This window comes from Dendronephthya gigantea, unplaced genomic scaffold (assembly GCF_004324835.1).
Source record: "Dendronephthya gigantea isolate DGI-Jeju-01 unplaced genomic scaffold, DenGig_1.0 000041F, whole genome shotgun sequence".
In the NCBI taxonomy this organism is placed as follows: Eukaryota; Metazoa; Cnidaria; class Anthozoa; order Malacalcyonacea; family Nephtheidae; genus Dendronephthya; species Dendronephthya gigantea.
Genome location: NW_021163051.1, coordinates 973,925 through 1,046,013, shown reverse-complemented (window position 1 = coordinate 1,046,013; position 72,089 = coordinate 973,925). Strand labels below are relative to the sequence as shown.

At 38.7% G+C, this 72,089-nt stretch overlaps 6 protein-coding genes across 6 annotated transcripts; 5 read left to right on the top strand and 1 right to left on the bottom strand.

Moving 5' to 3' along the window:
* Positions 1–17,175: 17,175 nt before the first annotated feature.
* Positions 17,176–21,725, top strand: LOC114526783 (ATP-dependent DNA helicase PIF1-like). The gene is made up of 3 exons (XM_028548303.1): positions 17,176–17,447; positions 17,531–18,447; positions 21,718–21,725. Exons 1-3 carry the CDS (start codon positions 17,176–17,178, stop codon positions 21,723–21,725), a joined length of 1,197 nt encoding a protein of 398 aa, XP_028404104.1.
* A 446-nt stretch (positions 21,726–22,171) lies between these two features.
* On the bottom strand, positions 22,172–23,473 carry LOC114526781 (zinc finger MYM-type protein 1-like). The gene has a single exon (XM_028548302.1). It carries the CDS (start codon positions 23,471–23,473, stop codon positions 22,172–22,174), a length of 1,302 nt encoding a protein of 433 aa, XP_028404103.1.
* A 4,467-nt stretch (positions 23,474–27,940) lies between these two features.
* On the top strand, positions 27,941–30,468 carry LOC114526747. Its single transcript, XM_028548274.1, has 2 exons — positions 27,941–27,989; positions 28,063–30,468. Exon 2 carries the CDS (start codon positions 28,190–28,192, stop codon positions 29,774–29,776), a length of 1,587 nt encoding a protein of 528 aa, XP_028404075.1. The 5' UTR covers positions 27,941–27,989; positions 28,063–28,189; the 3' UTR covers positions 29,777–30,468.
* Positions 30,469–31,238: 770 nt separating this feature from the next.
* LOC114526780 lies at positions 31,239–32,402 on the top strand. The gene has a single exon (XM_028548301.1). It carries the CDS (start codon positions 31,239–31,241, stop codon positions 32,400–32,402), a length of 1,164 nt encoding a protein of 387 aa, XP_028404102.1.
* A 30,895-nt stretch (positions 32,403–63,297) lies between these two features.
* Positions 63,298–63,948, top strand: LOC114526779 (zinc finger MYM-type protein 1-like). The gene has a single exon (XM_028548300.1). The coding sequence runs from the start codon at positions 63,298–63,300 to the stop codon at positions 63,946–63,948; it is 651 nt and encodes a 216-aa protein (XP_028404101.1).
* A 5,310-nt stretch (positions 63,949–69,258) lies between these two features.
* LOC114526778 (zinc finger BED domain-containing protein 1-like) lies at positions 69,259–70,851 on the top strand. The gene is made up of 3 exons (XM_028548298.1): positions 69,259–69,450; positions 69,759–70,151; positions 70,348–70,851. The coding sequence occupies exons 1-3, from the start codon at positions 69,259–69,261 to the stop codon at positions 70,849–70,851; spliced, it is 1,089 nt and encodes a 362-aa protein (XP_028404099.1).
* The last annotated feature ends 1,238 nt before the right edge of the window (positions 70,852–72,089 follow it).

Genomic DNA, 72,089 nt, shown 5'->3' with positions numbered 1-72,089 from the left:
ATTTTTAATTAGACCTTCTACATTGGCTAAAAAAGTATCTCCGGAACTTAAAATTAACCGAATATTATAGTGCTTAGGGTATAGAATACGATGTTTTTAAGAAAACACTTATTGTTTATTAGGAGTCATAATGAAACACTATCGACACGTACGATGGTAAAAGAAACGTAATAACTTTTATGACGAAAAAATTAGACTTCTAACAGTTAAGTATCAACAAATATTATACATGTTGATTAATAAAATTTCAAAATCAATTTAGTCATAAAATCTATGAAAAACGACCAAAAATGAATTTTCTGCTTTCCTTTTTGCTGACAAATTCGTTTGCTACTTCAGTTAGACTCAAGGAATCTGTTAATTGTTTGTGTGCATGCAAGATAGCCATTGAGTTGAATCGTGCAGCCAACATTTTCGAACGCAACCATGTTTTTATTCTTCGTGCAAGCGAAAACGAGCGCTCTGCAGTTGCTGTGGTTGCTGGATTTACCAAAAGCAATTTACAAATAGTTACAACATTTGGAATTAGCAATCTCTGTGCTTGATCTATCTTCTTTATATGGTTAACCACTTCTTGGAAACAAACGATTTTTTCTTCCTTAAACATGGCACAGAGAACCTCCTTTTCAACGTCTAAGTGGTTGATAACAATGGCCGTATTTATATTAGAGGATGGCTTAGACGTCTGGACGAATTAAACGTCTTGTGGCTAAGTGCGACTAGTATAAATACGAGATGAACATAAATAGGCGCAAAAAAATTAATTTGCTCCGTTTTCCTTCTGGAGTCTGGATCCACATAGAAATGGCGCGAAATAGGCAAACAGCGGGAAATGCAAACTAAAATGGCGCACGGTATGATGGAGAGCACGTTGTATGCAAATTTTTTCATGCAGAGACGAAAAAAAATCGAGGAAGAACAATCTAATTGGTTTGTTGAGAGTAGGAAAAGATCAAGAGAACGCATGGCATTGGAGTTTGACGAAGATTTAAATCTTGCTGAAGCATTCGTCATAAATACTGCAGGAATTTTATCAGCAAAAAAACCAAGATTGGAGAGAAGTCGAGATGAAGAAATAGATAAGTCCTGGTGGGAAAACGGTTATCAGAATTGGAGCGAGAAAGCATTCAAAAAACGTTTGAGACTTAATCGTGGTACCTTTGAGTATATTCTGAATGAAATAAAACCAGTCATAACGAAAACACCGACACGGTTCAAACCCTACCCAACCCATCCCGAAACACAACTTGCAATTTGTCTATACCGGTTAGCGCATGCTTGTACCTTTGATACAATCAGTGATTTGTTTGGAGTTGCTCCATCGACTGCGGCAGTCATATTCAATAAACTATGTAAAGTCCTGGTAAGTACACTTTATGACAGATCTGTGTACTTACCAAGAAACACGGATGAGTGGATACATGAACTTAAAGGCTTTTTAGAGGACTGGGAGTTCCCATGTGTGGGGGGATGGGATGGGTTCCACGTATACATAAGCACAAAGTTGAAAAACTACTTTAGTTTCAAGAAAAGATATTCAGTTTCCAGCATGGGATTTATAGCCTCAAATAAAAGGTTTATGTGGGCTGCTGTGGGAGCACCTGGTTCATGCCATGATTCTAGGCTTCTTAGAAGCTGCCCTCTTTATGATGAGATTCAACAAGGAAAATCTTCCCAAATATGTCATTAACCCTAAGAAAGCATGGAACCATTCCTGTTACAACTGTTGGGGATTCAGCCTTTCCCAGACATACATGGTTGATGAAGCCCTATAATGATGATGCACGTGATCCATCTAAAAGGTATTTTAACAAGAGGCTCTGCTCTGCCAGGGTAGTTTCTGAGCATGCATATGGTATGTTGAAGGGCAGGTGGAGAATACTGTATAAGAAAACTGAGTGCAGATTAAAACATATAAGGCAAATTATCATGGCTTGTATATTATTACATAATATATGTATTGCAAGAAATGACCCATGCAAACATAGGTGGAGACTGGACATCAAAAGATTACATCTAATCCGAAAGAAGTTTCATGGAGAAGTACTTGGTGACACAGACAATGTAAGAGAAATGATAACAAAGTGGTTGTGGGTTATTCATAGAAAACAGCAAGCAATGGAGTAAAACAGACAGGAATTACAAAATTAACTCTTATGAAGATAAAACTATTAGAACTGTACCTTCTATTTTTAGTTAAAAGGATGTTGAACTATTTGTGATTTATAAATGGGCTGTGTGCTGATCCTTCAGGACCCTTGGCTGCCCCGGGGCCCCTTCATCAGCCCTGTAACCAAGTGACTTCTAGTAGTTTCATAAATTGTTTAATGAAAAAGAAAAAACAAGTACAAATCTACTAAGTTGGTAAAAAACTAGTACTTCTCTAGTCGAAAACAAAAAACAGAGAAAAACTATAAAGTTCTCCGACGCCCCCCCCCTGTATCCCGCAGGACAACCAATGAGAGGGCAGAATAGCTCTAGAGCGCGGGAAAAATCCCGCAGACGGGCCAGAACACTCCTCGCCTGGTAAATAATTACCACTGCAACAACATAACTGAAATAACATGAATATTATAATCGGGTCCGTAGATATTAGTTATATCACTGTTCCTTATCTAGTTAATCCACCGAGATGATAAGGACGACCTCTGTGACAGGTCGGTTATAACATCTTTTGGATCCCCCTCTTGCTGTCGTCACTTCGATCTTCCTAACATTACCATCTTCGCTCGGGAATACTTTGGTGACCATTGCGATTGGCCACTCGTTCCTAGCGATCTCTCTATCTTTCAGGAGGACCAGATCCCCTACCCGCAGATTCGGTTGGCTTTGGGTCCACTTTCGTCTTACTTGAAGTAACGGGAGGAATTCTTTTCTCCATCGGGCCCAAAAGACGTTCGACAGGTACTGCACCTGCCGCCACTGTGAAGCGTGGAGGTCTCTGGGCGTGAACTTTCCTGGCGGTGGTGATGGCGACGGTTTCTGCGTTAGGATCATAGAAGGGCTTAGTATCTCGGGGGCTTCGGGGTCCGTGGACACCGGGGTGAGTGGTCGACTGTTCATAATGGCTGAGATCTCCGCCATCAAAGTGGTTAGGGTTTCGTGGGTTAGCTGCTTCGTGGGCAATTCTAGGAGCATGGCATCCAGAATTCTGCGTGCAATCCCAATCATCCGTTCCCAGATACCTCCCGCGTGTGACGCGTGTGGCGGGTTGAACAACCATTCACACTTTTTACTTGCAAGGTACGAAGTAATCTTTTCGTTTTTCATCTCTTTAAGCGCCGTCATTAGCTCCGTTTGCGCTCCGACAAAGTTTGTCCCACAATCCGAGCGGAATTGCGACACCGGTCCTCTGAGGGCGAGAAATCGGCGGAGCGCGTTGAGAAAGCTTGATGTGTCCATAGCTTCAATAATCTCGATGTGGACGGCCCTGACCGTTAGGCAGGTAAACATGACAGCCCAACGTTTATCTTTGGCGACTCCGCCCCTCGTGCGTCTTGTCACGACTTTCCAGGGCCCGAAAACATCCAGGCCGACGAAGGTGAATGGTGGAGCCGGGGCGAGTCGTTCGCCCGGCAAGTCTGCCATCTTTTGGTACGCCAACCTCCCCCTGAGCTTCCTGCAGGTGATACATTCGTAGATAACTCTATTAACTAAGCGCTTCTCGCCAATGATCCAGAAACCGGCAGCACGAACACGGCCACGGGTGAAATGTCGGCCTTGGTGTTTGGTTTGTTGGTGACAAAGTCTAACCAGAAGGGTGGTGGCGTGGTGCGTCCCAAGTAGGATTACTGGGTGGCGTTCTTTATGGCACAGTTTGGCTCGGCTTAATCGCCCCCCAACACGTAAAATACCGTCTTCGTCGATGATCGGGTCGAGTCTAATTAAGGGAGATCCCTTTGGCAGCCCCTTCTGTTTGGTGATGAACTCTATTTCGTCAGCAAACACTTCGTACTGTATGCTTCTAACAATGAGATTCTCTGCAAGATCGTGTAGCGAAACGGTTGTGTCAAGTTTGCCGTTGCTGACGTTTCTCGGGTGGGTCGTGCTTGGTGGGTCGTGCTTGGTGGGTGTTTTCTGTGACCGCGCTTTCGAGATTAGTGCTGCCAGTCCGGCAACCAGGTTGGGCCAGCGCGAGAAGCGGGCGAAACGGGCGCTCCCAATGCCGCGATTTGTTAGCTTCTCAGTTGCTAATGCTTTCACGATAGGGCGAACTTCCGGGTCGTCTTCTGTAATTTCTACAGGATCGCTGGTCTCCGAAACCACCAGTCCTTTGTCGTCGCGGAGGAAGTCCGGACCCGTCAACCACCGACTTGCCGTCAAGTTGGTCGCTTTAACCGAGCGCGTCGCGCAGTCGGCGGGATTGAGATGTATTATCTCCACGCGATTGCTCACGTATACGTAGAATCTTTTCGTTTGGTTCCTGATATATCCTAGCACGACTTTACTATCTGAGTAATAGACGATTTGGCATGGGGGGAACACCATTTCCCGTCGAATGAGTTCTGCTATCTCGACTGCGAGGACGGCTGCGCACAATTCTAAGCGTGGGATTGTCGTAGCGTGTGGGGGTGCTAATTTTGCCTTTCCGAAGACGAATGATACGGTTATGATCCCAGCGTTGTTGACGGACCTCAGGTAGCTCACTGCTGCGATTCCGCTTTCGGAAGCGTCGCAAAAGACGTGTAACTCGAGGGATAAGGATTCGTTCAGGGGAATAATCGAATAACACCGTGGAACTTCTACTTCTTGGAGTGTGGACAGGGATGTGCACCATTCCATCCAGGATGGGTAGAACTCATTTGGGAGTAGTCGGTCCCATTCCCCGGGGCGGCTATTCTTTAACTGGCTGGTCATTTCTCTGAGCAACATTTTCCCCTTGATGATTACAGGAGCCGCTATTCCGAGGGGGTCAAAGAGGCTATTGACGACGGACAACACACCTCGTCTGGTAAAGGGTTTGATCTCTTTTGTGACTTTGAAGCTGAACGTATCCGATTTAAGCTCCCAGTAGACTCCTAACGAACGCTGGATATGGTTTGTGTTCTCCTTAAGGTCGAGGCTGCGGCGGCCAGTCGCGAGATCACTGCTCGGGAAGGCTTCTGTGACTTTAGGGTTGTTCGAGGCGATCTTGTGTAGTCGTACATTGGCCGTGGCAAGCATCGATTGGGATCGTTTGAGTAGGTCGATGGACTCCTCTGGTCCCGGAAGAGACTTTAGTCCGTCGTCGACGTAGAAGTCCTTTTCGATGAACGCCCGTGCGTCGGAACCGAACTGGGCCTCTGTCTCCTGTGCTGTTTTTCTCAGGCAGAAGGTGGCTACGGCAGGTGAAGACGTATTGCCGAACAAGTGAACCCTCATTCTGTACTCTACAATTTGTCCATCGGGGTCGTTCTTTTCAAACCAGAGGAACCGTAGGAAGTCCCGATGTTTGGGCTCTACTTGAAAGGAGTGGAACATCTGCTCTATGTCTGCCATAAATGCGGTGCTGTGTTGACGGAAACGCATCAGCACTCCAAGTAAACTATTGGCGAGGTCTGGGCCAGGGAGGAGGATCTTGTTAAGCGAGATGCCTTCTACTTCTGCTGCTGAGTCGAACACTACGCGTATTTTGTCGGGTTTTTGTTGATGGTATACGCCAAAGTGAGGTAAGTACCACTTCGGCTGTGATGTGTTCACTTCGTTTGCAGGTACTCGTTCGGCATGGTTGTTGTCTAAGATCTTCTGCATGAAGGAGAAGTAGTGGGTTTTCATTTCAGGCTTGCAGTCAAGAGTTTTTCTTGTGGTTTTCAGTCGTTTCAGCGCCTCGTTGTAACTGTCTGGTAGCTGTGCGATTTGATTTCGGAAGGGCAACGGAGCAGTCCAATTACCGGATTCGCTCTTCTTCACTTTGGCATTCATTACGTCGATGAAGATTCGATCCTCTACGGAAGTCCCAGGCTGATTGTCCAAATCCGTTCGTTGGAATACATCGGAACCCAGGCCGTCTTCGAATGTACCATGTACGAAGCGTTCTCGGTTGTCGGTACTGTGGATCCGATCGGAATCGCATGCGGCGTTAACTTCGAATTTATTAGAGCAGGGTTCGAAGATCGATTTTTGTGTTACATTTGTGGCAAAGGTGGAGGACGCCGTGGGTTGGTGCATGCCATCGAGACAAGCGTTTCCCAGAATGACCCAGCCTAGATCTAATCGTTGTGCCCAAGGTACGTTTTCTCTCCCATTTCTCGACTCTCTCACTTTGTGTAGCGGAGGAACGTCTCTTCCGATGAGTAAAAGTATACTAGCGTCTTCGTCGACCTCGGGGATGTGTTTGGCGATTGGGCGGAGATGTGGGTAGGCTCTGGCGATATCTGGTGTGGGAATTTCGCTCTTATTGTCCGGAATCGCAGTACATTCGATAACGGTCGGGAGAGGGTAACGTTTTGACCCATCGGTGGATTCAATAAAGAAGTCGTTGGCATGCCTACCTTCGGTAAGCGTAGTCCCCGCACATGTCTTCAGTGTGTAAGGATGTTGTGCCCCGTTTTTACCAAGAAGATTGAACAGTTCCGGTTTGGCCAACGAGCAATTGCTTTGGTCGTCGATTACGACGTATGTTTTAATCTTTCTTTCCGGGTGTTCTGTGCTAAAGACATTTGCCAGGCATATTTTCGAGCAGGATCTTCCTCCAGGTTTACCGGCACAGATCTTGGTGCAGGAGGTGGTTATGTTATTATGTGGTTCTTGGTCGTCTTCTCTCTTCTCCTCGCCATCGTCCTTTTGGGGGTCCGGAGGTTTGGAGGGTGGTTTACATGTAATGCTGCTAAGTGTTTATCGCTGTCACACTCAGAACATTTTACAGCTAATTTACAATCTTTCGCCATGTGGGAGACTGAGGCGAGGCAACGGAAACAAAGGCGGTGTTTTTTAATGAGGCTTTTCCGTTCCTCTATTGACTTTGCTTGAAATACGCGACACGATGCGAGCGGGTGAGGCTTCCCATGCAGAATACATTCGTCAGGGTTGTAGGGTTTGGCGCCGCGGTGGTCTTGGTTGTTCTTTTTCACGTTAGTTTTAAAGGATTGCCTGGGTTTGTTGCGAGGGAGGGAGAGGTGCTCGTTTGTAGAGTGCTCGATCATGAGGTTGGGGTCGTTCCTCTCCAGGGAAACGTCCTGTACGAATTTGGAGAACTCGGAAAACGGTGGGTAATCGGAGTGCTCTTCCCTTTTGTATCTGAAAGCATGTCTTTGCCACCGGCTTTGGATATCGCTGGGGAGTTTCTCTACGATGGGCCTTAGGAAAATAGGTTCATCGAGAATTCTGAGTCCTTTCAACTGGCCATCCTCTTTGGCACACTGTAGGCTGAGCAGGAGGTCGCCGAATTCTTGGAGTTTTTTGTTGTCCCTGTAGCCGACCTTTGGGAAGTTCCTTACTTTGTCTAGGTACGCTTTCGTCATCACCACATCAGACCCAAATCTTTCTCCCAGTTTGGTCCAAACTTCTGACACACCCTTGGCAGGGTTCTGTATGTAGGCGTTATGTAGTTTTTGGACGAGCTTCTTGGACTCTTTGCTGGTATATTCGGTTAAAAGCGAGAGCTCCTCTTGGGGTGTAATATTTATGTCCTTAAGCATAGTTTCAAAGGATGTTTTCCACGTGTGGAAATTCTGTGGATCGTCGTCAAATTTTTCGACTCTTTTGCTTAGGACTTCTCTTCGTGCCATAAATTCTATGCAGGATTTCACAACGTTTTGGTCGGACCCAGTTGTGGTTGGGCAGACTTTGGGTGTGAAAGGTGACGATGTTGGGTTGAGGTTGGACTGCATTTGTTGTGTATTCCCTGAATCGTGATTGATTGGTTCCGTGTCACCAATTTGTTGCTGAGGGTATTGACTATCAATGAATTGTTGTACGCGGTTTTTGGGATTCTCTGCTGGCAGGTCTATGAGGTTTTGCTCATGGGCAACATCCAGATCGAGTTCGTCATCGATGGCTCTTGCCTTTGCGACGGCGATCACTGCGTCGTCTTCTAGGCGTAGCGCTTCTAAGCGGGTTTGTTCTTCTAGCTTGTGCTTCGCTAGAGCGAGCTCTTCGCGTTGAATGTTGAGAGCTGATTGTGATTCTTCAAGGGAGCGCTTTTTGTAAATCTCGGCTTTCTTTATTGCTGCAGCTGCTTCAGCGCGGGCTTTTGCCCTCAGTGCTGTGGACGATAACGAGGAAGCGTGGGACCCAGACCCAGAACACACAGACTTTATGTCGAACATTACTTCCCTCTTACGTTGGTTCCCCTGTTCAATGTTTTCTAAGACAAATTTTTTGTTAACTGATGTCGTTGCGTCTAACGTGTTCAGTTCTTCCATGCATTTTCGTGTCCCCATGCGAGTGAGAAAGTTTGCAAAGTTGCGATATGCATTATCGTAGATATTGTATTCGGCACGTACCTCGGTGATTGCCTTGGCGATCTCGTCTATCGTGTTAGGAGCGTTTTGAAGTGTTGTGATAGCTCTTTCGACTTTTGTCCACACTTTCTCAAGTTTTGATTGTTCCATCTGGCTAGTATTTTCGATTGATTTCTCCGAAGGTTTCGCGTTTCGTCGCGGCCTGTCGTTGGTCGAGGCTAGTTCGATCTCGTTATCATCCCCCCCGGAATTTACATCGGGTTCGAATATAGTGTTATTTTCGCTATATGCTATATTTCGTCCGTTTTCGTTGGTTTTTATCGCGTTATCGATCTGGTTTTCGCTTACGTGTTCTTTCCCCGAGTGTACGGTCATCTCGATAAGGTCTTTGTCTGTTGTAGTTGGCTCCATGCCGCAGAAAATCCTCAATTTGACCAGGTTATGTGACCGATGAAAACCGTAAATATCGCGATGATTTTCGCCGTATTGAGATTAGTTTTTGTGGGTAGCCGCTGCGCATGCGCGGCTAACCACTATGTTATACACTAAAATTTGTCCGGTTTCTTGTCACGGAAGTGCAATGACGTAGAAAAATTAAACCGGCTTAAATAACTTCCGCCACATCTTCCGGTTGAATCTGGCTGGGCTTCTTTGGCTCTTCGCCATTTCGCCTATGACCTCGCTTATTGGTGACGACTTACCAGGAATGTTCTTTCTACACAGTTACATCGCAGGAACACCCCAAAATGATTTCATTGAAACATACTTCCCCCTGCTGTAACGTTGTGTTCAGAGCCGAATGTCGAATTCCTTCACCTTTTTAAAATTGTATTGTTCTTATTAGAATTATAAATTGTTCTAGCAAAAACTAAGCACAAAATACATTGCAAACCAAACTGATCAATAAACACAACTAAACAATATTTAGATAGAATTCAATTTTGAAAGTGTATTTCTCTTACAATGATAAATTGTCCAAGCAAAAACTAAGGACATTTACAGTAAACAAAGCTAACGAATAAACCCAACTAAACAATATATATATATATATATATATATATATATACATACATATATATATATATATATATATATATATATATATATATATATATATATGTATATATATATATATATATATATATAAAATGTTCTTTTATTCTTTTAGATAGAGTTCAATTCTTAGAATCATAAATTGTCCCAGCAAAAACTAAGGTTCCATGGTTCCACTGCTAAACCATTCCACGTACTGTAAACAACAAACTAATGAATAAACACAACAATAAATGTTTCATATTAAAATATATATGAAGGGCGTATATAGTTCAAGATAAAAATTACAAGTTCAAATGTTCTTGCATTTTTAGAGAGAGTTCAATTCTAAAATTGTATTGTTTCGAGAATCATAAATTGGTTTGATTTCATCCAAATCAAGAAGGGCAAACTTAAGATCATCAATACTTTGATCATCTTTCAAGGAAAGGGAGGACATTAGTTGGCAAACAACAGCATGAAATGCAGTTAACTGAAAACGCTTGGATTTCTCTTTATCCTCCACTAAAAACTTGACCAACCATTGTTTTGAAACAGCACTTGTCTTTTGTACAAGACTGCATGAAGGGCATGTAACCCCCTTCTTGCTTTCATCTACATCTTCCAACTTCTTTTTACAGCCAATGCAGCTATGATATTTAAGTATGGAGCTAATTCCAAGCACCTTCACAACAGCTTCCTTCCTTGCCAAATCTTGCTCATCAACCGAAGCATCCATTGCATCTGTAATATCAGCTATCTCGTCTAAAGTGGAACCATCACGTGGACTACTAACATACCTTCCAAATTTATCATCTTTGAAAATGAAATTTCCAATTTGATAACTTTTGCCTTCTTTAGCTTGGTCAACAAAACATTCCCAGAAAACAACCTTAATTGTTCCACTTTTGTCTGTGACTAGACCTTCTTGCTTCATTAAATTGTTGGAGGCAACCTTTTTTTTACCATATAATTTGGTAAGCTTACCATTTATAGTGGTGGTTTGATTGTGGCATACATTTCTTAACATAGCAATAGTTTTGCCACCGTCCATGTCAACTGGTTCAAACGAAAGGGGTTTGGCAACTGATAGATTTGTATATTTTTCAATGACAATGTTTGTGGCCCCATATTTTTCATTCTGGGTGTATTTCTTGATCTTGGTGGGAGATTTTGTTTGACTCAGGTGCTCCAACTCCTTTTTCCTTTCAGGACTAAAGCAGACCCCTCTGAGCACATCATCTTCGGTTTGTATAGAGAAATCAAAATATTTCTTTGCTCCAGGTTTGCCTTTTACAGGGGACAAACAATGAATATAGCCTGCTAAAACTTTTTCATCTAAAAAAGAAATGGAGGAATATTCTACCATAAGATACATGTTCCAACCTTGACCATTTGTAAATATAGAAACCTCAAAAAGAATAATACAAAAATAGCTTCTCTATTACCTAAATTTTAGCAGTAATAGAGAAGCCTTTCATTTTAAAATGAAAATCTAGGATATGTTTTTAGCCCTTGCAGATTTGCTCAGGGTGCAAAATGTTACACTAGACATTGCCAATATTTACTATCCTTAATTTATGCCAATGTATTAGTGATTTCCAATCTTGGAAACTTAAATCCATGCAAAAATAGTGAATCTGACATTTATTTGGATGATTCTTAGGACAAGTGTGAAATTAGTAGGCATGCCTACTAATAAGTACTATTAATTAAAATTTAATATGCATTTTAAAACATCACATTTTAAATAGTTATTTTTAGTCTAAAAGGTAAATTTCACAGTACACACTATTTTAATATAGTTGATAATAGCTTACCAGAGGAAGCCATGTCACTTTTGCCACACTATAAAGGTTAGAAAAATTAATGTTAAGGCATAGTTTGAAAAAAAAACTATTGCTTTATATAACGTTTTGTAGACAGATGATAGGTCAAATCCTGAATAATTTTTACGAAGGATAGTATCTGTGCCACGTGCAGGTGGCAAAATGCCAGAATCTCGCAAATCGTATGAGTGAAATATTCAAACAAAAAAATTTACATAGTTCGCACATAAGTATTAAATACATAAATGTTAAGAAATACATAACGATCCTGAATAATGTTTTGAAGGATAGTATCTGTGCCACGTGCGGGTGGCAAAATGCCAGAATCTCGCAAATCGTATGAGCGAAGTATTCAAACAAAAAAATTTACATAGTTCGCACATAAGTATTAAATACATGAATGTTAAGAAATACATAACGAAGTAAAAAAGCGAAAGTGGGAAGGATTTTGTATTTTGACTGTAAAATAATTCATTTTTACAAACCTTCAAGCAAGAACAATGACACCAATGTGACACCAGTATGTGACACCAATGATTTGAATGATTCTAATTTCGTCCCCAGGCACAGATGTAATAACTGGTAATAACCTAATATATTTTACTATATTTTAATATATAAGAGATGCCTGCGGCAGCCTAGTCCCAGGCCTCTCATTGCGCGTATTTTATATTCCGTTGTGCCCAGTGAACTCTATATATATGGAAGGCTCGCTCTAGTACATTGCGTAATCAAAAAGTGAAGCCAAACATGGCGGATCATGAGGGCTGCTTGGGTACCGAACCAGACCTCCACGCACGAGCTGTTAAAATTCAAAATGGCGGCAACGTGTAGGAGTTGAACTCGGTCAGTTTTGTAAACACAACACAAATATACGGCATAAGTTACCTCTCTAGAAAGAATACTATTGCCATGTAAGGTTGTAACAAATTGTATGTATTCATTTTTAAAAACTACGTAATTTTAAAACTTTGTAACGTCCGAAATGTTAGCGCTTTTATTTTTCGTCATAGTTTTATAATTCGTGTTTTTAATTTCCACGCGCGGTTCGCGCATTTTATGCTTCGTGGGGAACTGGTTCGGTACCCAAGCAGCCTTCATGATCCGCCATGTTTGGCTTCACACTTTGAACTGGAGCGAGCCTTCCATATATATAGAGTTCACTGGTTGTGCCTGCGGAGTTTGCGAAGGAGGCTAGGTCAGAGCATTGAACTGTAAACAAACAAATTGTTGTATAGAGTTCACTGGGTCGGAGATCGTGGTGTTATAACATCATACATTTTTGACGTATAAGACGGGAATTATATTATAAATCACAAGTAAAAAAGTAAGTTAAAGATTTTGCGATTCTATATTTCTCAAATTGCCGAAACGTTAAATAACAATACATATAGACACCATCTTACTGTTGATTTTACGCAAACGAATTGGGGCCAACGAGCTCGCACTGATATTGATCAGGCATCTTTTACGTGAAAGGCCACGTTGCCAAAATAACCTTGCGATTGTGCAAGTATACCAAACAAAACCTTGCCACTGTGCGGGTGTGAAAAGATCAAACCCACTTCGGGTTAACGTACTGCAGCTAAACCTAAACTTACTATATTAAAAATACTCTACAGTAATATTTGATTACAACTTGTGCGATCGGTGTGGGTACGTTTTTTTTTGCTACACAATTTTTTTGTGCCATATTAATATAACTTGCATAACATTTAAAAATGGGAATAACACTAGATCTTTATCGATCAAGAATCGGTTCGTTTAAAAATTTTGTGGAAAGGTGTGAAAGTAAAATGCAAATGAAAGGCAAATTTTGGAATGAAATATTATTGTTTTTTGTTGTTAAAAGTTATTTTCCACATTTTATAACACAGTTGAAGAAAGCCCAAAAAAGTAATAAAGTATGTATGGGGTATTTGCAAATGATGTGCTATCAAGTTGTTTTTGTACCAAAGTTATTAAAATTATCGAATGATGTTGAAGAAAATCCTGGTCCCCGAACCATTAATGATATAGTTGATCCAACATTCACTGTATGCGGTGACTATAATCAAGGCAATGATTTACTCTTTGGATCAAATGCTGGTAAGCAATGTGTTGCAATGTCACTCTGTGCTATTATTTATAAAGAAATTAAGTCAGTCAATATTTGGGATAAATCAGTTCTTAACACTATATTAAATTATGGTAATGATTTATATAGTATAATTAGTAAGAGCATCAATAAGAGCTATTTACTATTAATAGATGTCCCCATGTTTGTTAGCATAGATGACCACACTTTTCATTTACAGTACAGTGATTCCTTTTCTGGAGGATTATCAACATGTGCGAACAATTTCCCTTTTGTTACACTCGAAAATGCTTTTAACGAGGTTTTTCTTAATTTGAATTACAAAAGTGCTTTGTTAACTGTGGATATGAATACTGTTGCCATCATAATGCCTTTTCCTGGTGTGTTTAAAGTGTTCGATTCTCATTCACGTGATCGGTATGGAATGCCATCTGCACTGGGCTATAGCATTTTGATTTCAATTGAAGGTGTGGAAGACCTTGCTTTATATTTTCGTGCAACATGGAACTATTACATTAATGATACAAATATTGCAACTCCATTTGAGTTGAAGGGTGTTAGCATAAACCAGAGTAATTTGTTAAGAAGCAATCAGAAAAAAAACAATTCCATTTTCAAAACAAAACTATCCAAGTACTGGGACATGTAATGCACTTGTAAATAAAGACTCACTTCACACTAACTTGAAAGATGTCACAACAGTCCAAAGTTCTCCACAAACGCCAAGTGAACGTCAAAGGAATAAAAGACAGAGAGAATCTGACGAACAGCATACAAATAGGTTGCTAAAAGCAAAAGAATATTACCATTTGAAAAAGAAAAAAGTAAACGCAACAAAAGAAAATGAGTCTCTTGAGGAAAGAAAGAAAAGACTAGAAAAGAGAAGACAGAATACTAATTTAAGAAGACAGACTGTTTCAAACGAAGAAAGGGAAACAAGACTTGCAAAAGATCGTGAAAGAAAGAGAGCTTCTAGAAAAAATTCCTGCTCTTCAAAAGAAGGTAAGAGGAAAGGTGACAAATCACAATCAATTGGAAATGAAACTTCAAACCCTGTGAGTTATAGCTTGTCTAATGAAAAAAGTAATGAATTGGCTCTTGTGACAAAGTTTCATAACTCTGTATCTGCTGGACCCCTGTACATTTGCACTTGCTGTGACCAATTATGGCATAAACATAGTGTTTTGCCTGCAGACAAACTAATACTGGTAAATCCTGACATAACTATGCATCTACAAAATATAAAAAGTGTTGATAATATGGAATGGGTTTGTCAAACTTGTAACAACCATTTAAAAAAAGGGAAAGTCCCCTTGTGCAATTGCTAATGGCATGAAATTTCCAGAAAACCTTCTTTCTTTGATCTAAATGAACTAGAATGTCGACTTATTGCTCCTCGGTTGGCATTTCAAAAGATTTTTCAGGCCCCAAGAGGTGGCCAACTCAAGATTACAGGTAATGTTGTCAATGTGCCTGCAGATGTAAACAGCACTGTTAATGTGCTGCCCAGACTATCAGATGAGATGGGTACTATTAAAGTTCAACTTAAACGAAGATTACAATACAAAAGCTCTGCACTTTCAATGAAATATAAGACCTCACAAAGTAATGCAAGCAACTGCATGGTTAATTACACAAGTGCTTTGTATCAAGATCAAGGAATTATTATAAACCAGAATTGGTTGAGAAACCTGGAAGAGTCATTGGATGTGACCAGTGATATTGAGCATCAAATGGTGCAGATGATTTAACATCAAACCTCCCTGAAGATGAATGGAGTGAGGCTGAAGCAGAAATACCAGCTGGAGTAACTGATAGTATGTTGACTCCTCCAGACTTTGTCAGTGATAGTGAAGACAGGAAATCTATAATGTTGCTCCTGGTGAAGGTAACAGGCCGTTGAGTATATTTAGAGATCAGTACTCTGAAGAAATGTCATATCCAGGCATATTTCTTGGACAAAAAGACCTGATGATAAACAAAGGTTAAGAAGTGTTTACTATAGTGACATATGTAAATCTGAGTTAAGAAGATCTGATCGACGAGCTGCCATGTGTGTTGAAAATATATTCTTCAAAGCTAAGAAGTTACAAATGAAATTCTTGATTGGTCAGTCACAGATTGCACTCCGAAAAAACAAAATAGGTACAGAACACTTACTGCTGGAGACCTAAAAACTGCAGAAGGTTTACAAAGTTTAATAAACCATGATGATGGTTTCAGATTCTTGAAAACTCTTAGGGGTTCACCACCTTATTTTGAACGAGCCAAAAAGACTTGTTTGCCATGATTCGTCAGTTAGGACCAGCATCATTATTTTGCAGTTTCTCGTCAGCAGAAACCAAATGGAATCATTTATTAAGAATTCTTGGTAAACTTATTGATCACAAGGATTATAGTGATGACGAATTGAACAATCTTAAGGGAGGAAAGGTGTCGACTAATACAAAGTGACCCAGTAACCTGTTCAAGACATTTTGATTTTCAGTTCAATACCTTCTTAAAAGATGTCTTAATGAGTGAGCTTGCTCCATTAGGAAAAATTAAAGATTGGTTTTATAGAGTTGAATACCAACAGCGGGGATCACCTCATATTCATATGTTGATATGGCTTGAAAATGCACCTGTGTTTGGTGTTGATAAAGATGAAGATGTTGTTGCTTATATTGATAGCATAATTACCTGCAGCAAACCAGAAGATGATACAGAATTACTTGATCTTGTAAATAGACAGACACACAGACATTCTCATACTTGCAGGAAAAAGTCTAAAAATATTTGTAGATTCAACTATCCACAACCACCAATCAGATGTACTCAGATTCTTTATCCACTCGATGGAGATATCTCTTCAACTGTTGCTAAAGCCAGCAAAGAATTGTGGAAAGAGATTGAAACGAAACTAAATGATTTTAAGGAAGGTAAAGACATCAGTTTTGATGAATTACTGCAAGAGTTAGGTGTTTCGGAACGGCAATATATTCTTGCTATACGATCATCTTTGAATACTCCGACAATCTTCTTAAAAAGAAGTCCAAATGAATTAAGAATTAATAATTACAATCCTGTTTGCCTTCGGGCATGGCGAGCAAATATGGACATTCAATATGTCTTAGATGTATATGCATGTGCAATGTATATTGTATCATATATTTCCAAAGGTCAAAAAGGCATGAGTGAATTACTGCGTAAAGCTTGTGCTGAAGCGAAAGAAGGTAATACAAATATCAAACAGCAAGTTCGTGATATTGGCAACAAATTTTTGAATTCAGTTGAAATATGTGCACAAGAAGCAGTTTATATTGTTCTGCAACTTCCAATGCGAAAATCTTCTTGTAGTGTAATTTTCATTAACACATCTCCTCCTTCTGAAAGAGTCGAATTACTAAAACCATTAAGTGAAATAGAGAAAATGTCTGATGAATCAGAAGAAATTCAGTCTGGTGGTCTTTTAAAAAGATATGTAGAACGACCTGATCGTTTGCAAAATGTCACACTGGCCGATTGGGCAGCATGGTACGACTCTTGTGGTCAAAAAACATATAGGAAAACAAACAAGCCTGACGTTGATAATCTTCCATTAGAAAATAATGATGATGAAGATAGTGACGACGAGTTGTTAAATGACGATAAACTTCAGGTTGTAAAAGCTCCTGAAAATAAGAAAGTAAAGAAAAGATCTCGAGCTAGAATAATTCGAAGCATCTGGTTCAATAAAGAGGCTCAACCTGAAAAACATTATCGAGAGTTAATTATGCTCTTTACTCCTTGGCGGAATGAACAAACCGATTTGATGGGAAATTATTCTTGTTTTGAAGAGCACTATTTAGCTCAATATGAAGAAATCAGTAAGCAAATGGAGCAATATGCTGTTTGTAGTGAAGACTTGAATGAAATTGGAAATCATTTAGAGGAATGTGATGATGATGCTTTTGATACTATAGCACCTGTGACACAAGATGTTGAACGACATGATCAGGATGAAGGATGCGTGGATACACATCCTGATTTAAACGAAACATTTGATCATCTTGCAGAAAATTTGGGCATACCGTCTTCGTTACCAAATAATGAACCGTTAATTTTAAATGAAATGCAAGATAACGAATATCGAACCTTAGTTCAGCTGTAAATAAGAAACAAAGAGAATTCTTCTATCATGCTTTGCATTTGATAAAAACATCAGATAAACCATTTTACGCATTTCTCAGTGAAAGTGGAGGTGTTGGAAAGTCTCACCTTATTAAATCAATATACCAGGCAGCATTGAAGTATTACAATTCACGAGCAGGGGACGATTTTCATCGTGTTCATATATTATTGCTTGCTCCAACAGGAAAAGCTGCATATCTTATAAAAGGTAACACAATTCACAGTGCCTTGCGCATTCCAGCCAGTCAATCATTGAAAAATTATAAAGCATTAGATTCTGGAAGACTAAATACGATGAGATGCGAACTAAGTTCATTAAAGTTAATATTACTTGATGAGATATCAATGGTTGGCAACAGCATGTTCACCATTCAATTGAACAACCGTTTGAAAGATTTAAAAGGTAGTAAAGAAGATTTCGGCGGTGTCAGCATAATCACAATAGGTGACTTATTTCAACTCAAACCTGTAATGGATGGTTACATTTTTACAGATGTTCAGTCTTTAAGTTCTTATGATGTTCTTGCCCCGAACTTATGGAGAAAATATTTTAGAATGTTTGAGCTTGATGAAATCATGCGACAGAGAGAAAGCAAGATTTTTGCAGAGATACTTAATCGACTTCGTGAAGGTAATCATACTCCGAGTGATCTACAAAAACTAAAGGAAAGATGTATTGAAGAGAGTGCTTGCCCCAAAGAAGCCCCACGTTTATTCATTCAAAATGCTTTAGTTGATGAATACAATGATATAGTTTATCAATCATTTGATGATCGTGATAAATACATAATCAGGGCACAAGATAGCGTAATTGGAGCCTGTTCAGCTGAACTGAAAGAAAAGATAATGAGACAAATACCACATGTTCCTTTGAAAAATTCAAAACAGTTGGCTTATAAACTGCATATTGCTGTCGGACAACGAACAGAAATTGCGGTGAATATACGCACTGATGATGGTCTGACAAACGGTGCAAGTAATGTCATTAAGCATGTTCAATTGACTGATAATACTAAACCTTCTGGCATCGTTTGGGTTCAGTTTGACGACGAAGATGTTGGAAAGAAAACCCGACAAGAAAATAGAATTCTCTATGCTCGAAGTACATCTATACTAAGTACTTGGACACCAATAAAACCTGTTACAACGCAATTTGCTGTAGGTAAAACGAAGTCTGCTCAAGTGGTAAGAAAGCAATTTCCTTTGAGGCCAGCTGCCGCGAAAACGGTTCATTGATCACAAGGTGATACTCAGTCACAAATCGTCGTTAATTTAAATACAAGAAGAGCAATTCCTCATATTCATTACGTCGCTCTAAGCCGAGTAACAACAATCGAAGGGCTATATATAACTGATCTGTGCGAAAGTAAGATTTCCGTTGATCCTAAAGTTGTAGAAGAAATGCACATACTGAGAAATGAGTATAAATTAGATCTTTGTTTCACTCCGTTGTACATGCTGAATCCCACTGATTTAAAAATTTGCTATCTTAATGCAAGATCTTTGCACAAACACATTGAAGATATACGAAAAGATATTAATTATACGTCCGCTGATATCCTAATTTTTACCGAAACGAGATTTCGTGAAGAAGATCCTGGTGAAATGTACGCAATTGAAGGCCATGAGTTATTCAGAAATGACAACGTTTCAAATCTCAACCGTCCATATCATGGAACAGCTGTTTATTCTAAGCTTCCTATGATGATTGGATATCCTTGTGCGAGAAACTGTCATGGGATCGAGGTAACTATTATGAAGATGGTCGAATGTCCAGACCTAATTGTAATTGGAATATACAGATCTCCAACACTTGCATTATCATCTCTTTTGGCTGCCATTTCTACGACATTGGAGGAACATCCTTCTCCACAGGTTATAATCATTGGAGACTTTAATGTCAACTGGCTTGATGAGATAGAACGAAGATCACTGTACAATCTTATGATCAATGCCAATGGCTTCGAGCAACTTATAACTAGTTCTACAACAGATAATGGAACATTGATTGATCATCTGTATACGAATTTGATTGAAGAGGATATCCAGGCAGGTACTCTTGAAACTTACTTTAGTGATCACAAAGCAATTTGGGCCTCTCTAAAGGTAAGGAGGTAATCACATCCAGACATAGCGTTAGCATGTTACAAAAAAAAACATAGTATTGACATGGTAAGATGAACCCAGGTAAGGAGGTAATCACGTCCGACTATAGCGTTAGCATGTTGCAAGAAAAACCATAGTATTGACATGGTTAGATGAACACAGGCCAATATTTATTGGCCTGGCTCCAATTTAACAAAAGGTAAGCATTTAATTTTGAGTTTTTTTTCATTTTCTTTTCTCATGCAATTTGACCATTTCCCTTTATTTTTAGGTTCTGGTGGCATATTTTCAAATTATTCACACGATGTCGAAGCTGAACACTAATAATTTAAAGGTAAATAATAGATTCGTATTGCATACTAGCTATACATATGCGTTTGTTTCTTTGATAACGCGAGTTTTTGCTTTTTACAGGTCTCAATCAGCTACAATCACAAAGAATTTTTAAAAATGTCAGCGTTGCTTGTTGCCAACCGCGTGGATCAACGCTAAATTCTTCCTAAGATAAAAAGACCACAACACCGATATATCGGAAATCCTTGTTCCTCTTTCCAGACATATTCTCTCCACATACCGCAACTGTAATCTGTTCATCGCAACAACGAATGCCAAACAAGAACAAAGTTCTCTGGTAACCTTACTGGTAATCGCTACTCATACCTTCATGGTAACTACTACTGAGCAATACACATTTATATCAATGATGATTGATGGCATTCAATGTTGACTGATTGTCGGACTGATTACCACGGGGATAAGATATTGTCAACTGATAAATTTAAACTTGGAAAAAGCCACGCAATTTTTGGACCTACGAACTGGTGCTATTACGTCCAGCTAATTGATGCTGATAAGTTATCTGTAATCAACATTCCAAACCACCTGTACCTTCCTAATGGATCAATGAAATCATACTATCATCTTCAGTTATAATGGTGAAACGTATTGCCAATAAACTTTGGCAAACAAGTGGTATAATCTTACTGGAACAATAACGTTTAACCTTTATTGACTATTAACATAACTATAACATTGATTTATCAACAAAAGAACCAATCTTGTATGTAACAAAGAAATGTTGATAATCAAGGGACATCAAAACGAAATAATTTGAAAAAGTCTGAAACCTTCTTTTTCTCCTTCTAAACTAAGCTTTATGTTATCAGACAATGTTTGCACCATCTCGGAACCTTACTCTCTTTTTTGTTCTGTTCACCTATTCTGCTTAAAAAAATTTCATTTCCTATCTCTTGTAAAAATGCTTTTATATATGTTTTGATCTGTCGTAAAATGTATTTAATACAATAAAATATTATAATATATAGATTGTGTAATAAATCGACTTCGTTATAACTGTATTCAACCAGCTAACTATAGCGCGTTTATTCCGTTGTCTATGGCATTAGAACTAAGACTAGAAAATAATATTTTATTGCATCAGTTGATAATTAGTCGCAACTATAGAAGCTTTATTGCAGTTTATAATGTTTTACAGGCTACCCACATGTACGCATTGCGTACCTATTTTTTTTACTGTGCTGATCCTTCAGGACCCTTGGCTGCCCCGGGGCCCCTTCATCAGCCCTGTAACCAAGTGACTTCTAGTAGTTTCATAAATTGTTTAATGAAAAAGAAAAAACAAGTACAAATCTACTAAGTTGGTAAAAAACTAGTACTTCTCTAGTCGAAAATAAAAAACAGAGAAAAACTATAAAGTTCTCCGACGCCCCCCCCCCCTGTATCCCGCAGGACAACCAATGAGAGGGCAGAATAGCTCTAGAGCGCGGGAAAAATCCCGCAGACGGGCCAGAACAGGCTGGAATTTGTCATTTAGAGGTAGGAAGTTTACCAGCATTGAAGATCACACTAAGACAGTCAAAGTTTTGCTTAACTGAGTAGTTGCTAAGGCATGGACACTTGTAACATTTTGACATTTGCATGACCAAGTGATACAATGTGTGACTGGCTAATTGGTTCAAGTAAAATGGCTTGAATGCATTTGGAATTTGTAGCAGAATTCAAAATCTATGTTGTTTTGTGTACTTGTAAGTACTATATATAATAATTCAATAAGACTGTAAAACTGTTGATTTGATTGAAAATTTAACTTTCACATATGAAATTTTCTCCTTGTTTTTAGGACAGTAATCACAAAATTGGTCCTGAAAAAAAGTGGGGGTGTATACTCTCTTTTAGCTATGCCTGTATGTTCTAGCCAGAATAAAATAGATCTATTTAAAGAAGCACTTTAAGTACACAACTGCAACCATGTTTCAAATTAATATTTTTTAATATAATAAACCTGAAATCGTTTTTAATGCTTCAAAACCATATGTAGAAAACACTTATAACTATGACCTTTAACCTTGAATAAAAACAGTGGAATGTTAATCAAGAAACAGTCTAATTTGCTCTTAAAACAAATATTAACTCAAATGTAAAAGTCTAAGCCGTCCCTTAATATAAATACGGCCAATGTCATTGCTGTAGTGCGCACGAAGATACTCTATTTTTTCCGATGTATCAAATGATTGGATTGATTTTAGGAGAAGTCCTTCCATTTTCTCGTACGCTTCGAAGCTCGGCTGTGAAAATCATTCCTTGATCGATGTAACCAATGTATCTAATGCCTCGTAATAAATACTTCGGTAATTATCGCGTGCTGTGCAAGGGTGATATGCTGGTTCACTGCTACTGCTGCCATCAAGAAACGTTACGATTGAGTAGTCGTGGGCTTTCCTTTTTCTTTTATTGGTAGGTTCTGATATGAAAGAATGCTGCTTTGCTTTCAAAATGATGGAATCGTACAAACTATTGAATGATTCCTCACTTCTCATTCCTTCTAAGACGCTGACCACCAGGTTTGCATTTCTTTTACTTTGGCAAGCAGACATTTTTTCAGCCTGTAATGTTCTAGATAGGTTATCTGTGTGGGAAAATAGTCGGTGACCAATATTCAATCCAAAAAAGAAATCAAAAGATTTCATTTGTTTTTTTACGCCACTGATCCGAGATTTCACGTCGGTCTGCATACGGTCATTCTCCAAACAATGCTCCCAGACTCTCATTAGATCATCGTAATTTTCTAAGATTCTTTTGAAGCAGTCTGCTCTAACGGTCCAGCGTGTCTCTGAAAGTTTAAGTATCCCATTGGCTTTGAAAACCTCTTCGGAATCGCACTCTATTTGATCTTTCATCATTCCAAGCATGTTCTCCCGTTTCGGCGAGTATTTTATTAGGATCACAATTTCACCGGCTGTGCCCATTGTATCACGCAAAATTTTAATGTGTTTGGTAGTATCCTTTACTGATAGTGATAAAGAATGTGCATGGCAATGCGTCTCCAGGGCCAGTGGTTGTAGCTCTCGTATCTGCACTGCTACACCAGATGATTTACCAAGCATATTACTGCCATCATAGCATTGACCACGACATAGATCTGGATTTAGTTGATATCGAGATAAGATGTCCTTTAGTACCGCGACTATTGTTGCACTCCTAATGTTTGGTACTTCGTAAAATCCTAAAAATTTTTCTGCAACATCAAGAGCATCTGTCACCCAACGTAAACAAAATGTTAGCTGCTCTTTGTTCGAAACATCTGTATATTCATCTGCCATGATAGAATAAATATTCCCGCTTATACTCTTTAGTAATGCTCTTACCACATTATTAGCCATTATGTTAAGCACCTCATTTTGAATATCATGTGATGTAAACTTGACTTGTTTTCTTGCTAGCCAATCTTTTAGCTCTGGAAACGATTTCAATCTCTTCTTTAGGAACTGAATTAAATTTGATTCTTCGTCATCATCTCCTCGAAGAGGTAAGCCTTGACGAGCCAAATACTGTATTGCATCCAATATCTCCAAAAAACAACGACGGTTCGTTTCCATGTTTGCCCGTTCGTTCTCATTGATCATTGCGATCACATTTCCGCACTGTGGAATGACTATCTCATTTGATGTGGCAGCAATGTGACATTTACTTACTTGGTGCTTTTCAAACTTAGATAATGCGTTTTTCCAATTTCGAAACCCCGTCTCCAAGAAAGCTAATTCCTTACAATGCTCACTTATTAGATTTTTTTGAGCATTCTGTTTTCGGCATACGAAACAAGTTACTGAATCTTTTTCCATAGAGTAGTCTAGCCAAGGATACTTTTCAAACCATTGCCATTGACACGATCTTTTTTGTTTTTTTTTCGTAGTCGTTGGAAACTTGAAATTATGGTCAGGATGGAAGGCTTTGGGCGTTACCAGTGTTGTAGTATGGAGCCCATTTGGGTGTATACGGGAGTTGTTGAGGTTGAGGAGACGTCTTTTTCAACCGGGGAAAATGAGGTACCAATGTCCGGAATTTGAGTGGTAGAAATCTCACCAGATGGCTTGAAAAATTGAGTGATGGTGTTATTTTTCTTGGACATTTCCTACAAGGAAGGAAATGTAGAAAAAAGTTAGTAAATGTAAATATCTCTTTGATTTTCTGTCGTTTATGTAAAACAAAACCAGAAAAATAAAAATATATATTTGGTATAATTAACTTTTCATTCAACATAATATTTAGCCTCAAATTAATAGAATGGATGCAACAGATAATTATTAGGGACAGACCACCAGGAATCTAACAATGCCTCGGAGTGAATTGAAAATGAACTCAGAATAATGTCAAAATATTGAATGAAATGAACATAATTAAAATCCATTTATAGTAGCTAGTATGTAAAAGGGTATTGGAAATGCTTTAGAAAAGACGCATTAATGTATCGGTTGAAACATACTATTCATCTAAATAATTAATTCAGGGACGGCGGAAGCTCGATAATTGGGGCGGCTTATATTCATATATTCGTGTTCACAGACCGTGAAAACAATTGATTTCAAAAGAAATCAGTATTGCAAAACACAAATATATGAATATTAGTCCCGCCCCCTAATTATCGAGCTTCCGCCGTCCCTGTTAAATATCGACAACATACTTCTTACCTTGCAAATTTTCGCTGAACGTTGATTTGTGATTTCACTTCAGTAGCTACAACGTATAAACACATGAGATGGCCGCCATGTTGAAAACACGCTCAATGAGAAACCGCTGGCCAACTGTCCTGACTTGTAGAATTTAGTAAAAGTTTTAATTTATGCAAAATAGGCGAAGTGTCGTGTCTCACTTCGCCCCGGTGTCTGACTTTGCCACAAGTATAAAAAATGGTACAGAAAAATTTATGTATAAATAGACAAGAAATTTCGTCAATGCTGAAGTGAAGAGATGTAAATCCGAATATTATACGAGGACAATTAAAGAGAACAAACACAATCACAGCGCATTGTGGAAAACACTCAATGAAATTACTACAAGGAAAGGAAATAGCTCTGTTTCATGTATAGAAAGTGATGGTGTTCTTTACTCTGACCATAAATCTATACCGTCGATTATGAACAAACATTTTTCGAGTGTATCAACGAAATTAATCCAGATTCTAAAAGTAGGTATAGGTGCAATTACCAATACTTATGCCTCATCAGAACCTCGAAATTCATCTACAACTCCTGGAAATTTATTTCACCTTACATCAATCTCAGAAGAGTTTGTCCTGAATAGCTTAAAACGACTTAAGGCAAACAAGGCAACCGGACTAGACCATATAGGTGCACGTCTTCTCAAAGATTCCGCCACTGTCACTCACAAAAGACTCACTGGTCTATTTAATCATTCGTTAGAAAGTGGTGTTTATCCTCGAATTTGGAAATATGGGAGAGTGGTAGCGCTTTTCAAGTCAGGAGATCGATTGGACTGTAACAATTATAGGCCAATAACGATATTGCCCGCTATAAGCAAGATTTTGGAACGAGCCGTTCATCAACAGTTATATGGATATTTGGAGGAGCAAAATATACTCACACCTAAGCAATTTGGTTTTCGCCCGAAGTTGTCAACTGTGTCTGCTCTTACACACTTCACGGACTCAATTTTGCTTAATTTAGATCAAAGGAACATGACTGGTGCAGCCTTTTTAGATCTGGCCAAGGCATTTGACACCGTAGATCACAATTTGCTTCTGAATAAACTGCGAGATATCGGACTAGATATACAAGCATTGAAATGGTTTGAATCCTATCTTGTGAATCGCAGTATTGTAACATCTGTTGGAAACTCTCAATCGTGCTCTAGTGAAATCTCAGTAGGCGTCCCTCAAGGGAGCATTTTGGGCCCTCTTCTGTTTGTTATTTATGTTAACGATCTTGCTACTTCTTTAAAGCATTGTGATATGCTAATGTACGCGGACGACACTGTTATTTACTACAGTGGAAGTTCCCCTACAGAGATCCAAAACAAAATGAACGAAAATCTTATGAATCTATCACTCTGGTTTAACTCCAATCTCCTAACTTTAAATACCTCCAAGTCAAAGTTTATATTGTTTGGTAGCAGTCGTTCTTCAAAATATCAAAATGTTCAAGATCTGACTATCTGTGTAAATGAAGTTCAACTGGAAAGAGTGGAGTATTTTAAATTTAGGCGTTGTCATACATCAGCACTTAACATGGGCCGACCATGTTGACGAAATTACCAGAAAGATTCGTCAGAGGATTGGAGTACTGCAGAGGGTTAAGTATCTTTTAGCACTGGAAACAAGAAAAACGTTATATATGAGCTGAATTGCCCCTTTGTTTGACTATGCTGATATAATTTGGGGAGACAAGAATAATGACACCTTGATGGCAAATCTGCAAATTCTTCAGAACAGAGCTGCAAAAGTTATCCTGGATAGACCAAAACATAGCTCGGCGAGTGAAGCTCTTAATTTCTTGAATTGGCAATCCCTCATCACGCGTAGACGGCTTCACCGCATTGTTACAATGTATAAATATTTAAATTATGAAATTAATTATGATATTAATCTTAGACGGAACAGTACTTTTCATAACCATGATACTAGAGGGAGAAATAATATCCATCTTCCTAAAGTGAGAACCAACTGGGGCAAGCAAAGATTTATATACCAAGCCTCAGTTGAATAGAATACCTTACCAGAGAACATAAGACATGCCCAAACTTTAAAAAGTTTTAAAACTGAACTACAGCGATTTTAAAAATTTACTCTATGTAAACTATGACATTTATTATAAATATTATTGTAAATTAACTTAGATTGTGTATTTTTATTCTAACTATTAATTGTATATGTTATTTTTTTTTATGAATTAACTATAGATTTGACATATTTTTATAACAGGGCCCCACTGAAAATCGCTTTGGCGAGTGGGCTCCCTGAATAAATTTTGTTAATAATAATAATAATTATATGCATGAAAATGCTGTTTCAAGATGGTTGTAAAGGAGATATTGAATAGGATGCAAATTTAGAGGGCCCCCATAAGCGTGCGTGGGAGGATATAGTTAGTGATTTAATCGCAATCAAGAAAATTAGGAATAGCAGATGTGTTTTTAGATATCCAAAGCAGGTAATCTGCCAATGCGATCTACATGGGTTTGGAGACGCAAGCACAAAGGGTTATTGCATGGTTGTGTATTTGGTATATGTTACTGATGAGGGCACATATACGACAATGCTTACCTCTAAATGCCGAGTGGCACTGTTGAAATTACAAACTATACAAAGGTTAGAGTTAATGTCAGCAAGGATTTTGGCACAACTCATACTGTGTCAACGGCTATGGTGCATAATGTAGAATTCAGGAATCTATGGTATTGGCTACATTGTAAGACTGCCCTATGTTGGATCAAAAGTAGGGGGGAGTGGAAACAATTTGTTAGGCACCGAGTGAATGAGATATTGAAATTAACAATTAAAAGAGATTGGGGGTACTGCCCCAGCGAAGAAAACCCAGCAGATTTAGGTTCAAGAGGATTGTTTGGTTCCAACCTAAAACGCTTTGGTGGAACAGTCCCCCATGGTTAAGTCAGAATGAGGTAATAATTCAGGAATTTTGACAGTTACTGTAAATTTTGAAGCATTGTTTTTCTGTGGTTTGGGTTTTGTTTTAAAGGGATTTATGCAGAATTACCCCCTCAAGCACCCGATTTATTCTTATATGTTGCAACTGCGCATGTGCTGTCCAGACTTAAACATTATTCACAATGGTAAGAAACAAGGAGCGACAAGCATTGCTTCAAAAGATTCTGGGCATAAAAATTGAGCAATTCTGGATCGGACAGTTTACATATGGTTTGACTATTTTAGTTATTATTATTAGATTATTTTGGTTATTAATCATTTCGCAGTTTAAATTAATTTAGCATGATCCTATTTGATTTGCATGAGAAGTGATTGAATTAGTGATTAGGTGTTAGTGCAATCAGAGATATCAGATTCATTGTGAGACAAGCGTGCAAGAGAACGATAGCAGAATTTTGTGTGAGTTTGACAATCAGTGGAGATCCACTTTTCAGGTACTGTGAGCTATGATTAAGGTTGTTTTTATAATAGTTTAGCTGTAATCTAATCAGAATCCAATCAATTTAGAATTTATAATATATTACGAAAAATCTCCATTGGATTGTGTTTGATTTCGCCCAATTGGAAACATGTTCTGAAGAATGGTATATTCGGCACCGAGTTAGCAGGCAAACAAGGTTATTTGGGTGATATCATGAGCGAAGACGAAAGCCACAGCCTGAGCCAGAGCGGTTCAAATGAAGCGAGTTCGGGAAAGGACTCAGCCCCGAGCGGTGAGTCAGACGCAAAGACGATAAGTAGTCTAAAGAAAAGGCGCGCCCAGTTAAGAGGTAAGATTACACGCTCTCTAAACCGAGTTAGAAAGTTCATCGACCAAGGCGCGGATATGCGCAAAAGAATTGAGAAAGAATTATTGCAAATACAAAAGGACTTTGAGTTAGCGCGTGAATGTCACGCTGAGATGTACGAGTACGCTGATGAAGGGCAAACATCAACAATAGACGATTGGGAAGACATTCTAACAAATGATTTCTACGACATTGAAAAAAGCGTTGAGACCTTTCTTCAGTCCCTCTCCGTACATGAACACGCTAACCCAATGCCTCAAAATAATGAACAGACTGTCGATCAGCCAGCAGATGGCAATACCAGCTCCTTAGAACCAGTGGGGGGTACAGCTGGACCTAATTATGAAATGCCTGAGGAACCCCTGCCTCAAGAAGCCACGGTTGGGGAGAATGACTTAACTATTACCCCTGTTGGTGTTAGTGGTACGAACATATCAAATGGTGACTTTGCGCGAGATATTGCATGTAATTCTGCCCCAGAAGAGCCTAAAGCCCATGCCACAAAAAATTCTGTCAGCAGTCCAAAGTCTGATCTGTCATCGCCGGAATCGTTTGACAGCTGGATAGATAATCTGGTTGAGTTTGAGGAAACAGTGTTATCAAATAGGGCATCAGAAATGTCAATCGCGGAAGCTTTGTACAAACTAGAAGCTTGCAAAGACATTCCCAGTATTAAATTGATTAAGTATGATGGTAATCCATTAACGTACGTTGAGTTTATGGAACGTTTCAAATTGCATATTCATGATAAACCGCACCTTTCCGACGACGTAAGAATTGTGCAATTAAAAATGCATTTAGTCAGCAACGCGGAACGCGCTGTGAGCGGCCTTGGTTCACAGGGGAAAATGTACGCGACCGCACTAAAAACTCTCAAAGAACAGTTTGGCCAACCCAGCGTAATTGCCAGACCATATATTAACAAGTTGGTCGACGCGAGTAAGATCCAAAACAACAATAGAGAGGCTTTACAACAATTGTCCTTCGATGTCGCAAACAGCGCAGCAACGCTGAAGCAAATTAACCACCTTGCAGATGTTAGTGCCACAGGAAACCTTAGAAGTATTGTAAAACGGCTACCCGATCACATGATAGACAAATGGAAAGCTACAGCATCAGACCTGAGAGAAAAGGGACAGACCCCCTCGTTAGAAGCGATCAGTAAGTTTTTGAGAAAACGCGTTAAGGCCAAGTTCGATCCGGATTTTGGCGATATACCAAAATCAGGATCTCAGCGACCTGCTAGAAAGGGAATCCATTCCAACCAGAGAGAGAAGAAACTCCTTCAATGTTACGTATGCTCCGAAAACCATCGCTGTCGTAGACTGTCCAACCTTCGCAAATTGTTCCAGCGACGAAAGAATCCAGTACGCCAGAGACCAACGACTCTGCTACTCATGTTTAAATCGAGGTCATGTAACGAAAGATTGTAAATCGAAGGAAAAATGTGGCACAGACGGATGCACGTATCTTCATCATCGTTTGCTTCACGGAGGATCCTTACCAAGACAACGTATCAGCTCTGCAAGATCTGCGCTCCACAAAGACAGTATCATGCCGGTGGCAAGGGTCCGTTTCAGGTCTGCAAATGGGACAACGCGTGAAGGAAACGTTCTCGTTGACAGTGGCGCTGGCACCACCGTGATCCGAAAAGAATTTGCACGAGCCCTAGGTCTTCAAGGGAGAAAGGAGAAAATCAACATAGCAGTCGTCGGCGGTAAAACGATCACACAGAGCGACAGCCGAAGGGTAAAGCTATGGATCTCACCCCTCAACGGTAGCGAATCATACCCAGTCGAAGCACACGAAATCGACCACACAATTATCAACGTCCCAGCCCTTGACCGAACCTGGCTAAAATCCTTTGACCACCTCAGTGACATCGAATTTCCCCACCGCACCGGTCCAATTGACCTAATTCTTGGTGTTCAATACAGCCATCTCCATGCTGAAAGTGAGGTTCGGCAAGGCCTGCCTTTTGAACCTGTTGGTAAGAAGACAAAGCTTGGATGGCATGTTATTGGCCCAGACAATGCGAAAGAATCAAGTACCACCCATCTGAACTTTGCAAAGAAAATCGATCTGGAAAACTTTTACGATTTTGAGACACTAGAAATTCGCGCACCAGATTGCACATGCCTACAAAAACTATGTCGAGAGATGGAAAAATGCAGTCAAACTGTTTGAATCATCCTGCAAATGATTAGACGGGCGATTTGTTATCGGTCTCCAGTGGAAAAAGGATCCTGCTAAGCTTCCTGACAATTACCCTTTAGCGAAACAGTGCCTCGAGTCATTGGAAAGAAACTTGAAGAGAAATCCTTTGAAGGCAAAAATGTACATCCATGCAATAGATGAGTATGAAAAGAAGGGATGGGCTCGAAAGTTGGGAACAGAAGAAGCGAAACAGCACAGGGGTCCTGTCTATTACCTGCCACATCACGGAGTGTGCCGTCCAGAGAAGAAAAGCACACCATTGCGAATTGTCTTCGACCCAGCCTGCGTGTATCAAGGAGTTTCGCTAAATTCCTTCCTCTATAAAGGTCCTTGCTTTATTGGAAATCTGTTGGGTGTCTTGCTGCGCTTTCGGGAAGAACCAGTCGCGTTCGCTGGCGATATTTCCAAGATGTTTCTGCAGATCCTTCTACCCGAAAGGGCTTCCTACGTCCATAGATTTCTGTGGAGAAATATGGACCAATCACAAGAGCCATCAATTTATTCCCTCCTCCGTGTTACATTTGGCGACAAGCCATCCCCGGATATGGCGAGTTTCGTAATGTTGAGGATCGCAAAAGACAACAGAGAAAATCTGAAGCCTCAAAGATCTTAGAGCGAGACAGATAGGTAGCCAATTTAATCCATTCCTGTCCTTCGGAAAAAGACGCCGCCCAGAGAATGACCGAAGTCGACGAAATACTTAACGCAAGCGGTTTTAAGATCAAGGAGTGGCATTGCTCATGCCAACAGCTACAACAAGACAAGAATGAAACGCACAATGATACGAGCTCCAGTCTGAGTAATCAAGCACCTGAAAGACAGAAGAAGCAAAAAGAAAACGAAGTTAGTCTAGACAAAGAAAAGGGCATCAAAACCCTCAGCGTTTCCTGGAATCCACAGGCAGACACCATCTACTTCCAAATCAAATTCAAACGGACGGGCCTTTACACGAAACGGACAATCCTTTCAAACATCTCGAGATTGTTTGACCCTCTAGGTTTGGCCACTGCTATCACAATAAAGGCAAGGATGGCACTCCAAGAAATTTGGAAAATAAAAAATATTGGATGGGACGACCCGTTACCTTCTAAATTGCAACTGACATGGGAGAAGCTGTTCGATGTGGTAAAATATCTAAAGAATGTCCAGTTTCCAAGGTGCCTTCAACCAAGGGGCTCATTAGGCCTACCAGAGCTACACGTGTTTGCCGATGCAAGCAACCTCGCCTATGGAGCAGCTGCTTACCTGGTTTGGACCCAGGCAAATGGTCTAGAAGTACGCCTCATATCAGCAAAAGCAAGAGTTGCACCCCTCCGCCAGACCACCATACCCAGATTGGAACTCATGGCGGCTCTGCTGGCGTCACGACTAGCAAAAATGGTGCACGACGAGTTCAAAATCAAGCCCAGCAACGTAATATTGTGGTCAGACTCGATGATTGTTCTAGCTTGGCTCCGATCGGAATCGACTTCCCTTCAACCATTCGTTGGGGTGAGAGTAGCAGAAATACAAGCAACGTGGGAGTCTGCCACTTGGAGACATGTCCCAACCGATCTAAACCCAACGGACGATCTTAGCAGAGGTATCCTTTTCGCGAAGATCAACGAGCGTTGGATGAACGGTCCTTCGTTCCTCAAAGGTGGTCGCAAAGCGTGGCCCCCCGAACATAAGGATATGCCAACCGATTTACCCAATATCAAAGTTGCGAAGCCGATATTCACGTCACAGCGGCCTTCAACGAATGCTCTCGTCGATCCCTACCGTTTTTCAAACTGGAAAAAATTGTGCAGAGTCACTGCATACTGCCTTAGGTTCATAAAAAACCTGAAGGCATCGAAATGACAACAGGGTCCACTCCTCCCAGAAGAAATCGAGTCGGCAGAGTGTTACTGGATCCTGTCAGCCCAAGAACAGTTAGGAGATTGGAAGAATTGTTACAAAGAACTAACACCATTCGAGAATGAAAGGTTAATCTGAGTTGGAGGCAGATTAAAACATTCCCCGTTAGCCTACGACAACAACCATCTCGTGTTGTTACCACCAGAACATCACATCTCAAAGTTGGTTATCAAGGATGCTCACAATCTTGTATGCCACGCTGGTCGCGAGAGAACTCTTTGCGAAACCCGACGAAAGTTTTGGAAGAAGATTGTAAAGGATTGCGTCGCCTGCCGAAAGCTCCGACAATATCCACACACAACGTTGATGGCAGATCTACCACCCGAAAGGTTGAACGTCTTCTCTCCCCCCTTTTCGGTAACCGGCATTGATCTCTTTGGCCCGTTCTATCTGAGATATGGCCAAAATAAGAAGATAAAGGCTTGGGGAGCGCTCTTCACCTGCGCGACTGTTCACGCGATTCATTTAGAAATTGTTGAAGACCTCTCAACTGAGGCTTTCCTTCACGCACCGAGACGGTTTGCAGCCCGCCGCGGATGGCCCAGTACGGTCATTTCAGACAACGGAGCGTCATTTGTCGGCTGCAAACACAAGTTAAAGAAATTTCTGAAAGAAGGAAGAAAGACAATCGAAGAACTTGCGATGGTACACAAAGTAAAATGGAAATTCAACACTTCGCTGAGTCCACACCAGGGTGGATTCTTTGAAAGTATGATCAAGCAGACAAAGAAAGCTCTACGCGTGACGGTTGGAGAACAAGTCTTAACCTGGAACAAGATGTCAACCGTGTTTAGCAAGTTAGAATGCCTCGTGAACAGCCGCCCTCTCGGGTACCCTTTAAACAATGCAAATGACCCCAACCTTTGACCCCAAACCACTTAATCCTCGGTCGAGCGACAGCAGAAGTCTCACAAGGTCCCTTCCGAGAGGTCAAAAATTGTTGAAAGCGGTTCAAGTACGTTCAGGCGTTCGTTCAGCAATTTTGGAATCGGTCTCAACGCGAGTATATGAAAAGCCTGATGCGACGAGCAAAGTGGAGAACAGAGAAACGGCAATTCAAGGTCGGTGATATCGTCCTAGTCGTCTATTCGAATGCCGCGAGAGGAAAGTGGAGCCTTGCGCATATTGTCGAGGTCTATCCTGGAAGAGACAGCGTAGTTCGGAACGTGAAGGTAAAAACGAAGTCTGGAGAATACCAGCGATCAATTCAGAAATGTTGTCCAATCCTAGAAGATGATTCCTTCTAATCGTGGTGCCGGAGGGTTGGATCGGACAGTTTACATATGGTTTGACTATTTCAGTTATTATTACTAGTAATAATCAAAGATTAGTAAGTGCGTTCGGCGGTTCGGCCATTCGGTATAAATGAACAACATATGGCTAATGGTTAATGAAACAACAGTACTTTCAGTTGTTCAAAAGTTGATAACCTTTTTTTACAAATAAGACGATTCATTCTCGCATTGGCGCAACAGCACTATATATAAATGAAGTCACATTCTCTAATTTTGAAGTATTTAATTAAGTAAAGACAACAATTTGAACCACAACTGACATTAAAATATTTGAACCATAAGTGAAATAATATAACCTTAATCCATGCATGCAACTATCAATTTACAATAATCAAGCAACGTTTATAAAGAAAGCATCTCTTAATTCTGAATGTATAAAATCTAACAATGTTCAATCTGTGAAAATTTGTACTAAAACATAACTGCAACTAATAATGTTGAGCAACAAGCAACAGTTTATTGCATCTTTAAGTCTTACGAATAGTGTCAAGGAGCAAAGTTAAGCAACTGTTTTAGCTCCAAAAACGTTGGACACTTGAGTAGTGAAGGAGTCATAGGTGAAGGTAAAAGACGTGTTGTAGCTTTCCAATAGGGTGGCAACAATGTCGTCTTCTGAAGCTAGTGCTAGGTTAAAACTGGGGTTCAAGAAGTGCAATAAAGCTTCTGTTGTAGCATAATCAAGTCGAAGTTGGATATTTTTCGATCCGTTTTGTGGCTTAAGCAAAAGGCGTAGAGCCCAGTGGGTAGTGCAAGATGAGGGCCGTTGCTGTAAGTGGCAAGATCGACAAACAGACTTATTAGGCTGAGTGACTTTGACCTCTCGTTTATGACAGCCGTTACAGGATAGAGATTTAACAGCTTGTTTCACACCAAGTATGGTAGCATCTATCGTAGAGGTGGTATCAGCTGCGTCATCATAGTGAACAACAGGTGTCGCATATTCAGTGTCTAGAACTGCCTTGAAATCGTCATTCTTCGGGATGCTTAGGTAAAACTCACAAGGTATAGGTTTCTTGAAGATGAAAAGTATCTACAAAGTCCCCCCATAAAACTAACTTTATGTGACCAGTTGGATCTGCAATGATCACGTCCTGCTTTTGCACTTTGCCAAATCGTGTGGTTTGGATTTTAACTGCCGATATTTTAAGAACTTTACCTTTAACCGAGATAAGTTGTTCGGCAGCAAGGTTTGGGATTGAAGAAATGGTGACAGGCTCACCAGTTCCAACAGAAGAAAGATGGTCAGCATACTCGAATGGTACTTCTGCCTTGTCGACAGGTGTGATCTTTGTGTATTTTGTTATTGTGAGGTCATCGTTGTCCTTGTTAGATGTTTTAAAATTCTTCATCTTAACCGGGCTTTTGGTTTTCGCCAAGGTTTGTAACTCTGTTCTTTTTTCAGGAGAAAAACAGACTGCTCTGACAGGTTTTTGGTTGGTTTCAACAATGCAGTTAAAATATGTTCTTTTCGATCCAGAAGCGTTTTTTACTTCCGATACATTGTGAAAGTAGCAACTTAACGTTGAGGATTCTGAGATGGGAAATAAAAAATATTTAAAAAAGATTACGTTGTGATAACACACACAGTTTGGTATATTTTAATTTAAACTTAATAATTTGAGAGAACAAAAACTTTTTTAACGTGTTACAATAGCGAAAAATCTTCAATGAGAAATTGAAGGCATTTACGTATACATTGCTAGTGTGACGTTCAATTTAATCTGATTTAACTACTGATTACTGATTATGTAACTATTTATATGCGCTAGTATAACATACCTTGTGGTTCATTTGGCACGGCAGGAACGACAGGGTCGTCCATCTGCATGGCAGGAACGGCAGGGTCGTCCATCTGTAATGAAAAGATAAATTGAATATTAAATTGAATATATATATATATATATATATATATATATGCATAATTAGATTATATTCGTATTATTTATTAATCGTATCGTATTATTTAACTTACCTAGGACCCGATAGTATTTACATCAACGCAATGAAGAAATACGTTTAACAGTATCTTGTTACTTATTTAAGTGAAATTATTGGTTATGATTAATATATTTCATTAGGTATTGGCACATTGCACATTTTGCCCTAATCTATACAACAGGTGTGAGATTTGGTGTGCTGTTGCAAAATCTGTTAAAGGTTGTTTCTGCCATTTGGTCTAGTCAGTCTTCTTCACTTAATCGGTGTTTTAAATTTGTAGATAATTTTATATTTGCTAATCGTTCATACGTGATGGGTTCAATAACACAAGAAGATAACGTCTTTACCCTGCTTAGAGCCACATATGTCGTTCCTAGACTTCTCTCTGTTTTGCCAATATTTATCCAGGGTTTAGATAAAGTAAGCCCTTGACTTTTGTGAATCGTTATTGCCCACGCTAATTTAAGGGGAAGCTGTTGTCTCTCATGGAAACCATCAGGTAACTGTGCCGAAGCAGTTACTGGACATATTGGCACACAAGATGGAAGTGTCTTACTAATCGATGGGCCTCGGTAATTATCAAATTTAACAATGACTGCTATTGGCAGGTCGGGTGGCTGATGGTTATTCTGATATATAAAATGTATGACAGTCCCTGTAGCACCATTGCAAAGACCCACTGCTGGCCATAAATTCATTGTGAGCATTACTTTTGCACCTTTAGCAAAAAAAAGTAATGGTTGAAGACCTGAAAAGTCATCAGCAGATATTTTTTTTGCAGAAGCAGATGAATGCCTAGCAGTCATTTGGGCAACAGGTTTCTGGAGTTTGATAAGCTGTTCATGATTATAGTTTCCAACTTCCTCATTGCTGTAGAACAATCTTGTAGCATCCTTAAATTCAGACAAATTATCAACATTTGATGGCTGTCTAGTTAATAACAGTTTCCAGTCATCTAAATTTGATTCTCCTTTTCTTAATCTCAAGAGCAATTCTCTAAAGCGTGTTTGTTCTGCATTATATCCCTGTACACGCTGGTTAACATTGAGTTTTACGACATTATCAAACATCTTATATGTTAGATAACCCTGTTCACCAATACCATTGGTTGGGGTTGCATGATAGAGTGGTTTATCTGCCACAGGGGGCAGCTGAGCTGGATCTCCACATAAGATAACTGATTTGCCGCCAAGCAGTTTATCTTGTAGTCCAGATGATTGTTTTAATCGGCTATCTATCCAGCCAAATGTTACTTGACTAAGCATTGAATATTCATCAATTACAATATAATCAATGTTATGTAAAGACTCTTGTAATCTAATCAAATTCTGGCCTGTAAGATTCTTATTTTCCCTTGAGCCAACTGGCAACTTTAAAAGAGAGTGCACTGTTACCCCATTTATATTGAAGGCAGCTTTTCCAGTTGTCGCTGTGACTGCACATTTGGGACCAAGCAGTGTACGGATAGCATTTATAAGGTAACTCTTACCAGTACCTGCTACTCCATTAATAATGAGTGCAAGTGGGGTTCTATTTAAAGATATGTCATTAAAGTGAGACCTGACAATGTTGTATGCAAGTTCTTGCATTTCACTGAAGGTATCAACATCTATGTTTTCATTGTTTTCATGTGTGACTTGATCACTACCCTCCCTCATATTTTTTATCCACACTGGCATTTCACCAATGTGTTGCTCAGAATAATTAGCCCTATCACTGTTCCATTCATAAGCAATTTCTACATTTGTTTGGCATGAATCAGAGAAAGGCATGTGTAAATCAGATATGATCATCCACTCTTCACGAATATTTTCAGGTTGTTCATCAACATTCAGATTTTCTGATTCTTGTTGGCTTTGAACAACTGATTGAAGTTTGTCAAACCAGTCAGGGACATTTTCCTTTGCATATGCTGTCTGAAGAATTTATCATGTTTTCATCTGATGATTCTTCACTATCCCAAGCATTTTCTTGTGTTATTTTCCAAGGCTTGTATCTTAACAAATGATATTTGCAATACTGAGGAAAATTTGACCCTCTTGGATTACATGAATAGTTTGGAAAAATTCTAGGAATAACATCATCTGGAAGTCTGGTTAGCTTGTACGAGAGCAATTTAAACTAACTGGTATTACTCTAAAGCTAGAGCTGTGAAGCTTTAGTGAGAGCAAATGGTGCATTGTTTCTTGTGCAGCATAATCTCTTTCACCAATAGTTTTCATAACAACTTTTTTAATAGCTTTGTGAGGATTATCATTGCTTGGAGCATTATTCATGATTCTGTTGAATGCTGCTTTAAGCATAGGTGTTCTGGGTTCACCCTTAGCAGCATACTTAGTGAGGTACTCAACAAAAGCATAATGGTCGATGACTACTTGTATGTCACAATTGGCTCTCCTACCTTGTTGTTGAAGCTGCTGGCTGTTATTTAGCCGATAATCATTTCTTCTGGTAATAATTCTTGCCTTATATTGTGGCTCATTACCTTTAGTATGAACTTCTTCAAAGTCTAACCTTGTTTTAGAGCATGTATCCATTGGAAAATTAAACCTACATTTTGGTTCAGAATCTGTTGTCTTTTTTCTTAGACAATAACTAGTACTACAACGTGTATGGCGCTGAACCATATTTAACAGATCACAAAAATCATCATGCATATCACAATCTGCAACATCCTGATAATCCTTTTGACATGGATGAACTCTTGGTCTTACCCATAAAGCATTGTCTGGTGGATTTGGATTTACTGTGGAAAGCAACCAGTCAACATACAAGCTGTTTCAGCAGCTTTGTTACCAATAATAATATCATTGTCAAGCTCAGATTTATTTTTATTTTTGTTCTCATCTTTGTATTTGTGAGGTAGGAATCCTTTAAGGCCAGTCTTGGTGAGATCACACAAACCAGGGTCGTTGTTTAGTTTAGCAATGCCATGGCAAAATATGCTTCCTCTTGCCTGGTATTCAAATCCATACCAGTGCCACTTTGCATCAAGTGTTTTGTACAACCAGTGTTTGATAAAGCTACTCTTTGTGTAAAAAACCAATCTACTAAATGTGGATTTTTTATCACAGCTTGTCGCCTTTCTTCACTAGTACCATTTTTATTTCCTAATAGCCTATGCAACTCTGGCCAATGCATATCAGCCGAGGAAAATGTAAAGAAAAAAGTAGGAGTCCCAACAGTTGTTACAATGGCTTTGAGATCTTCTCTCACCTTATACCAGTAAGCATTAGAGCCAGCAATATTTGCTACATATCGAGATATCTTAGAAATAAATGCATTACTGTTATCACCTGCTCCCATTTCACGCAGTTCATCTATTGTCAAGTGAGCTTCACCTGGATTTTGCTTAAGAAACATTCCACTTTGTTGCAAGGTTCGTTTTCTCTGTATCATATTAAATGCCCAATAAAAAACCTAGGATGACTGGCAAATCGGAAAAATCCATTTGCCATTAATATGCTCAGCAAATTTAACAAGATGCTTTACTTTCTCACCTAAGGGAATGTCCTTTAAAAGTGATGGATTTGTTGGATCCCCTTTACCTGTGGGAAATAATGTAGAAAATGCCAATGTAGCCAGAAATGATGTCTGATATTCATTTATAGGCAAGTTATCAATAGTGGGCCAGTTCATTGGCTCATTTGGAAATAATTGATTTTTTATTGCATCTACTTCTGTTTTCTGTTTTTCACAGGCTGGCATAAAGCTACTCGTTTCTGTTGTCTCATTGTAGACTTCGTCTTCATTGTTATCACTGCAAGGGCCTAAGTCAGGCAAAATATTTTCATCTGATAAAATATCATTTTCAGATGCAACTGTCATTATATCAGATGGAACACCATCAATAGGGAGTGATTCCAAAGCATGTTGATTGATAGTCACATTAGTATAATGCGGATTATTTCTCAAAAGCCATAGCAATGCATGATGCACTTTCTCTCTTCTGACCTTAACATCTTTGAATGTGTTATCTTTACCCTTCATCTTAACTACAATGATAGACAAGTCGCTGGGATATCTTGGCAGAAATGATGCAATCTCTTCAATATGTTGATGCAAATTAATGCAATGCCCTGAATACCCCATTTGCCCACCTGGTTTGTTATAAACCCTCATTATAGGCAGAGCTCGAGCAATGAGCATTTCTTCAGTTTCAGTTAGGCCTTGCAACTCAACTGGTACTGGTCCTGAAATCATGCTGTTAGCATCAGAAAATTTTTTTGGTGTGTTTTTATCCCTAGAACAGCGAGAGCACAAATAGCTACCAGGGGATTTTGGTTTAGTGGTAATTGGCCATGCCTCTTTGCAAACTGTGCATTGGAATATAAAATATTGTACAGATTTATTAAATTGTTTCATATTACATTTTGCCCAACATTGATCATGCAGTGGTCCATTTTTCACAGCATCAAATTAATTTAGATATTTAGACTGTGTGACACTCTGTGCAGTTTCACTAGCCTTTTTTGATTTTTTTTTGCTGTGCCACTTTGTCAAGCCGAATCTTTTTTGCATTCGCAGTTTCATCAATCAGATCGCCTTTTTTTGGCATAAACTCTCCTTTTCTCCAGCATTTCCTTTCTTTTACTATCTATTTGATTACCCACACTTTCATTTGGTAAAGTGGAAACACAATGTACACCAGTTATATAACCTAGGAATACAATTTTTTGCCTCTGGTGTACACTAATTGGGTTTACAATGGTGGCATTAGCATTTGGACTGGAATCAGTAATATGAATAGTGCAGCTTAAAGCATTTGCTACTGCTTGAATAATGATATTATCACACCATGTTCCAGGTTGTGACATGTCTTCAATATAATTCTCCCATGAAATATTTGCAAGACTTTCAATATATAACTCAGGATTATGCACCAAATGTGTAATGCCTGCACTACGAATATCAAGATGGCAATCAGGATTTTTATAAAGACCATGTGCTAAGGATGCAAAAAAGCAATCACCAGGTGAACTTCCACAATCATATGGCACTCAACCTATTAAAGCTAACTTATTTTCCAAAACATTCCAGGGAAAATTGCTGTCACCTGAATACATACCACCGCATAATTTATCATAATATATTTCTCTCACAAAGGTTCCACCACAATTTATCAAAGCATCAGAAATTTCATTGGTAGCACACATGTTTACATTTTTGGTAATAAAACATGGCAAATGATAACTTCGCTCTGCTTGTCTATGATTACTAAATAAGTTCATTGTTTCAACAAAATAACTGAGATTGGTGTATTTATCTGTGTGACCACCTACTATAGACATGGTCTTTTTGCCCAAAGGCAACCCAGCCAAATAACTGGGATTTGTGTATTTATTTGTGTGACCACCTACTATAGACATGGTTTTTTTGCCCAAAGGCGACCCAGCGAAATAACTGGGATTTGTGTATTTATTTGTGTGACCACCTACTATAGACATGGTCTTTTTGCCCAAAAGCAACCCAGCCAAATAACTGGGATTTGTGTATTTATTTTTCATGCTTTGAAACTCACATTTTTCAACCCAACTCTGCATATTCAAATGCTTGACAGCATTTACTTCTTCAGCATTCAATGACGAAATTAATGGACTTGCATCCAAACCCTTTATTAAGCAGAGCGAAGTTAAATCTGCGAATTCTAGCTAACAAAACGCATGTGGTTTGATGGCGAATTGAAATGTTGGATTTCTAATCGATAAAACACCGCAAGACAAATTCTTGATGCTTTGATAAGTATCTTTAATCATACTTAACACTGACATATGTAAAGAAAATAACAAAACTCCACTTACCTTCACAATAAAAGCCGAAAACAGCAATCCTGAAATTTGTCTTCGCAAATCGCAATATATGGAAATCAACTCAAGACGAGCACATGGGAATTAAGACGCAGCACGAAACCGAGGCAAATCCGTCATATACACGAAAGCGAGGCAAATGTTACATCCAAAAATCTCAAAAGGACACAGCATCCAGCTGTGACGTCACGATTAGGAAGCATTAGATTATTTTGGTTATTAATCATTTCGCAGTTTAAATTAATTTCCATGATCTTATTTGATTTGCATGAGAAGTGATTGAATTAGTGATTAGGTGTTAGTGCAATCAGAGATATCAGATTCATTGTGAGACAAGCTGAATGTATATGAATGAATGTATATTATGTTGATAGCAAGTCGATACCTGATATTCTGCGTACAGTACAAAAATGATACTATACAAAACGGACATTTGTGGAGTAATCAAATAATTTTGGTGGTATACAGTATTGATTATAAGTATATTGTGTTGTATCGATTTACGCATCGAGGTATCCACATCATATACATAATATGCACCGCAGTTTATTTACATTATTTACAACTCAACTATTTTGGCTATTCTTATGAAGTGACGGATAAATTGTTGCCTTCATATAAATGTAGTGAGTGTAGTCACAGTTGTTTGATGAAAAAAAATACTAAACTGAGAAATCGCACCCAATTAGGCTGGTTTACATGGGCAACTAAATTATAATTTAATAGTGACAGTATCTGCGGCTATCTGGAAAATGCTGCTGTGATCATGTTTGGCAGCAGCAATTTAGTGCTATCACAGTTTTGTGCTACTTCCCAACACTGCATAATAGTATTGGTTGTTTCTTCAAGGTTTGTGATTGATGAAGAGAAGAATCAAAAAATTGTAGAAGACATGAAACAGATAAAAGTTTACCAAGAGGGAATGCACAAAGTCAATGATGATGAAAGATATCCATGTTGTGCACCTGGTTGTTCTGCTACCTTTTCCCACTGTGGAAAAAGAAGAAAAAATTGTGAAGCAAAGCACGACCTGCCAGTGGTCATATCAGATGAATCATGCAACTACCAGCTAAATGTCGAGCCTCCATTAGAAGAAAGAGATGACATGTTATGCTACCAGAAAGCTCTCCTTGAGTATGGAATGCTCATACTCAATTTTTGGAATGCTATTTCTGAAGGAGATGGAGACCGGATTCTTGGTCATGGAAATACTTCTTGCTCTACCTTAGAAATGAAGGTAGGTATCTACAGCAAAATATTCTCTGGAAGCATTGTATTTATTATACCAAGTGAATGCAATCTTAAGCCCTAAAGCAGCTCACATACTAGTATGGAATCGTTCAGTCAAGACAATTCAGGAATTGGTGGAAATATTCCACTCGACCTCCAACTAGATTTTATCTAGGTCCTTAAAGCTGCAGTCAAGAATTTTGACTAAACACATCCAGAGATTCTCTTGACAGGATTTGCCATGCAATAGGTGTTACAAATAAACTTTTGCACAATTTTGACATAGAAGTCAAAATGTACAAGAGGTCTGGAAAGCATGTTCGGCGAAAATCCCTTGTTGATGATCTCAAAAAAGTAACCAATGACCTTGAGTCGTAGAAAGCATTAAGCCTAGCACCAGGCAGACAGTACGGTCATTACAAAAATATGCATCCTCTGCTAAAGGTATAAATATGTACCTATAATTATTGCAGTTTACCATGTGTATTTTTCATATTTTCTTATTGGCAAGGGTAGCTGTTTACACACCAGTCATAAAGTAACATGCTTTTGGCTCATATGGCAAGTGAAGTTAACAATATTGCCATTTTTTATCTAACCATGTCTTGTGATAATGCATTATGCTGTCAACTAATAATTCTATTTTGATAGCAGAAGAAGTTTTATGAACAATTTCTAGATTCCTTTGAAGAGTTCAGGTCAATAGTATTATAATATTATAGTCAATTTACTATATTTTTATAATATTACACATTACATGTACACTACCAAAAGGTTGTTGTCTTGCCAACATCTTCTGGAATCCTGAATTATTCTTAAGGTATACTACTACAGTCCAATTGATAGATATCACACATCATGTTTAGGTGGGCCTATGAACTTTGCTATCATTAGTTGTGAGCCAATTGCAGCTGTGCATTTTAAGACACACAAGCAGTCATTAGACCAAAAAATAGTCATATATTTGTATTCTGTGCAACTTTTGAAATCTATTGCAGTTACTGCAGTATATACTGTAAATTATCAACTATTATATAAGTGTTTGTGCTGCATAAATGAAAGCCCCTAGGTCCCAATGCATGACTGCTGTACATTATGTATGTGTGGCATAATTATCTGATCTATTGGTCTTATAGTCTATTGTACTGTGTAGTGTGTACAGACGTTAGGCGAACAAATGAAATTTACATTATACATAAACAGAACACATTCTCTAAAAATCTGAAATGATTATGGAACTGCCATGTTATTTAGGTGCCACTTTAGATCAACTGCATTCTATGATAACGAGAAGGAATGTGCTCTGCCAGATAAACCAAATTGCCCTGCATGTGCCCAGTTAAGAATTACATTATGTGAGTGTGGTGTAACAATCCAGATATGAATAATGTACTGTTTCTGTCTATTTTTCTATTCCAGTTCATAATTTGGTTTCAAGAATTTTATTTTTTGGTTTGAATTTTATGTTTGTGCCCATTATTACTGTGTTCCTCAAATATGTAGCATTTATACTATAACTCTTTTTTATTTACTTTTCCTGTCAAATCTATTTAATTTATTTTCTTTCATTGTAGACTGGTGGAAAACTCTTCATTTCATTGGATGCTTGCTTTGGGTTACCTCGAAAAAAATCATCTGGAAGCAGCTATAGACATCCTCTAACTGCAAATATGTATTTCTGCAACCAGGAATGTGTTGATGATTTTTTGAAATCTTACCCTCAACGTTCTTTTGCTCATTCCAAGACCGAAAAGGTAAATTAAACCTTTTCTACTTATTATAGTACAGTGCGGTGTTGTGAGGTACAGTACAGTAGAAGTTCTTTTTTCTTAGGAATGTAGTGACTTTAAAGCAGGTTCTGAGACTTCATCGAAGAGTCAGTATGGTGCTCTCAGCGAGACTGCAGTGTGTGGACTTGCAAGCATGCAAGCATGGTGTTGCTTTGGAGTTTTTGAATTTGAAGGGAGGAGAAAGGTTATCCTCTACATTTGACTAAATATATCAATTATCAAAAATCGTTGTTTTTTATGCTGTAGTTGTGTGATTGTTGTTGTTGTCATCTTAATAGTTTGTCGTCGTTTTTCATGGTGTCCATGTTGTAGTAACACTGTAGTATGATTGTACTGTATTCTTGTACTTACCATGGTAATGTTTTTCACCTGTCTAAATTTACATTACGTCTATTTCGTTAGACTTGGGTACGCAGTGTTTTTGCTGAACAGTTTTCTATCCAAGATTGATGATAGCGTTTTGATACATTTTATGTATGACATCTGCTGTTTGCTCAAAAGTCATCTAAAGGCGATAACTGGTTTGTCAAATTGAAAGTTATCAGAATCAATAGATATACCTGATAAAGATTAACTTTACATATTAAATCACCTTTAATTTTTAGAAGCAAAATAACGTTGAACTGCTTGGCAAACTGAAACTGGCGTGCCCACAATTCCATGTCTAATGGTCATGGTGCAAAGTGTCAGGTAAACTAATACTGTGCTAGGTACTTTAAACTTACCTCCATTCAACTACAGTACTAGTAAGAGTAAATGAGTAACTTTAAATACGCTACATTGTGTGTATTTGCTACTTTCAGCTGCTATATAGTCCATGGCGCCTTGAAGGTTGGGGATTGGTTGATTGTGGTCTTACCTACGATTATTCTGTAAGATGACGAAGGAAATGTCAGCAAGCCACAGAGAAGATATCCTGTCTGATGCCCTTTATTTTTACTCTAGAAAGCAAAGATTAAAAATAAGTGAACCGAAAATTGCTTAATTTATTTTTTCATCTGGCTGTCTTCACTCTTCACTCTACCGGCTATCCCCTTAATAGTATTACAGAAACATACATACTGTAGTCCCACTACATTAATATTTGTTAACAGTTGTTAATTTTGATTTTGCTGTGTAGTGTTGCTATTGCATGCTCAACGAATTCGCTGTGAACAGTTGTGGGAATCGTCGTTCAAAGAACTTGTAGACCTGCGTAAGAACTCCGCCAGTTAGTGCTGGCAATTAAGCGGGCGTAAAGTTCGATAGAATAATCAAAATATGAACTGTTTAATATATATTACTGTATGTATCTTATAGTGAATATAACTGAAACAATGATTGTTAATTGGAAGCAAGAAGAAAGTAAATGTTTAAAAGTCTAAACCGGACAAAGGTAAAACTACTGCACACGACGTGCAAAACATTGAAACCAGCTGACTACAAAATCTACATATTTTTACATCCACCATATATAGGTTGTTGGAAAAGTTCAATGTCCGTTAATACCCTTGAGTTGTTGTAAAACAACTTTATGGCAGGCTAGGTTTGTTAGATATGATGCGTGCTGCAATTCTGTTCTAATTGTTCATATCGACGAATCTAGTCAAAAGCCGACATCACATTCTATATGAATATTGTCTTAGTACAATTATGATGCTGAAGTCTGAAGCCAATAGCTTCTTTTCTCACTTACATTGGTCAATTCGAAAATGAACTTGAGGACTTCTAGCCTTTAGAGACACTGAACGCCATGTTTTGCACGATATTTACAAAATTAATGTTGATGTAGTGACATTTTCTTTAATAGATACAGTTCAGACAAGCAAATAATCCCAAAGTCTCAGACTTTGCCCCTAAAAATTCTAAGATCACCTAGGCCCCCATTTGTGGCACATATATATATGACATTTTCGTTATGTTGATTTCCAAGCTCCAAACAATCCAACAGCCTTTTAAAGAAAGTGGGTGTGGCCATGACACAAGTAAATCATGCAGATTGCTCGCTTTCATACTATATATAATATATACTTTTTAGTATATAGACCTTGGTAAAACAAATGGGTTCTAGAATACTTTTCGTTACTTCAACAACACTCTTAGTCTTAACCAGACGTGTACTTTGAACTTGTAGAATTTTTAATCATATAGCGGTTCAACTAAACGAATATTTACAGAGATAGTGCGGTACAAATACAACCAATACGAATACGAACAAGTAAACCATACAAATGCATACATGAAACTTACAGATTGATTTGTCTGTTTGGTAGAAAATCGTTCGCCTCTTGAATTGTGGAGACTCTTGGTTGAGCTTTGTATCGTATGATCAAATTGATAGTGAACAACTATTTATACCCCGAATTAACATAACTAATTAACATAACATTAAACTAAGTTATGACAGTTCCGGTTTGAAATCTACATTCCTGCCTTAAAATGTTGTATAAGGCGACATTTAAACAGTACGTAAAGATTTTAACTGTGATCGATAACCAATCGACATGACAATGTGCTCTTCAACAATCAAGTGCATTCTGATGCTTCCAAGAGGACAATCTTGTCCACAGGGCATTCTAGGGTGATAAGTTTTGTTCTTAAAACTACTCTTCTCACGAAGCCGTCTCTCGAATTTGATTTCACTCTCGTGATTCGACGAAGCGACCACAACGATCTTGGTGTATTCTTGTCAACCAGCAAAACAATATCACCTACAGAAAAATTCCGACAAGCATTAACCCATTGCTGATGGTGTTGCAATTCTGGCAAGTATTCCTTCATCCAGCGGCGCCAAAAAACATCCGAGAGATATTGAGATAAGCGCGTGCTTACCGCATGCTCAGAATGTTGTCATGCGGTTGGAAAATGTGACAAAACTCCCTGATGCCTCCCCCCTAGAGTAAATTTGACCCCTGAAATCGATTTCTGGCGTAAAATTGGACCTAGGGGGCAGATTTTCGGCTTTTTTTGCCCGAAATTTTTTTTCAATATTTTTATTATTGTGAAACAATATTGCAGGTGATGCGAATTCATATCATCAATGTATGTTTATATAGAAAATCGGCAAAAATCTTCTAAAGGCTCGATTTTGACGCTAAAGATATCAAAATAATCCTGAATATGTGAACTAAACCACCGCAACAGGTGTTTCTTTGCATTTTGGGCAGTTTTTAAGGATTAGGCCGCTTTGATGTGCAATATTGAATAATATAAAAAGCACATGCACTTTAAAGTGAATATCTTAGCGAATTGACAACATATCAATATAAAAAAAACATGTATCTACCGAGGACAATTTCTTCTTTAAATTGCTTCTATTTTTGTTAAAATCGGTCAAGTATTCGAACAGGAATCGCAAGTTATAATCAGCAAACCAGTTCGAAATGTCACCTGATCGGACGGCAATGAGTTAATTTAGGTCATGATCAGATCGAATGAAGTTCGCGCAATGACGAGCCGTTTTATTTCTTGCAAGCCGGCCATTTATCGTCCAACTGAAAACTGTTCTCAAGCGTACGGTCCCTTGCCACTGCTCTCTGACTTCCTTTGGTTCCAATGCCTTTGGTATATCATTCCTGATTAGTAAGCCAACTGCGGCATCGATTTCCTGTACGTTTACATTTCTGAGATGAGGCCATCTGTCAACATCCTTTTGAAGCAGAATGCTAGATCTACCGACAGGTAACCGTTCGGTTGAGAAAACAGTAGGAAGTTCCACTAAGTTCTCTTCGTTTAAATCCAAAACTTCCAAACTGGTCACACTACATCTGGTCACACAACATCTGGTCGTCTGCTGCAGGGACCAATGGTAGCCCTGTCGTAGAGATGCCGGCCCCGATGACACCACATTCAGTTTGGGTAGCACTAACACAACCATTTCACACGGCATTGTTGGCGCATGCTTCATCACCTGATCGATCAGTCAATTTGTTTGGGCTATCATGACTAGACGACTTGTGCACACCACAGTCTCCGCTTCTTGGATGCAGATATGTTGATTGCTTGAACTGACAACCGGATACCTTGCAGAAACTGGGCTTTGGACAGGACTTTGCGACATGTCCTTGAAACAAGCAGTTGTCACATAGAGGACTTTTGCGAACGAACTTAAGACGACCCATTACAGACTCTTTCTTAAAATGAATACATTGTGGCAGAATACGGTCTCCATTACACATGGAACATTTGTAGGGTTTTGAATTCTTTTTTTCCATCATCACCTAGCTTACCATCAATTTGAAAGTTTCATAAGTATCCAAAAAAGCCAACTTTCCCTCACTCTCGCGCTCTACAGTGAACTGAATTGATGGCTCAATAGAATTCAAATGTTTCAACAAATTATCGATCTCATTTTTGTTAACCGCAGAGGCCACATCGTCAACATATCGTTTTCAAAACAAAGGTTTGACCGGACTAGAGGCTAAAGCTCTTTGCTCGACATCTTCCATTACTAGGTTAGCAATTACTGCCGAGACCGGGGATCCCATCGCTGTCCCAAAAACCTGCTGGTAATAGTTGCCTTCAAAAGTAAAATAAGTCGTATTGAGACAAAAGATCGATTATATCCTCCACAGGTAACGATGTTCTTTGTGATAAAGAAACATCTTCTGTGAGTCTTTTTTCAGCAACTTTGATGGCAAGATTGACAGGGATTTTGGTAAACAAGGAACGCTTTTTTGGATACTTATGTTCATAGAAATATCGAAGGGCAGTTAGAAACTGACGTTTACCGTAAACCTACACATACGGACAAATATCTATCCTTCTACTCACACCATCCAAAAAGTCATAAAAAGTCTGTTGCAAAAACTTTGTTTCAAAGAGCTGAATTGTTACCATCCAATCGCGTTGCTAGGGACAACGAGCGTGATTATGTCCTCAGTGTACTGAAAGAGAACAACTATCCTCGAAACTTTTTAAATGATTGTCTAAAATCCCCTGTCTCGACTAGATGCAATTCCTCAGAGGGTGATTCCTCAAAAACAGGTTTTGCTATAGTTCCATACATTCAGGGAATTGCAGAACCAATCAGGAGGATCCTGAATAATTGTGGTATAAAAGTTGCCTTAAAACCCTTTAGACATTGGGACATATTTTCGCGAAACCCAAGGATCGCGTAGCGACTAAACAGAAAACTCATGCTGTATACTCTATACCATGTGGTGATTGCGAGAAAGAATATGTAGGTCAAACAAAACGCCAGTTCGGCACACGTTTAAAAGAACATCAAAAGGCCGTATCGAACTTAGACAGTTCAAAATCAGCCTTGGCAGAACACGTGTGTCAAACTAACCATAACATTGGGTGGAACAATTCAAAAGTCATTACCACTAATGATCGTTATGGACAAAGGCGTTGTTTGGAAGCCTGGCATATTAATGCGAGTCTTTGTGCCCTTAATAGGGATGACGGAAGCTATTTGCCAAAAGAGTATTTACATCCGATTAATAGATGACGTCATTTTGAGAGTATATAAGGAACCGAGTTTCAACATCAGATCACCCCTGATGAAAACACTAGACCGGAGTGTCGAAACGTTGGGTCGTGAAAGTTAATCTTTGTGTGGTGATTACTTTCATTTACTAAAACCAGAGAAGCGATAATTACGATGCTTCCCAATTAGTTTAACCAAACTTTCAGGATTTTCCACTCTGCTAATGTATCCGATCTCCTTCAAGGTATTTCTGCAACTAGCCAGTAGCACAGAGTACTTCTGTAAGCCTACGCCATCTTCTACTTTAATTGGCGATGCTTGGGTGATCCGGTCCACGTATGCAGCAGCAATCTTGTAGTTTTGTCTGTAGTTGTCTTTCAGAAGCTTCTTTACCTTGAGATATCCTTCTTCTGGATTTGTAGTTAAGCAACTTCGAACAAGCTCTTGCACCTCACCTTTCGTATATTGGACCGTATAGAACAGTCTTGCACTGGCGCTTGTTGTCTTTGCTTCGATCAGGTTCTCGAAAGATCGTACAAAGTGACAATACTCAATTAAATTTTCAGCAAAGGTTGGAACCTGAACGTTAAGCAGGGCCATGGCCAAGGTCGACCTTTGGTGCTGATTTAGTAACTGATGTAATTCGGCATTAAATTGGCTTGTTGACCGAGAGCATATTTATTCTCTAGCTTCACTCCGGTTTGCTTTGCTATTGTGGATGTAAATTGTGTTGCCATAGGTTGATTTTCGCTATGAATAGCTTCAGCATATACTCTTTCCTCTGCTTTAGCTTTTTCTAGTTCTGTGTCAAGCTTCAGTTCATATTTTCTTTGTTCCAATCGTAACTTCTCTTCCTCTTATTGGTGTTGTCTTTGTCTGAAAAGAAAGAGCTTGTTGTTTAGCTAGTTCTGTCTTTTCTGCTTCCAACGAGGCGGTCTTCGCTCTTGCCGCTAGTCTGGATTTCATGTTTTATCGCGGTGCGAGGGTCCAATATTGCTTACTGAATCACCCGATCTAACTTCTTGGTCCGCCTTTGATACCTCATCTTCAAAACTTGAAACCCACTCGCTCAGAGTTCGTGAGAAATTCTCGATTCACCTATTTTCTGTTTGCAAATACTCTTCGGAGTCTTGGATATCATACTTGTCGCCAATTATGTCATGATAATTGGCATGAGCTGTGTAGAATTTACTTGCCCACATCATCAAATTCCTTTATCTTCGCTAAAGTGTCGTCTTTAATTTGACAATTACCTATCAATTCGGTGAGCTCTTTAATCTTCTTTGTTATGTTTGCCTTTGCAGCCGAGCGGCAACGCCTCAATCTCAGAAGTTTGCTTGATTCTTCAACAAAACTAGTTGGGCGATCCTTCTCTCTGCAATAGCATAGTTTGTGCGATGGTTCCAAATTGATAGATATAAAGTTTTAAATTAATCTTTTAACAATGTTAGACTCAGTCTTAACCAGACGTGTACTTTGAACTCGTAGAATTTTTAATCATATAGCGGTTCAACTAAAGGAATATTTACAGAGATTAGTACAGTACGAATACAACCAATACGAATACGAACAAGTAAATCGTACAAATACATGGAGACTCTTGGTTGAACTTTGTATCGTATGATGAAACTGATAGTGAACGCTTTGCTCGAATCTGCTCTTCACTCATGCTCGATCTCAAGTTCTGTAGCAGTAACGAGTTCCTAGCTTGATGTTGTTTTGCAATCTCACGGCGAAGATCGTGGATGGAATCTCCATGTTCTGTTGATGGTGTACCACTTGGTGGATGATTCTACTTGAGAGAAGATGACAGATGGTTGTGGAGTTCAAATGCTCTTCATCACAGATGTCGTTAAAGATCGGAATACCAAGACCTCTTGTACGAGCTGGAAGCGAAACCAATTGTCGCTCATGGATGGAGAAGCTACGGTTATCGAGGAGTGCAGGAAGGAGCTTCAGGTTGATGGTGTCGTCAACAAGATGCATCGCGGTCTTGATACCTGGAATGGCACGAATGTGGTAAGTAAATCTGTGCCGAAAACCTGATACAAACGCCGTGTATGCTGCTTGGGGTTGGAATTTGGCAATTTCACTCAAAACGTGAAGTTGCTGTCACCATTTACTAACTAAAGAACTAATATACTTATTTTTTCCGTCATCCGATCCAAGATATCCTCCAAGGTACTTATGCCCTTCACTTGAAATTTGTACATTAGTTCCAGTGATGATCTCAATGGCAGTCTGCTCCAGGTGTGGCTTCACAATCAACCAGGATTTATCAGCTCGCAGGTAGTAACCAAGACTCAGACCATGCACGGCAATCTTCTCCCACCAGGCATGCAATTGCATTAGCTTACCTGCTCCACTAAGGTCATCTGCGTACGCAACATGCCTTACATCACTGGCTTCATCAGATTTAATCATGAGCAGGAGTGGAATAATGGCGACTGCGTATAACAGCATGGCTAATAGATCACCTTGCGTGGTACCTTCAGCTGATGCAATTTCTTTACCACCTTGCAAGAACAATCTTGAAGCTGTTACATAACAATTGAACGTATAAACAGCCATTGCGGGACAAATGTACTGAATGTTATGTAACATGATCTTACGGTTGATGGAATTGAACGCATTGGTGGCGTCTACCAGTAAGACAGCGTCTGTTTCTTCTTCTTCAAAAATCTTCAACATGGCGTGAACAGCAGCTTCGCAGACTGATTGTTGTCCTGCACATAGCTGTAAGTCTCCTGCGCTATCCATGATTTGTGGTTTGATGGCAAAGACAATTGATTTTCCAATTATCCGTCGTAAAACCTCTCCAATCCCAATTGGTCTGACACCAGGGTTCTTGTCCAGAGGTATTAAGCGACACGCTAAGAAGGCCTCTAAGCTGGTGGTCTGATCTGCTCCAATAACGACCTTCTGGGTTGCAAGTGTTCTCGCCATTAATGCTATTGCGGATCGCAGATCTTTGCCAGCCTCTCCATAGTTGCGAGACACCAAAATATGCCGCCATCCAAGTGCGTCAAGACCTGAAGGACCAGCAGCACCTTGAGTCCTCAATGCTGCTTTTGCTATGGCTGCCTCGTCTATGTTGGCGAATAACAATGGATCGACATATGGAATTTTACCATCAATCATGATGGAATGATCCTCAGGTTGTGCAAGTGGATGTTTCTGCAAGAGGTCCTTGTACACATCGTCATTAAGAGGAAGAACTCCACCACATGATTGTTCATCCAACAAACGTAGAGCTGCATTCACTTTGCCACGAAACATGACACTAGCGAAGGTCTTGGAAAGCTGTTCATTCGAAACCTTTCTAGTAGCTAGTAGTGTCGACTGGATGGTTTTACATTCTTGAAGTAACCCATCAAAGTTGCCTTTTTGCCACAAAGCCATGTGCCGAGACAGACAAGTCACATGGTCTTTCGATCTCGATTTAAAACTCGGTTTTTGTTAGGAAGAGCAGGCATGATCATAGTAAGTTTTAAAGAAATATCATAATATCATGCAAGATCTCCAAGTCCAAGTTACTGTTCCAAGCGTTAACAAGTCTCTCCAGTTCCCTGACATACGACTTTCCAGCAGCTTCACTCGGCAACATAAACAGATTTTTGCGGCAAAAAACTTTGCTGAATTAGTACATTGGGTAAAATAAGATCACACACAAAATTTTAAGACAAACGGTTAGAACGGGGGTGGGGGGGGGTGTGGACCGAATTCACTCTTTGTAGTTAGGTGCCAATACAGTAGTTTCATATAGGGTGAAAAATACAAAACCCGGTACTAAACATCAAGCAAATCAAAATTTGTAGCATGTTCGCCTCACATGAATCATTGTTGAAACCTATACTCACATGAACATGTCGCTTTGCTTTTTGGAAACCACAACTGTAAATAGACACTTGCCGAATTTGCTTGACTGTGGAAGTGAAACTTTCGTTTTTGTGTCTGAAAGATGTAAAGAAGGCAGATGCAGAGGACATTATGAGAGCAATTGAAGAAAGTTTTAAGTCACTGGGGATCTTGCCAAATGAATTGTATTCCAAATTAGTGGGTTTTGGAGCTGATGGTGCGTCTGTGAACACTGGGAAAAAAAATGGAGTGAAAGCACTTCTGGAGAAAAATTCTTCTTGGCTTGTATACACATGGTGTGTTGCCCACAAACTGGAACTTGCCCTCAAAGACGCAATAAATGGCACAGCATTTGACGATGTTGATAATATGCTAACGAAGCTATATTCCCTGTATCATAAATCTCCCAAAAAGATGCACGAATTGAGACAACTTCATGATTTACTCAATTATGAATTTGAAGAGGGCTTTGTGAAACCAAAACGTGCTTCTGGAACACGATGGATCGCATTCAAGCTATCAGCACTGCAAATTTTTCTTGACAAAATGGTGTCTACATGCAACATTTAGAAAATTTAAGTGTAAGTGATGAAAAAGTCACAGATCGTCAAAAACTCAAAGGTTATTTACGTAAATGGAAATCTAGTGGCATGCTGTTATATGTTGCACTGTATATCGATGCTCTCAATCCTGCGGCAATTCTGTCTAAAGCATTTCGGGACGACCAAATAGACAGTGTTGCCGCAATACACAACCTTCACCGATCCAAGAAATCCCTTGACCAGTTGATGTTGAAATCATTTGAAGATCTTCCATCTATCAAACATGTTTTTAATAAACTGGTAATCACAGACACCTCATGCACTTATCAAGGAGTCGAATTTCCGGTCCATAGTTTCAACAAAGCTGTGGCAGATGTTAAAGCTTCAAAAAATACTTTTATAGAATCCATTCATTCTTCTGTAGATGCTAGATTAAGAGGTGCAAGTAGCATGGCAAAAATCTTGAACACAGAGCACTGGAAATTATTAACAGAAGTGGATGGAATAGAGTTCGCTGATAGTATGATTACTGGTATGTTATAGAAGTTTCGTCCTAGTCAAATAAAGCAAGGCCTCTGTCTAAGCGACTGTAATCAAGCTATTCTTGAGGAGTGGCACAATATTCTAAGTCATACAGTAAGCTTCCTTCAGTAAGAAAGAGCGAACTACAAGAAGACATGGAGACTTCTATTTAACTGCTCGTATTCCTCCAAGTGGAGAAACATTTTGGTTTTGATCCAACTGCTGTTTTCTGTGCCAATTTGCAATGCAAAACTAGAATGCCTGTTTTCCAAACTAAGAAGAACAAAGAGTGATGAAAGGTGTTCTTTAGGTGAAGAGAGACTCACGAATACTCTCAGAATTGTGGAGGAAGGTCCTCCCTTTGATTCATTTCATGCTACTCCAGTTGTTCAGTTGTGGCAAAGTCAAAAAGTTAGACAGCCAAATCAGAAGAGAAGAAAGAAATATAGATCAAGAAAAAAGAAAGTTAAATATTATCACGTGTCAGACAAAGATGCGAACTCTGACGATTCTGTTGATGATATTGTTGACGTGATTGATAATACACCAGCAACACCTTCTTCAGAATCTGATAATGTGGAAGACATGGACATTTGTATTGATGGTACAGATTCACCTGATTATGGCCGTACAGTTCCTTCAATTTTCAGTGACGCTGACAATGAAGGCAGTGATTTTGCTGAGTTTTTTTGTCCGATGACTTCTAGTTCAGTAGTTTGTCTTTGAAACACTCAAACAGTTAGCGTCATAAAGAAATAATTCACATTGTTTTGTAAACATATATATTATATACATGTATTTAACAATAACAACATTGCATATTTCGTTTCTTAGGTTTCTGGCAGACAGGTACAATGACTGGTACTTTTTTTTCGTGACAGGCACAAATTCATTGGTGCTGGTCACTTTGACAGGCAGCCGCCCCAAAATTATTTCCAGGCCTGCATCCCAAGTTATCTAGCTGCTTCATCTAAATAATGCAATTAACTCATTAACTGCACCACCAGATGTGACCGGGTTTAATATAGCCAGGTGATTCTACTGTCTAAAGCTAGGTTATTTTACTTGTTGTGGGAAGCTCTGATCCGCGGTTAATATGTGAAACGATGCATGCATGCTGAGGTAATGTTTTGGTATATTCACACATGAATAGCCTACCATGAAAGTTATTAGAGCATGGACTAAAATAGTTAAATAGCGATAGGTTAATATTGAAAGAATAAAAATTCGAAAGGCGGTTGCCCTCACTATTGCAAGTAGATCTACTATTGCAAGTAGATCTACTATTGCAAGCTGCCCTCACTATTGCAAGTAGATCTTAGGCTCTAGATTGACTTTTCCAATAATGTTTTTCAGTCATGTGTACCTATTTATGAAGAACTCACGTTTGTTTGGATGTTTTTAACTATTCTGCGAACCTTATTTTTTTTGGAAACATCAGATGATTCGGGGACTGATGTGTTGACTTCCGCAGCTGGTTTAAGGGACTTTTCCTTGGAGTTTGGAGATAGCTGATGGTATTCCAAATTTCCCTGTGCATGCACTTGACTGTCAGTTGCACCATTCTCTCGAGATTTCCTGGCTAAGATATGAAGAAAAAAAATTCATGCAAAAGAAAAAAAAATTCATGCGAACCTGCAGCCAATGAGGCAGAGGATTATGGCAATGAAGAAGAGGGTAACGCGGACAAAAGAGAAGATGCTGAAGAATATGATTCTGAATCTGACAAAGAAACTTTTATGAACAATGATGTGGCACATGAAGTCAGCAATGAAACAAACTTTTTGTTGGGCACCAGTTTGAGATTTGGCAGCGCCATCAGATTCAATAATTGTCTGCTTTTTTAACTGGTTATGGAGTTCGAGCCTGTCCTAGAGATTGTGGCTGCCTCTGAGAGTGATGATAGCGGCGATGAAAGTAGTGAATATGAAGAAGATGAAAATAGGTTGGCCAACTCATCAGACTGGTAAGCTGTTTCTTTTTAGGGATATAAAATTTAATTAAATTGGCATTTTAATAACCATTGAGGTGTATTTCAAACCTTGGGAAAGGTGCCTTTCCTGTATCTTACAGTATAAAATTATTTACACATGTACCTGTGAACATTGTCAAATCATGGACGTCCTTAAGAACATGTCTGCTATCATAAAGTAGCTGAGGTTATGAACAAAAACGACAAGGTTTTTGAGACAGACAAGCTAGAGAGTAAACCTAATTGTATAACTGACAAACCTGCATTTGCATCTGTTTGTTTGAATCCATGGTTTCTTTAAGTTGCCTGGTATCATTACAAGCAGCAGTATAGAACAACGGCAACTGAAGGTCCAGGACATAAAAGGAACAGACATGTTGCTTATCGACAGTTTGTTAGGTGGTGTTGGGGTACCTTGGGGAAGGAAATTAGAGTACCTTTGCCATCATGTGCAGTTAGCTGTTTAAGAGCACATTTCTGTCCCCCTGGCTTGGAAGAATTTTGCTGATGAATAATGAGTAGGGGTAGTTTATCTTAAACAAAATGTTTATATGGATCTATAAGTAATATTTGCAAAAATTACAAGTATGAAATGTTTTATAAGAAGTAAACCATGTCTCAATCACTTGACATCCTGGATTTGTGTTTCTCAATCACAGACTGTTTGCCAGGTTTAGTCTCCTTGGCAATGTGTTTTGGCATTTTAGCTGGTTCTTTAATAACTTTAATGCCATGTTTCTTTGCTTTCACCACATCAGCCAGCATTGAAGACAGATAATTATGATTTTTCTTCTCCTTTATTGGCTTGCAAACCCAACTCTTATTTGCCTTGCATTTTTCTACCCTAAATTGTTGTTGTCCCTAAAAGTGCAACCTCATTTCAGCAGTAATCATAACATATCAGTCAGTTGTAAGGCATCGCACAGGTATTTGTTTGCCAATAAGCTTGTTCAGAGACCTTTTGCATCCCTCATATTCCATTGCATTTGAAGATGATACTTCTGTCACTTGAACTAAGCTAAAGTCGATCAGCTTTCCAGAAGCTTCATCAAGAAGAGAGTAGGCGCCATACTTTGCTGAATGACCTGGGCTGTCACAACGACCATCTCCAGCAACATTCAAAGGTTTGTTTAACTCTGACGTTTTGCAACAGTTGTGCATGATCTAAAATGATTTATGGTGATCCAGTGAGCAAAACAGCTGCTGGTATGAGTAGGTTGCTCAATGGCATTCCATCAACATCCATACATCCATCAACATCCATACATCTGTATGGCCCTGCATGCAAGTTGACTTCACTGATACCATGCTTCTTTTTTTTTTATCATTTTCTTCTCAATTATGACCTGTCCACATGTATTAATGTATTACATAAATTAAAAAGTTTTTCCACGGATTTTTCATTAACTAAAAAATTTTTGGATTGCAAAAAGGTATTTAAGGACGTTTCAGGCTCAATTTCATCTATCTCCTCTGGTAGAGGCTCATTGGCAGCTGATAAATGTCATCTTGGTGATAATCAATTGAACTATTATAACTATTAGTTTCAGATCCAGGTTCATCAAGGTCTTAGTTGTCATTAGAGGTTGATGGGATGGCTGTGGATGGCAAGGTGTTCAACTGCTCTTTGGCTTTTGTATCAAAAAAATGTTGGTGATCAGCATAGTAGTTGTGATTGATAAAAACGTGAGTGCAGATAGTCCTGACTGGTCAATGGTATTACCAAGGTTGAATAGAAAACTTTCATCAGTTTGTGTTTGAGCATTAACAAGTGCCTTAGATGTAAGACAACACTGTGTTCCGATATTTATGTATGTGGGGAAATTGGTTCCTGTATTTTGATTCTGACAAGCTTCAATAGTGTCACAACTAATGTTATAACTTATAGTTGAAGTTCCTGCATCATCATTATCATGACCACTCAATCTTTCTGTCAATAATTGTTGCAAAATCAACATAGATTTTATTCTTTGGTTACCAATTGAAACCATAATTTATATTTTATAATTTAATTTTATACCTCATTTTTTCTTGAGTACGGCGTTGTCTTTCGCTCAATGTTCTGGTTTGGGTATTTTGTGTATTCTCAGTGTGCTTAAAAATTGTTGAAACAACAGGCTGATTTTTTCCAGATGTGTATCAGATAAAAGTTAATACATAGTTAAAAACCATCAATCCACAAGTACTGTACCTTCACGTTTAGTTCCATCAAGGAAGATACATATGTCTTTACTCTTCATGACTTATTGAAATTGTTCGGTACATTCAGACTAGCATGGTAAGCCTGCAAAGCATTATTATTAGGAAGTTTTTTGTGCGCCGGAAACAACAACACTGATACCAGGGGCGGATCTAGACCAGTACATCTGATGCGAATGCATCGGTCACATTTCTCAAAAAATATATATGTATATATACTAGTTATATATACTATATGTGTAACGATAATATCCTTCAGGCGCATCAGTGCAACTAAATGAGACTTGAGTAAATGTGAGGTGTGCCTAAATGGTTTTAAATAGTATTTAAACTTTTTTGCGAGAAAAAATGGCCGAATAGCCTGCTTTTTAACAACGCCTACTCTTTGGGCAGTAGATGCCGTCAAAAATCGTATAATAATAACATGAAAGCATTTAAAATGTTGCGCCAAGAATATCTGGGTCTGACGCGGGATATATCTCATCAAGCTATATGTATAGAGTTCAGTGGCTTATGACGTCACAGTGGCTGGCTAGCGATGCATCGGTTGATGCACCGGCGCATCGCTAGCCAGCCACTGTGACATCACAAATCTATTATTTTGGGGCCGTTTTTAAGCTGCATCTCGCCAAAAATTTGAGATTGTGGGCACACACGCACCGATGCATCTCAGCCACTGTGACATCGTATTTGTTCATTGTCATGCTTTTATCATGGTGGCAAGTAAAGATATGCAAATGTCGATGCAAATGAAGTGCGATCTTTGCTCTTTGCTTGAACTCAATAAGCTGTCCGATATTGAGGCAGTACGGCGTGATGCTGAAATGAGAGTTTCAACTTTCCTCTCGAAATCGAAGGTTTCGAATTTCTTTAAAAGAGGCAAAGTAGGAAGAGATATTGCCAGTGAATTATATATTCCGAAGCATATCACCGAAGCGTGGCAACGTGGGGAACTCCGAGCTCTAAAGTGAGTATTTGTTTACACTTTACACTACTCTCAGTACTATGCCAATAATGATAATAAATAAAGAATAATATTCTAATTCTGCCAACATAAGCTTTATATTATATATTAAACAATTAAGCTGCATGTAGTTGTATAATATTATATAATATATATATAATTATATATATATATATATATATATATATATATGTATATGTATATATATATAAATATATATATATATATATATATATATATATATATATTATATAGATATATATAAATATATATATATATATATATATTATATATATAATATATATATATATATATAATATTATATATATATAAATATATACAGTAGGAGGCAAAAGTTTGAGTCCAGTGACTGTATTTCTTTGTTTCAGCAGCATATATTAATATTCTACAGAAAACCTTACCGATAAGTGAACTAGAAAAAAGTAAACAAGTAAACAGAAAAATACATGCTGTACAACAACTATGAGATGTTATGATATTCATTTTTACGTATTTTAATGTGCAAACATGCATTTACATGTCATTGCTTAGTTCCCTCTTTTTTGCTCTTGAAATGACCTTTATTCTTGCTCGCATAGATTCCATAGGTTTTTTAATGTCACACGTTCAATACCTTGCCAGCATTCGTTGACCACTTGCCTCAAGTCAGCCTGGCTGGCGGGTCTGTGCCTCGCCCTCTTCCGGTTAAAACGGTTCTACAAGTGCTCCATAGGTTTTAGATCTGGAATATGAGGTGGAAAGCCATGACAACGAGATCACCAGAATGAGTTTGCTTCTAAACGATTTCTGGCACATAGAAGATGTGCATGTGCTTAGGGTGATTATCATGTAGTTAGACGTGCGATCATCTTTGTACCAGATGAAATTCCATGTCCTTGAAGAATTGGATGATACTTTTCTTTAATTAGGATCCTATTATATCTTTCAATATTGCCAAACCGAGCATGACCAAAGCAGCTAAAAGTTTGCTTGAGTAGGATTTAGTTTCTTCGAACCTCTCCAAGGTTAGTTGCATACCACCTTTTTAAATTCTCACTTCTTCTGCGATCTTACGAGGAAAGAATCCTTCAATACTTAATGGAACTATTTGTCCTTGTGCACCATCACTTTGCCCTTTTTCCTACCCATCTTGGGCAGTGTAAAGGAATGAGAACTTTATTTTGTTATAATTTAGATCATTAGGACCAAAACAGTGTGCAATTAATATAGTTTACAGTACTGAAACACTAGCACGCATGTCTTAACTCCAATACGCTGCCAGGATTTAATACTGGAATTCTACAACGACTGGACTCAAACTTTTGCCTCCTACTGTATATATAAATATATATATATTAATATAATATATATATATATAAATATATATATATATATATATATATATATATATATATATATATATAAATATCATTCTGAATTGTATAATATCAATATGCAATTCATTATTAATATTTTGCAGTAGAATTATATTATGGTAAGAACCCAGGAGGTTGTAGCAATATTGACAATAATTGACCTGTCCTTAGTGCACGACAGTGATTATAAATTGAATGTCAAGGACCATACAGTGTATAAATGAACATTAGAACAAATTATGCCTCAGTAATATTATTTAAACTTATCTCTTTTAAAACAATATCATGATTGCCAACCCTCACTGTTGAACAGTTGAAGGATTATGTTCAAACTATTATATGTGTTTTTGATCTAGTTAGTAATTAAAAAAATATTGCAGATAATTTAAATTGTGCATGTTCTCTAAAATCTAAGGATTAAGGTCATTTAATGGCTTTTAATTGATGATGGTATATAATATATAGGACCAAAGGTGATGGAAATTGTCTATACAGAGCCTGTTCCAAATTACTTTGTGGCAAAGAGGATCTTTATAATTTATTGAGAGATCTTACCAGCATTGAGCTCTTTAATAATCAAGAGTTTTATGCATTCCATCCATACATTAAAGAAAAGTCAAAGCTATTCAAATCCGAGAATAGTGCTTTTTCAGCGGCTGCATCTGACTCAGCCCTAGGACATGGTTATGACCGCAAGGATCCCAACAGCAGGGTAAAAGTTGTTGAGCATGAAGCCATCCAAAATGCAAACCCTGGTACCTTTTCCTCTCTTTTGTGCATGCTAGCCTTGTCGTCTGTTACTGGAATGAACATTACATCAGTTTACCCTGAGAACGCAGCAGCACCGAACAAGTATTCGCAATTTTTAAATGGAACTATACAACCAAGGCAGACACATGTAATTTTTCAACTTGGTCAACCAACTAAACTTTTTCTCTTATGGACAATTGATGGTGTGCATACTCTGCCTGGTTTGACTGCTGACTTCAACCCAAACCACTTTGTACCACTTGTCGAAGTTTTAACCAAGAAAGATGTCCCAACTAAGCCGAAGAAGTGCTCACAATCTCAGCAACAGAATCTTTTTTCTCGCCCTTCCCAAAGTACGACAAAGTCACAAAATTCAGACGAAAAGCCATCAACATCTTCTATTGTCAAGGATGAGCACAAACCTGTAAAGGAATATGATCCTCCTGGGATCACACTAAAACGTAAGTTATTGTATCTTTCATTTAGTTTTTTTCTGAACTGCCATCTTTTCAACATTTTCATATGAAAGATATTATTGGGAGTTCACAATTACAGATGTTGTTAAGCAGATGATTGCAATGAACAAAAATGCATGTAGATTGAAGATTAATATACAAAGGTGCAAACCATTTGTATACAATCATCTGTTATCGCCGGTTTTTGAACTCATCTGATTATAATTGTAATTCGTCCCTGTTCATTTTATCTGCAGGTCCGCTTGCACTTGCCTTAGAAAAACCTAGTACTTCTGGCGAATCATCCCTGAAGCGAAATAAGGCAGATATTTCAGATGTTGACCCATTGGATATTGGACATTTTGTTTCAGTGACAACAATCGATGATGATACTAAGCTTAATTTAATTAACAATCATTGGAAGCCATCCCAATCTTTCAGTTTTCCTTGTTCATCTTCGCGGCGAAAATTTTGTCTTACTTGGCTAAATCGGTGGTCTTGGTTATGTTACTCTAAACTTTTCGATGGGGCCTTTTGTCTTTCTTGTGTTCTTTTTGGTAAAGAAACTGGACATAATGGCTCCAAATTAATAAAGCTGTTCAAGGAACCATTAACAAATTGGCAAAGTGCTGCTTCAAAACTTGAGCAACATCAAAAATCTTCCGTGATCCACCGTGATTCTATGTTGCGCATGGTGCAGTTCAAGAAAATTATGACAGGCGAAGAAATGGGTATTGATGAACAAACAGATAGAATGAGGAGCGCTTGTATTCAGCAGAACCGATCTATCCTAACCTCCATCACTAAGACAATCCTTTTGGCTGGAAAACAGAATATCGCTTTAAGAGGACATCGTGACGACTCCAAGTATTATCTTTCTACCAATCCTGGTAACTTCCAATCCCTTCTTGATTTCCGAGTTGATGCAGGTGACGAAACCCTTCAACGTCATTTTGAGAGTGGCAATAAGAATGCGACTTATCGTTCCAAGACAATCCAGAACAAGCTCATTAAGGTCTCCGGCGACCAGATTCGCGATAAAATCGTGGCTGAGATAAATAACAGTAATTGTCCAATATACTCGGTTCTTGGTGATGAAGCGACAGACTGTGACAGTAAAGAACAAATGTCCATTGTCCTGCGATATGTTGATTCGAAGAAAGAAATTAACGAAAGATTCATAAAATTTGTTGAATGCAAAGGTGTTACAGGTGAAGCATTAGCGAACAACATCGAAGGAACTTTGCAAGAAGTTGGTCTTCCTCTTTCAAATCTTCGTGGTCAAGGTTACGATGGTGCAAGTGCGATGTCTAGTCAGACAAAAGGTGTCTCTGGGCGTATTTTAGAAAAGAATTCGAAAGCATTGTATGTCCACTGATCCAGCCATCGCTTGAATCTTGTTGTTGCCAAAACTTGTGGGATAAACTCTGTTCAAAAAATGTTGGATCATGCACAGAAGATCTCTAGTTTTTTCAGTCCATCTCCAAACCGAATGCAATTGCTGAGAAAGGAAATGGCAAAGATTGGTTTGAAGCGCCAGAAGCTTGGAGCTCCTTCGACAACGCGTTGGGTTGAACGGATCTCTACTCTAGGTGGATTTGTGGATGCGTTTGAGGCCATCTTCAACAGCTTGGATTACATGAACCTGAATGTCAACAATAACTTCAACAATTCGAGTTCTGATGCTGGTCTTTTTTTCCACTCAATTCAGAAGTTTGAATTCATTGCCACTCTTGTAATTACTACCAATATCCTTCATCACACCTTGTTTTTGACCGTTGAATTGCAACGTCGGAAAATTGATGTCGCACAGTCCCTCAAGCAAATCAATCTGCTAAAGGTCCAGCTGAAGAAAATGTGAGAGTCGGTGGAAGAGATTCATGATAAGTATTACGATGAAGCCTTAGAATTGGCCGAGTCCGTAGCAGTTAGTGAATCCTTTCCTAGAATCTGCAAAGTTCAAACTACTTGGGATAACTATAACATATCCAATGCCCGCAATTATTTTCGACTGAAGCTTACTATTCCAATTTTGGATCACTTGATTGGAGAAATGGAACATCGTTTCCCATCAGAAATGTGTAATCTCTATAACGGATTTTACGTTATTCCTGGTATTTTTCTTAATTGTAAAGGCAAAGACTGGAAGACGGAGTTTATGAAGTTCGCTGCAGCATATAGTGATGACATGCCAAACTTTCGTTCAATCCATGCCGAGCTGAGTTTGTGGGAAACCAGTTGGACAGAAGGCTTTGAAAAAGTTCCATATGATTCAGTGGCGGATACTCTACGAAACTGTAACGAACTCACTTTTCCGAATATCTGCACCGCCCTTAAGATACTGGCAGTGGTACCAGTTACTACGTGTGAATGCGAAAGATCCATTTCTGCTCTTTGCCGAATGAAAACATGGTTAAGAAGCACGATGGTTAACGAACGGCTAAATGGCCTTGCGCAGATGCATATAAATGACGATATTACCGTAGATATACAAGAAATAATAAATACATTTGCAAGACAGAATCCTACAAGGATGCAATTCTTGGACATATTAAATGATAAAGAAGAAAAGAATAAAGCAAAATGAATTCAATACCTAATATCCTTCAACCCTTCTCTAAAGATTTACTGTGTTATCTGCCGCTGTTGGAAGATCCGTCGCCTTGAACTTTTCCCTAAAGATTTACTTGTTATCTGCTGCTGTTGGAAGATCCGTCGCCTTGAACTTTTCTCTAAAGTTTTAGAACATTTTATAAAGGTTTACTTGTTATCTGCCGCTGTTGGAAGATCCTTTGCCTTGAACATTTTATTAAAGATTTACTGTGTTATCTGCTGCTGTTGGAAGATCCGTCGCCTTGAACTTTTCTCTAAAGTTTTACTTGTTATCTGCCGCTGTTGGAAGATCCTTTGCCTTGAACATTTTATTAAAGATTTACTGTGTTATCTGCGACTGTTGGAAGATCCGTCTCCTTGAACTTTTCTCTAAAGATTTACTTGTTATCTGCCGCTGTTGGAAGATCCTTTACCTTGAACATTTTATAAAGATTTACTTGTTATCTGCCGCTGTTGGGAGACCCATCGCCTTGAACTTTTCTCTAAAGATTTACTGTGTTATCTGCCGCTGTTGGGAGATCCTTTGCCTTGAACATTTTATTAAAGATTTACTGTGTTAATTGCCACTGTTAGAAGATCCGTCGCCTTGAACTTTTCTCTAAAGATTTACTTGTTATCTGCCGCTGTTGGAAGATCCGTCGCCTTGAACATTTTATTATAAAGATTTACTGTGTTGTCTGCCTCTGTTTGGAGATCCTTTGCCTTGAACATTTTATTAAAGATTTACTGTGTTACCTGCCGCTGTTGGAAGATCCTTTACCTTGAACATTTTATAAAGATTTACTTGTTATCTGCTGCTGTTGGAAGATCCTTTACCTTGAACATTTTATAAAGATTTACTTGTTATCTGCAGCTGTTGGAAGATCCTTTGCCTTGAACTTTTCTCTAAAGATTTACTGTGTTATCTGCCGCTGTTGGGAGATCCTTTGCCTTGAACATTTTATTAAATATTTAATGTGTTACCTGCCGCTGTTGGAAGATCTGTTGCCTTGAACTTTTCGCTAAAGATTTGCTGTGTTATCTGCCTCTGTTCGAAAGCGCTTTGCCTGTTTCTGAACGTTTTCAGACCAGTTGATGTAGAAAAGGCGGCTCTTGATAATTTTTTTTCTTGTGTTTTTATGTATTGTTGCTTTTTTGTTGAGAAATAACAGGGGTTTTTTCTTCATTTTATTCGTGTATTTTTTGCAAACTTTGCGCTCAAAACGCATGAAATCGCGTTTGCGGGATTCTAGATTTCAAAATTTTCCAGGGGAGCATGCCCCTGGACCCACCTAGTTATGTTGCTCGATCCGCCCCTGACTGATACTTGCCACTAATTACTCACTCTTCCCAATAACAAATTAGAAATAGTTTTAAACTTAAGTCAAAATGCGCGCCAGTAATAAATATCAAGGATTCGTACTTCAGACATGTTGCACTTCAATCTTTATGTTTCATTTTTAAACATTTGCTCAAAGCCATATTCACGAAAATACACTTCAGATGCATCTATTATAGATATGAAATTGATTCAATGACTGTATCGCTTCTTTTAATGAGAATATTAGTAAGCATTGGGAACAATGAAATTTTTCACTCCCGTGCGTCGGCCATCTTGCCCAAATTGTGAGCACTAAATATTGCGCAATGTTTTCAAATTGCAACAATCAAAACAAAGTGTGAGCACACTTCAAACATGCGCAGAAGCGACTGTAACCTGTCTTTAAGCTTTAGAAATAGCTTTTAGTATAATACATTTTGCAAACCTTTTAGTTCATATTTATGACCACCATATGCCTTTAATTGCATGCAAAATGGCTATAAATTTTCATGTACATGTTATTGTTCTATAATGTGTTTCGCAGGCTGTATGAGGAATTTGCAAAGTAAAGAGTTGGAGAGAGTAAAAAATACAGAAGTTATCTCAAAGGACTAGATGTACATAAAAAAAAATTCACCCAACTTTATCAGCAAAAATGCACAGATATTAACCTTTGCCACCTACAATGACTTGTGTACCAAATCATATGAAATACCAAAAGAAGGAGACTTGTAAACTATGTCACAAAACACTGTAATTGTTATCACTTCTGAAGAGGTGTCATAAAATATATTCAATGGAGGATTACAACAAACTACCATGTGCTAAAAAATGCAAATCAGGTAGCAAGGCATCAAAGAAGAAAATAATCAAAGAAAACCCCCTCACTCCAGCAATACTACTTCATGTGAATACAGAAATTTCCAATAAAATGCAAACTAGACTGGGTAAAGCCAGGGCGGTTATAAGATAGGGCAGAGAGACGCCTGATAATTGTGTGAAATATGTGTGATGCACTTTAGAGGCCTGGGGCTAGCAGCCTAGCATGTTTGTAGAAAAGTTCTAGAAGAAAATATTTTTTTACATTTTTTTATTTATCCCAAATGAAAACATTTTTACTTTTCAGTAATTAATAGCAAATGTTTTGGACAACCTTCATATCATGCATTTTCTTTGCTAGGGACATTATTAGTTACCACAATAAAAATATACCAGGAAAACATAAATTACTCGCAGAAACATAACAGTAGGATTGAAACTTTCAATGTTAAGTTTTCCATAAATCATTAAAAACTTAACAGAAGCAGAAGAGGTTTGTAAACACAGCAGAGTGGCTGTCAAATCTATTACAATTCACATTATTCTTGTATGAAGTGACAATTTTTTGAGCATTTTTCAAAAATTTTACTCAAAGTCAACCTTCAAAAAATAAAAGTTATCTCCAAAGAACTTTTAGATACCCATGTGGAATGGGAAGAGTAAGCAATCGACAATGAATTTTAATCAAGATGCAAAGAAAAAGCGTATGGAAAAGTTATTCATGTGAATGGGAAGCAATGACACAAAACAATACAAAGGTTTAAAATCTACCTTCTTGTGCATGTTTGCAAAAATTCGGGCTTTATTTTGCTCAACGAAACTCAACTTAGCATGTTAATCAACTTTTTAACCGTGAAGCTAGTATTAGCTTCTAATGATAAAGTTGATTCTGGGGTATTTGTTTCCATGTCGGTATTAGAAATTTGTTTCCATGTCAGGATTAGAGATCTATTCAAATTCAGCTTCATCTTTACTACTGCAGCCTGCCATGTTTAGAAGTTTTTTGAACTTTGGTGGAGGGTAATCCTTAGCTGGCAATCCACGGAAACGATCTGCGTACACCTTATTCAACAAGTAATTTTTAGTTAGTGATACAGGTATCTTATACATACTGTAAATATCGAAAGTTGTAACTAAACAACTTAATCTCCGATTATTCGGCCATTATTGTTTTGACAGAAACTGTGATCACTGAAGATCATCAAGCAGCGGCATTGAACGCTTGAAAACAATAGTTTTGTGATGACTCGTAGAGATGGAATTCGCGATAATTTGAATAATAATGTTAATGACGCGTATCGACGCGGGTTTAAAAACAAGGTATCAAAATAACACGGCTCATTCAAAGTTTCAAACTTACTCGTTATTCTGTTGCAAAGGGAAGTAATAATGTCTATTCAAAGAAGTCCTGTTTGGAATTACTTTAAGAAAAGTAATGAAGATGATGTCCCAACATGTCAGCTATGTAAGAAGAAGGTGAAAACGAAAGCCGGAAACACAACAAATCCAATGTCGCATTTAAAAACAAACCATCTCATGGTGTATACGACTCTGAATGTAGCGAGGAAACAAACCGCGCCAGCGACCGAATCCTTTCCTTCAACTGCTGCACAGAAATACCAGACATCCTCTTCTCAACCTAGCATCATCGAAGCAATGGAAAAAAGAGCGCCTCTTCAGCCAGGCCAAAAACGGACAGAAGAGATCACTGACGCGATAGCTTATTACCTAGCCAAAGATAGTGTCCCACTCAACGCAGTTACTTGTCCCGGGTTCCATCAGCTGCTCAACGTTTTAGAGCCGCGTTACCAAATTCCATCGAAGTCAACTTTTTCGAGGCAACGTATAGCTAAACTCTACGACACTACGCGAGAAAATGTGCTTAATTCCCTGAGAAACATTGAATTTTACGCAGCCACGACGGATATGTGGTCTTCGCGTGGGATGATACCTTATATGGGATTTACTGCTCATTGGATTGACGACCAGTGGAAACTTGTTAGTCGCTGTCTTGGAACAAAATTCGTGCCTCAAGATCACACAGCAACCAAGCTGGGTGAATGTATGGAAGACGTCATGAAACACTGGGAACTGGATCCGAAAAAGTTATCAGCCATTACAACCGACAACGCAGCCAACGTTTTGAAGGCATGCCGGGAAAAGAACTGGCGCAATATAACTTGTTTCGGCCACAACTTGCATTTGGCAATAACTAATTCCCTCGCAAACGAGAAGAATACATCACGTGCACTCAGTGTTTGCAGGAAGACGGTGGCCGCTTTTAATATGAGCTGGAAAAGGCAGAAGGCTTTTGCAGAGGCCCAAATTCAAGAAGAACCAGGAGTTAAGCCTGTCAAGCTTGCATCGGTTTGTGTACACATGCACTATTCGACATTTTTATAATAAAACTAAATGATTTAAACATACATGTTTTTGTTTTTCTATTTTAATTCTAGGAGTGTGCAACGCGTTGGGGCTCAACTCACCGAATGATCAGCAAGTTTTTGAAAAGTAAAAAAGCACTGCGTAGGGTGTTGAACAAGGACAAGGATACGGCACATCTGGTTCCAAAATGGCAAGATATAGAAGTTTTAGAAGCAGTCGATGCTGCTCTTTCTCCACTTGCTCAATTTACTGATATAATGTGCGCAAGCAAGTACGTAACCATTTCTGCTCTGAAGCCCGTCCTGTATCGACTGAAACACGAAGAGCTTGCAGTTGGAGAAAAAGATCTTCCACTTACTGCCAGTATAAAGAAAAACATCATGAAATACCTTGAAGACAAATATGCGAGTGACGAAAAGCAACAGCTAATGAATGTCACTTGCTTTCTTGATCCCAGATACAAGGTAATTGTTTCAACTTTCAAAGGATACTAATTAAAAGTATAAATTGCAAGGTTATTTTAAGCTTTGACAGTTTGTCACTTAACTTTGTAGATAATTGAATTAGCGGGGTAAAAACAGAAAATTTTAATAGCGCTATAATCTATGTTGTTATTGTCGTTTTCAATTCTTGTATTATTTATTTTTGTGTTCCGTTCAGAGTGATTTCTTCCCGGACAACGAAGAACCTGAAGCCGAAGGTTGTGACATTGAAACTGTGTGCGAGTTAGATGCAGTCAAAGAGACCCTTCTAAAAGACGCAGTTTTTCTCAAGATGCCTGAAGAGACCGTAGAGGAACACAGTAACCAGCCACCGCCAAGTAAGAAAGCTAAGAAGACCCTTGGCTCTCTCACAAGTATGAAGAAGATCAAACAATCGCCGTCGCCAGCCCAGTCACCACGAGATCGCGTGGCAAACGAAATTGCCCGATATTTGCAATTTCCGACGATCGATGGAGATGACGACCCACTCCAGTGGTGGAAATTCCACGAGAATGACTTTCCTCTCCTGTCGCAGTATGTCCGACGATACCTGGCGATTCCCGCGAGCAGTGCTCCAACTGAAAGACTTTTTAGTAAAGCGGGACAGATAGTTACGGCGAAGCGAGTAAACCTCAAGCCAAGCCAGGCAAACATGTTAGTGTTTCTCGCAGAAAATTTATAAACATATATATATTTAATTGTAGTGTGAAACCATTAGGCTTGTAAATAATATCTTTCATAAACGCATAAACCGTTGTTAATAAAACAATATATAAATCTTCGAGACGTACAATGACTGGTTTCATGCACTTCTTTTTAACTGTTTGTGATGCATATACATGCAAGTTGACTAAATTACGTTTTTCATTTGCATAATTCGATATAGTCGATATTATCGATTTTTTTATTTCGATATCGATATATAGATTTTTTTCTATATCGCAACTGCCTACGCAAGGCACATATTTCCTCAGCTGTGGCACCAATCTCGTACCCAGAGCCCACGATCCTTGGCGGAAGGAATGACGAAGGCTTTGCATAATCCGTAATTGCACCAAAATTTTTGGAGATCCGGTTTCACAGCGCATGTGTTTAGTTAAAAGCTAATTCAAGATGGAGGAAATATTAAATAACAATATTAAAATACAAAATGTACTAAAGTTTCACGAAGCCATCAACCATGTGTTATTCATACTTGGGCAGGAAGAAATTTCACTGAAGGAGTCACAGTATGATGCATTAAAGGCTACAGTTATCCAGCGAAAAGATACATTAGCGGTTCTACCCCCTGGTTACGGCAAGTCATTGATTTACCCAGTGTCTGCCCCTGATTTTTGACTATATTTTCTCATCATCATCTTCTCTTGTTATTGTGGTCTCGCCGTTGAATGCACTTATGCATGATCAAGTGGAAAAGATTAAATCGAAACTGAATGTTGTGGTTCTTAAGGCAAATAATGTAAAAGAAATCAATTCGAAATGTAAAATAGTATTTGCCCACCCAGACATGTTTGTAGCTGGCAACTTTCGTACATCTTCACTGCTTAAAATGGACGTTAAAGCTATAGTCGTTTATGAGGCCCATCTTGTTATAGAATGGTAAGTTTCAGATTAAGCAAAAGTAATGTGTGTATCAGAGGAAGAAGGTTAATTGTTGAGAATGGTGTCTTGTATATTTTCAACATTTATTGAATAATAAGAAGCAAATGAGATTTAATATACATATCACAATTCATTTTGATCATGTTTTAGGAAGGACTTTCGCATCCAGCATATGGAAAAGTGTGTTTGGTTTCAAGTTTTTTTCCAAATGTGCCAATCATTGCACTTAGCCACTGCTCTGTAAATATGCAAAAAAAAATTATCATGTCACTAGGGCTATGCGAGCCAGCTATCATAAATGTGAATCCAGATCGACCA

What these genes read in the sequence shown, in the direction of transcription:
- LOC114526779 (XM_028548300.1), top strand. Translation starts at nt 63,298, where the DNA reads ATGGGTATTGATGAACAAACAGATAGAATGAGGAGCGCTTGTATTCAG.
- LOC114526780 (XM_028548301.1), top strand. Translation starts at nt 31,239, where the DNA reads ATGACCGAAGTCGACGAAATACTTAACGCAAGCGGTTTTAAGATCAAG.
- LOC114526747 (XM_028548274.1), top strand. Translation starts at nt 28,190, where the DNA reads ATGAGCGAAGACGAAAGCCACAGCCTGAGCCAGAGCGGTTCAAATGAA.
- LOC114526781 (XM_028548302.1), bottom strand. Translation starts at nt 23,473, where the DNA reads ATGGAAACGAACCGTCGTTGTTTTTTGGAGATATTGGATGCAATACAG.
- LOC114526778 (XM_028548298.1), top strand. Translation starts at nt 69,259, where the DNA reads ATGGGATTTACTGCTCATTGGATTGACGACCAGTGGAAACTTGTTAGT. An exon ending in ACGCAGCCAACGTTTTGAAG is followed by an intron (nt 69,451 to 69,758) that starts GCATGCCGGGAA and finishes TTTTAATTCTAG; the next exon opens with GAGTGTGCAACGCGTTGGGG. An exon ending in TTCTTGATCCCAGATACAAG is followed by an intron (nt 70,152 to 70,347) that starts GTAATTGTTTCA and finishes TGTTCCGTTCAG; the next exon opens with AGTGATTTCTTCCCGGACAA.
- LOC114526783 (XM_028548303.1), top strand. Translation starts at nt 17,176, where the DNA reads ATGGAGCAATATGCTGTTTGTAGTGAAGACTTGAATGAAATTGGAAAT. An exon ending in TATCGAACCTTAGTTCAGCT is followed by an intron (nt 17,448 to 17,530) that starts GTAAATAAGAAA and finishes CGCATTTCTCAG; the next exon opens with TGAAAGTGGAGGTGTTGGAA.